The following is a 72,089-nucleotide window of genomic DNA, read 5'->3' on the forward strand; positions in this document are numbered from 1 at the left end:
TTACCTACAGAATGATGTTTACATACCGTCCAGAGTTGTGATGTCACACACAGACACATAGAGGATGTAGTAACACACAACATATATATCTGAACAGTTATATATACAAGTGTAAAGATTTAATATTTCAAAATTCATGGGTCAAATTTCACAGCATTTTAAAATTATAGTGATTGCCTGACCTATATTTCCTATTTTTAATTTGCATCTCACTAAAATCAGCTGATAGTAGTGGAGATGTTATTCATCTTAATTCTACACATATAAAACAGGAACAAATAACTAAAAAAATCAAGTTTATTTTCAAAACCAAATACGAAATACAGCCTTAAGTGGTGTTAAAGCAACAGAATGATTACCAGTTGAATATCCAAAATGTACAACGTAGGACAGTGTCATTACACTCCGAGGAGATGAATTATCACACAAGGCAGTGCCACTTCACTCTAACGAGATGGCCTGTCACACAAGGCAGTACCACTTCACTGTGACGAGATGGCCTGTCACACAAGGCAGTACCACTTCACTGTGACGAGATGGCCTGTCACACAAGGCAGTGCCACTACACTCTGACGAGATGGCCTGTCACACAAGGCAGTGCCACTTCACTCTAACAAGATGGCCTGTCACACAAGGCAGTACCACTTCACTGTGACGAGATGGCCTGTCATACAAGGCAGTACCACTACACTCTGACGAGATGGCCTGTCACACAAGGCAGTACCACTTCACTCTAACAAGATGGCCTGTCACACAAGACAGTGCCACTTCACTCTAACGAGATGGCCTGTCACACAAGGCAGTGCCACTACACTCTAACAAGATGGCCTGTCACACAGGACAGTGCCACTTCACTCTGACGAGATGGCCTATGACACAAGGCAGTGCCACTTCACTCTGACGAGATGGCCTGTCACACAAGGCAGTGCCACTACACTCTGACGAGATGGCCTGTCACACAAGGCAGTACCACTTCACTCTGATGAGATGGCCTGTCACACAAGGCAGTGCCACTTCACTGTGACGAGATGGCCTGTCACACAAGGCAGTGCCACTTCACTCTAACGAGATGGACTGTCACATAAGGCAGTGCCACTTCACTCTGACGATATGTCCTGTCACACAAGACAGAGCCACTTCACTCTGACGAGATGTCCTGTCACACAAGGCAGTGCCACTTCACTCTGACGAGATGGCCTGTCACACAAGGCATTACCACTTCACTGTGACGAGATGGCCTGTCACACAAGGCAGTGCCACTTCACTCTGACGAGATGGCCTGTCATACATGGCATTGCCACTTCACTCTGACGAGATGGCCTGTCACACAAGGCAGTGCCACTTCACTGTGACGAGATGGCCTGTCACACAAGGCAGTGCCACTTCACTCTGACGAGATGGCCTGTCACACAAGGCAGTGCCACTTCACTCTAACGAGATGTCCTGTCACACAAGGCAGTGCCACTTCACTCTAACAAGATGGCCTGTCACACAAGGCAGTGCCACTTCACTCTGACGAGATGGCCTGTCACACAAGGCAGTGCCACTTCACTCTAACAAGATGGCCTGTCACACAAGGCAGTGCCACTTCACTCTGACGAGATGGACCTGTCACACAAGGCAGTGCCACTTCACTGTGACGAGATGGCCTGTCACACAAGGCAGTGCCACTTCACTCTAACAAGATGGCCTGTCACACAAGGCAGTGCCACTTCACTCTAACGAGATGGCCTGTCACACAAGGCAGTGCCACTTCACTCTAACGAGATGGCCTGTCACACAGGACAGTGCCACTTCACTCTAACGAGATGGCATGTCACACAAGGCAGTGCCACTTCACTCTAACAAGATGGCCTGTCACACAAGGCAGTGCCACTTCACTCTAACAAGATGGCCTGTCACACAAGGCAGTGCCACTTCACTCTAACAAGATGGCCTGTCACACAAGGCAGTGCCACTTCACTCTAACAAGATGGCCTGTCACACAAGGCAGTGCCACTTCACTCTGACGAGATGGCCTGTCACACAAGGCAGTGCCACTTCACTCTAACAAGATGGCCTATCACACAAGGCAGTGCCACTTCACTCTGACGAGATGGCCTGTCACATAAGGCAGTGCCACTTCACTCTGACGAGATGTCCTGTCACACAAGGCAGTGCCACTTCACTCTAACAAGATGGCCTATCACACAAGGCAGTGCCACTTCACTCTGACGAGATGGCCTGTCACATAAGGCAGTGCCACTACACTCTGACGAGATGGCCTGTCACACAAGGCAGTGCCACTTCACTCTGACGAGATGTCCTGTCACACAAGGCAGTGCCACTACACTCTGACGAGATGGCCTGTCACATAAGGCAGTGCCACTACACTCTGACGAGATGGCCTATCACACAAGGCAGTGCCACTACACTCTGACGAGATGGCCTGTCACATAAGGCAGTGCCACTACACTCTGACGAGATGGCCTGTCACACAAGGCAGTGCCACTTCACTCTGATGAGATGTCCTGTCACACAAGGCAGTACCACTTCACTCTGACGAGATGGCCTGTCACATAAGGCAGTGCCACTACACTCTGACGAGATGGCCTGTCACACAAGGCAGTACCACTTCACTCTGACGAGATGGCCTGTCACACAAGGCAGTGCCACTTCACTCTAACAAGATGGCCTGTCACACAAGGCAGTGCCACTACACTCTGATGAGATGGCCTGTCACACAAGGCAGTGCCACTTCACTCTGACGAGATGGCCTGTCACACAAGGCAGTGCCACTTCACTCTGACGAGATGGCCTGTCACACAAGGCAGTGCCACTTCACTCTGACGAGATGGCCTGTCACACAAGGCAGTGCCACTACACTCTGACGAGATGGCCTGTCACATAAGGCAGTGCCACTACACTCTGACGAGATGGCCTGTCACACAAGGCAGTGCCACTTCACTCTGATGAGATGTCCTGTCACACAAGGCAGTGCCACTTCACTCTAACAAGATGACCTATGACACAAGGCAGTGCCACTTCACTCTAACAAGATGGCCTGTCACACAAGGCAGTGCCACTACACTCTGATGAGATGGCCTGTCACACAAGGCAGTGCCACTTCACTCTGACGAGATGGCCTGTCACACAAGGCAGTGCCACTTCACTCTGACGAGATGGCCTGTCACACAAGGCAGTGCCACTTCACTCTGACGAGATGGCCTATGACACAAGACAGTGCCACTTCACTCTAACAAGATGGCCTGTCACACAAGGCAGTGCCACTTCACTCTAACGAGATGGCCTGTCACACAAGGCAGTGCCACTTCACTCTAACGAGATGGCCTATCACACAAGGCAGTGCCACTTCACTCTGACGAGATGGCATGTCACATAAGGCAGTGCCACTTCACTCTGACGAGATAGCCTGTCACACAAGGCAGTGCCACTTCACTCTGACGAGATGGACTGTCACACAAGGCAGTGCCACTTCACTCTGATGAGACTGTCTGTCACACAAGGCAGAGCCACTTCACTCTAACGAGATGTCCTGTCACACAAGGCAGTGCCACTTCACTCTGACGAGATGGCCTGTCACACAAGGCAGTGCCACTTCACTCTGACGATATGTCCTGTCACACCAGGCAGTGCCACTTCACTCTGACGAGATGGCCTGTCATACAAGGCAGTGCCACTTCACTCTGACGATATGTCCTGTCACACAAGGCAGTGCCACTTCACTCTGACGAGATAGCCTGTCACACAAGGCAGTGCTACTACACTCTAACAAGATGGCCTGTCACACAAGGCAGTGCCACTTCACTCTGACGATATGTCCTGTCACACAAGGCAGTGCCACTTCACTCTGACGATATGTCCTGTCACACAAGACAGTGCCACTTCACTCTAACAAGATGGCCTATGACACAAGGCAGCGCCACTTCACTCTGACGAGATAGCCTGTCACACAAGGCAGTGCCACTACACTGTGACGAGATGACCTGTCACACAAGGCAGTGCCACTTCACTCTAACAAGATGGCCTGTCACACAAGGCAGTGCCACTTCACTCTAACGAGATGGCCTGTCACACAAGGCAGTGCCACTTCACTCTAACGAGATGGCCTATGACACAAGACAGTGCCACTTCACTCTAACAAGATGGCATGTCACACAAGGCAGTGCTACTTCACTCTAACAAGATGGCATGTCACACAAGACAGTGCCACTTCACTCTAACAAGATGGCATGTCACACAGGACAGTGCCACTTCACTCTAACAAGATGGCCTGTCACACAAGGCAGTGCTACTTCACTCTAACAAGATGGCCTGTCACACAAGACAGTGCCACTTCACTCTAACAAGATGGCATGTCACACAGGACAGTGCCACTTCACTCTAACAAGATGGCCTGTCACACAAGGCAGTGCTACTTCACTCTAACAAGATGGCCTGTCACACAAGACAGTGCCACTTCACTCTAACAAGATGGCATGTCACACAGGACAGTGTCACTTCTCTCTGACGAGATGGCCTATGACACAAAGCAGTCCTACTACACTGATGGAACGGCCAATAACACAGTTATTATAAGTCAATCAAACAAGGTTAAGCATCAATTAAACAGGTTAATTAAATCCATGATTCAATATCTGATTCTCTGAACAACATAATCTCATCATACAGTTTACAGATCTATAGAACTAACTAGTATAGAATACAATGTGAAATAAAGGCACTTCATACTTTTCGTTGTGAATAAACATTTCCCCAAGCAAAGTCATAATTATGAATACAAGCTAATTATATTAATATTTATCCCACTACAAGCGAAGCCATAATTTTAAATACAAGTTAATTATATTAATATTTATCGAACGAAGGACTATTCCAGAATTGTGTATATATATGTATTTGTATGTGACAGGGTGGAAGGCACTTGTATTAAAGTTTGATGAATGGTGAGGGTAAAGCACCATTTTTCTAGTATTATTTCTAGTATTCTTTATACTAAATACAGTATGTTTTAACATTTGATGGGTGGTGGCCGGGGTCTATGAAACAATGCCTTCAATGTACCGTTCAACATGGATAATTTTGTAACAGCCCTTACTATATACGTATGATGAGGACTTACATTACAAAGTGTATATATCCTCATAGCTACAAAATGTATATCAAGCCAGACATCATTAAAGAGTATTTATCTGTCAATCAACCCATACCTAGTAAATAACCCGATCAATAGTCATTGATGAATGTTAAAGCATGTATATCAATGTCCTGTAGTTACAGGTGTTGGTCCCTATAAACTTATTGTAGGATATATAGGATCTTAATGGCGTCATCATATAGAGTCCATTAATGTGACAATAAAGTAACAGATTATATTTATGCACTTAAATATTTAAAAAAAAAAATTAATATGTATAAGACCATTGCATCAAAAGGAACTGTTCTGAGTTTTACATTAATTTATACAATAGGTTACACTCGTCAGTCTTTATGCCCATACAATAATTAAGTTTTAATTTAATATAACACATTGTATTAGGTAACAACTCATCAGTCTTTATGCCCATACAATAAGTTCTAATTTAATATAACACATTGTATTAGGTAACAACTCATCAGTCTTTATGCCCATACAATAAGTTCTTATTTAATATAACACATTGTATTAGGTTACACTCATCAGTCTTTATGCCCATACAATAAGTTCTAATTTAATATAACACATTGTATTAGGTAACAACTCATCAGTCTTTATGCCCATACAATAAGTTCTAATTTAATATAACACATTGTATTAGGTTACACTCGTCAGTCTTTATGCCCATACAATAAGTTCTAATTTAATATAACACATTGTATTAGGTTACACTCGTCAGTCTTTATGCCCATACAATAAGTTCTAATTTAATATAACACATTGTATTAGGTAACAACTCATCAGTCTTTATGCCCATACAATAAGTTCTAATTTAATATAACACATTGTATTAGGTTACACTCATCAGTCTTTATGCCCATACAATAGTTCTAATTTAATATAACACATTGTATTAGGTAACAACTCATCAGTCTTTATGCCCATACAATAAGTTCTAATTTAATATAACACATTGTATTAGGTTACACTCGTCAGTCTTTATGCCCATACAATAAGTTCTAATTTAATATAACACATTGTATTAGGTAACAACTCATCAGTCTTTATGCCCATACAATAGTTCTAATTTAATATAACACACTTGTGTGGTTACTAGCTATAATACAATTGTGTAGATTATACTCGAGAATGGAATGTAATCTTGAAATGTTGCCTTTCCAGAAATGGTACCAAAAATAAGGAAACAGCTAATTAACTGTCTGGAATGCCAACCAAAATAACCAGAAATGTAAACAAAGTTCTGCAGGGCTGGGCTCAGCTGATTTGAATCAAGTTGATTTCAACCATAACTTACCACTTAAATACAATGTATACATAAAGATAGAATAAGTAAAAAAAAAGACACATAATGTATACATAAATATAGATAACTTAATGTAAGTAAAAAAAACCAAAACAAACAAAAAACAAACAAAAAACAAAGAATAATTCTTTGCCAAAGGAAATATAAAAAAAACAACAAAAATTACAAGATTTTTGCAAGGCTAGCTTTCTCTCTTTACATACATATTTATAGATATGTGTTGTATATAACAAAAGAAAGACAAATGGGATTTTAACATAGAAAATCTTAAGTCTTGGCTTAAAGAAGTAGAACATAGAGTGTAATTATTGTCGTCTGGAGACATCAAGTGTAATCTTCATTCACCTGTAGACATCAAGTGTAATCATGGTCACCTGTAGACCCCAAGTGTAATCATGGTCACCTGTAGACCTCAAGTGTAATCATGGTCACATGTAGACCTCAAGTGTAATCATGATCACTCTAGTTTATCTGTACACCTCAAGTGTAATCATGGTCACCTGTAGACCCCAAGTGTAATCATCATTCACCTGTAGACATCAAGTGTAATCATGATCCACCTGTATACCTCAAGTGTCATCATGGTCACCTGTAGACCTCAAGTGTAATCATCATTCACCTGTAGACCTCTAGTGTAATCATGATCACCTGTAGACCTCAAGTGTAATCATGGTCACCTGTAGACCTCAAGTGTAATCATGATCCACCTGTAGACCTCAAGTGTAATCATGGTCACCTGTAGACCACAAGTGTAATCATGATCCACCTGTAGACCTCAAGTGCAATCATGATCACTCTAGTTTATCTGTACACCTCAAGTGCAATCATGGTCACCTGTAGACCACAAGTGTAATCATGATCCACCTGTATACCTCAAGTGTCATCATGGTCACCTGTAGACCCAAAGTGTAATCATCATTCACCTGTAGACCTCTAGTGTAATCATGATCACCTGTAGACCTCAAGTGTAATCATGGTCACCTGTAGACCTCAAGTGTAATTATGATCCACCTGTAGACCTCAAGTGTAATCATCATTCACCTGTAGACCTCAAGTGTAATCATGGTCACCTGTAGACCTCAAGTGTAATCATGGTCACCTGTAGACCTCAAGTGTAATCATCATTCACCTGTAGACCTCAAGTGTAATTATGGTCACCTGTAGACCTCAAGTGTAATCATGGTCCACTGTAGACCTCAAGTGTAAGCATGGTCACCTGTAGACCTCAAGTGTAATCATCATTCACCTGTAGACCTCAAGTGTAATCATCGTCCACTGTAGCCAGTGGTCTGTAGGACAGTGTCGTTTGGCGATTTTTGTAATGGAGGACGATTAAAGCTATCACTGTTAGGGTTAACAAAGCAACCATACAGCCCAGGACCACCATACCAATATCGATGTCTGCAAACAAATAAATAAATAAAAATAAAGATACTCTCATTAATTAATTAGCAAATTCACATGATTTTATTACATTTTCTCAAGTGAAATATTAGAAATGATCAACTTGATGAAATTTAAATCATCACTGCATGCTTCTATCATCACTAGACTAGTTGAACACCACATACATCACTCATTTGACAGATTGTATACCAATATTTTGTCATACTTGGTAATAATGAATTATATGTTATATTCAACAGGAACCCAGTCAATACACAAATTACACTAGGTAAGTTTTGTATATGCAAAATACACTCTGGTATAATTGTAATGTAAGTGCCAAAGTTTCAATAAGTACATGTAGATACAACTACCGGTTCAAGGTATGTTTTAATTAAAAGTTGACAGCAATACCCACAGTACTAAAGCATTTATCTTGCAGTCTGGATCATAAGGTATACACATATATATATGGCCAATATAAATACCACAGGTTTGAAGACAGACATAATTCTGCATGCTAGAATGCTAAATTGACAGTTCTTACAACAGCGCAATGTTTAGACATTGAAGCTGATTCTATAGATCAGTGATATTGAGGACAGGCCTTTAAGTTTCCAACAGGGAAGAAACACAGGGTATGTCACTATGGTATGACTGGTGTTGTCATATTTATCACTAAAGTCCATGCAAAATCATATGTTAGTGAGCGTCCCTATACCATCTTATCATATGATAGTGAGTGTCCCTATGATACCATCTTATCATATGATAGTGAGTGTCTCTATACCATCTTATCATATGATAGTGAGTGTCTCTATACCATCTTATCATATGATAGTGAGTGTCCCTATGATACCATCTTATCATATGATAGTGAGTGTCCCTATACCATCTTATCATATGATAGTGAGTGTCCCTATACCATCTTATCATATGATAGTGAGTGTCCCTATGATACCATCTTATCATATGATAGTGAGTGTCCCTATACCATCTTATCATATGATAGTGAGTGTCCCTATACCATCTTATCATATAATAGTGTGTGTCCCTATACCATCTTATCATATGATAGTAAGTGTCCCTATACCATCTTATCATATGATAGTGAGTGTCCCTATGATACCATCTTATCATATGATAGTGAGTGTCCCTATACCATCTTATCATATGATAGTGAGTGTCTCTATACCATCTTATCATATGATAGTGAGTGTCCCTATGATACCATCTTATCATATGATAGTGAGTGTCCCTATGATACCATCTTATCATATGATAGTGAGTGTCTCTATACCATCTTATCATATGATGGTGAGTGTCCCTATACCATCTTATCATATAATAGTGAGTGTCCCTATACCATCTTATCATATGATAGTGAGTGTCCCTATACCATCTTATCATATGATAGTGAGTGTCTCTATACCATCTTATCATATGATAGTGAGTGTCTCTATACCATCTTATCATACGATAGTGAGTGTCCCTATGATACCATCTTATCATATGATAGTGAGTGTCCCTATACCATCTTATCATATGATAGTGAGTGTCCCTATACCATCTTATCATATGATAGTGAGTGTCCCTATGATACCATCTTATCATATGATAGTGAGTGTCCCTATGATACCATCTTATCATATGATAGTGAGTGTCCCTATACCATCTTATCATATGATAGTGAGTGTCCCTATACCATCTTATCATATGATAGTGAGTGTCCCTATACCATCTTATCATATGATAGTGAGTGTCCCTATACCATCTTATCATATGATAGTGAGTGTCCCTATGATACCATCTTATCATATGATAGTGAGTGTCCCTATGATACCATCTTATCATATGATAGTGAGTGTCCCTATACCATCTTGTCATATGATAGTGAGTGTCCCTATACCATCGTATCATATGATAGTGAGTGTCCCTATGATACCATCTTATCATATGATAGTGAGTGTCCCTATACCATCTTATCATATGATAGTGAGTGTCCCTATACCATCTTATCATATGATAGTGAGTGTCCCTATGATACCATCTTATCATATGATAGTGAGTGTCCCTATACCATCTTATCATATGATAGTGAGTGTCCCTATGATAACATCTTATCATATGATAGTGAGTGTCCCTATGATACCATCTTATCATATGATAGTGAGTGTTCCTATACCATCTTATCATATGCTAGTGAGTGTCTACCATCTTATCATATGATAGTGAGTGTCTCTATACCATCTTATCATATGATAGTGAGTGTCTCTATACCATCTTATCATATGATAGTGAGTGTCTCTATACCATCTTATCATATGATAGTGAGTGTCTCTATACCATCTTATCATATAATAGTGAGTGTCCCTATGATACCATCTTATCATATGATAGTGAGTGTCCCTATACCATCTTATCATATGATAGTGAGTGTCTCTATACCATCTTATCATATGATAGTGAGTGTCCCTATGATACCATCTTATCATATGATAGTGAGTGTCTCTATGATACCATCTTATCATATGATAGTGAGTGTCCCTATACCATCTTATCATATGATAGTGAGTGTCCCTATGATAACATCTTATCATATGATAGTGAGTGTCCCTATGATACCATCTTATCATATGATAGTGAGTGTCCCTATGATACCATCTTATCATATGACTGATGAGAAGATTACTCTTAATTTTTTTTCTTAATATCTATAAGCATAAATGTATCAAATCTAAAAAAATTCATAATCAAAACTCTAAATGGCTGTGATGAAATAAAACCTTTACATATGCAGGGAATGTTGTCATCATTATTTGGGTGACAGTTATATTCATAGACTACAATTCTATCTAGTTAGATTATACCATAACTTTGTAATCCAAAAGCAAACACAATGGACAAAATTTAAGGTTAAATACCTGATGCTGGTTGTTGTCCGGGCTTAGGGTTACACTCTGCGTGAATATCTTTTGAAACATTGTTTTTTAATATGTTGATAAAATCGTCTAATGAACAGATATCCCCACATCCTGCAAAAAAAAAAAAAAAAAAGACTTCATGATTATTATTTGTAGTAAATATTGTTGTTTTTAGCTCACCTGGTCCGAAGGACCAAGGTGAGCTTATGCCATACCGTGGCCATACCGTGGCGTCTGTCGTCCGTCGTCCGTCCGTCCATAACCGCTGATCAAATTTGGTCAGAAACATCCCTACGGGTAGGCGACTCAAAATTGTACAAATGATGGGGCTGGCCCCCCATGGGCCTAAGGGGCGGGGCCAAAAGGAGTCAATTTTGCTATATTGATATAAACGACTTCTTCTCTGAAACCGAGCAATGGATATCGCTCATATTTGCCTGGTAGCATTACTATGGGGTGAGGATTCAAAATTGTACAAATGATGGGGTTGGCCCCCCAGGGGCCTGAGGGGCGGGGCCAAAAGGGGTCAATTGGGCTATATTGATATAAACGACTTCTTCTCTGAAAGTGAGCAATGGATAGCGCTCATATTTGCCTGGTAGCATCACTATGGGGTGAGGATTTAAAATTGTACAAATGATGGGGCTGGCCCCCCAGGGGCCTGAGGAGTGGGGCCAAATGTGGTCAATTTGGCTATATTGATATAAACGACTTCTTCTCTGAAACCAAGCAATGGATATCGCTCATATTTGCCTGGTATCATCACTACAGGGTGGGGATTCAAAATTGTACAAATGATGGGGCTGTTCCCCCAGGGGCCTGAGGGGCGGGGCCAAATATGGTCAATTTAGCTATATTGATATAAACAACTTCTTCTCTGAAACCGAGCAATGGATATCGCTCATATTTGCCTGGTAGCATCAATATGGGGTGAGGATTCAAAATTGTACAAATGATGGGGCTGGCCCCCAAGGGGCCTGAGGGGCGGGGCCAAATGTGGTCAATTTGGCTATATTGATATAAACGACTTCTTCTCTATAACCAAGCAATGGATATCGCTCATATTTGCCTGGTATCATCACTACGGGATGGGGATTCAAAATTGTACAAATGATGGGTCTGTTCCCCCAGGGGCCTGAGGGGCGGGGCCAAATATGGTCAATTTAGCTATATTGATATAAACGACTTCTTCTCTGAAACCGAGCATTGGATATCGCTCATATTTGCCTGGTATCATCACTACGGGATGGGGATTCAAAATTGTACAAATGATGGGGCTGTTCTCCCAGGGGCCTGAGGGGCGGGGCCAAATATGGTAAATTTAGCTATATATATATAAACGACTTCTTTTCTGAAACCGAGCATTGGATATCGCTCATATTTGCCTGGTAGCATCCCTATGGGGTGGGGATTCAAAATTGTACAAATGGTGGGACTGACCCCCAAGGGGCCTGAGAGGCGGGGCCAAAATTGGTCAATTTGTTTAAACAACTTCTTCTCTGAAACTAAGCAATGGATATTACTCACATTTGTATGGTAGCATGGTTATTGGGTGGGGATTCAAAATTGTACAAATGTTGGGGTTGACCCAGGCCGCCAGGGAGCTGAGGGGTGGGGCCAAGAAGGGTCTATTTGGCTAAATTGATTTAAACAAATTATTCTCTGAAACTTAGCAATAGTTTGACTGGTAGCATCCTATAGGGGTAGGGATTCAAAATTGTATAAAGGAAGGAGCTGACCCCCCAGGGGGCAGAGGGCAGGGTCAAAAGGGGTCCATTAGTCTTAACAAGATCTTCTCTGAAACTAAGTAATATGGATATCACTCACATTTGTGTGGTAGCATCCCTATGGGGTCGCGCCAAAAGTCAATTTCATTTCATGGATTAATGCACTTTTTGGCATTTTTAGCATTAAAATAAAACCAATGTACATGTACCCATATAAAATGCTTATGATATATATTGACATAGCAATACCAGCGACAAATATACTGAAGCATCATTCTTGTTTCATATCTCATGAAACTAGGTGAGCGATACAGGCCCTCTGGGCCTCTTGTTTAAGTCACTTCATACTTTTCCAACCCTACAGATTGTGTGTTCCATCATTAGCTCATGGTCGCCTGGTCTTAACTTAAGATGGCTCAGTTTTAGTTTGAAGACTGTACATTTTGTAATTTAACAGGCCATTAATTGATGATGGGATAAAATATTATGTCTAATAATCATATGCTCATAACAAGCTGGGATCTTGGCACCCACCATTGAATGATCTTTATAGGTTCCATGTCAGATTGATCTATTTTTCTATTTTTCCCTTCCCCTTACTAATCTGTTTAAATTGAGAAACATCCCTCCAGTACTTTTCAAACAAGGGGAACTTATATATGAAATTTGAAATTTAGCGATAATGGCTGTCTGTCGACAATGTTTTCAGATTGGTCCAAAAATGCAATACGACAGACAAAGGGAACCTGCATATCAAATTTGAGAAAGATCCCTGCAGTACCTTCTGTAAAATAGCGATAACAAACTTCAATTTTCAAAATCAAAGATGACTGTCTGTTGACCATGTTGTTATCCGACTGGTCCCAAAATGAAATATGCATAACTAGGGACCAAGGGCAATCTATATATCAAATTTCAGAAAGATCCCTTCAGTTCTTTCTGAGAAATAGTGATAACAAACTTCAGTTGTCAACAAGAGATCCCAGAGGGATCTTGGCGCCCACCATTGAATGATCTTTATCGGTTCCATGTCAGATTGATCTTTTCTCTATTTTTTCTCTTCCTCTAAGCCTTACTAATCTGTGTAAATTCAGAAACAGCCCTCTAGTACTTTTCAAACAAGGGGAACCCATATATAAAATTTAAGATTTAGCAATAACTGTTGTCTGTCGGCCATGTTGTTTTTGGATTGGTCCCAAAATGCAATACCAGGGACCAAGGGGAACCTACATATAAAATCTGAGAAAGATCCCTTCAGTACCTTCTGTAAAATAGCGATAACAAACTTCAATTGTCAAAATATAAGATGGCTGCCTGTCGGCCATGTTGTTTTCCTATTGGTCCCAAGATGCCATATGCAAAACTACATACCAAGGGTAACCTACATATGAAATTTGAGAAAGATCCCTTCAGTACTTTCTCAGAAATAGTGATAACAAACTTCAATTGTCAAAACCCAAGATGGCTGCCTGTCAGCCATGTTGTTTTCCAACCCGTCCCAAAATGCAATATGCACAACGACATACCAAGGGTAACAAACATATGAAATTTGAGAAAGATCCCTTCAGTACTTTCTCAGAAATAGTGATAACAAACTTCAATTGTCAAAATCAAAGATGGCTGCCTGTCGTCCATGTTGTTTTCCGATCGGTCCCAAAATGCAATATGCATAACGAGGGACCAAGGGCAACCTACATATGAAATTTGAGAAAGATCTCTTCAGTACTTTCTAAGAAATAGCGATAACAAACTTCAATTGTCAAAATCAAAGATGGCTGCCTGTCGTCCATGTTGTTTTCCGATCGGTCCCAAAATGCAATATGCATAACTATGGACCAAGGGCAACCTACATATGAAATATGAGAAAGATCTCTTTAGTTCTTTCTGAGAAATAGTGATAACAAACTTCAATTGTCAAAATCCAAGATGGCTGCCTGTCGGCCATGTTGTTTTCTGATCGGTCCCAAAATGCCATATGCATAACTAGGGACCAAGGGCAACCTACATATGAAATTTGAGAAAGATCTCTTCAGTACTTTCTCAGAAATAGCGATAACAAACTTCAATTGTCAAAATCCAAGATGGCTGCCTGTCAGCCATGTTGTTTTCCGACTGGTCAGTAAATAAAATATTCATAACTATGGACCAAGGGCAACCTACATATGAAATTTGAGAAAGATCACTTCAGTACTTTCTCAGAAATTACGATAACAAACTTCAATTGTTCGGACTTCGGAACTTCGGACCACGGACGCAAGGCGATTTGAATAGTGGTCCACTAACATTTAGTTACTTCAACATGCATTTCCATGCACTAGTATATAGGGGCAGGGAAGAGAAATGAAACTAAGGCTGTAGATATCTTGTAAGTTAATTAAACATTACACCAGATACATTCTACTGGTACAACACCCTGTAGTTGTATTGACAGTGTATACTGGTTTACATATGTACCTGGTACTGTCAGGTGTATAAGTTTGTCAGAATCTGTCTCGTTCCTGTAGAGCACCTTGACATAGGGTTTCCCCTTCCCCTCAGGTCTCCACATTTCTACCATCACACACGAGGAATACACCGGGGTCCTGTTGTTGAATACGTTCATCACTCGTAACAAAGCTGTCAGGGTTGAGTCATGCTGAAAAAGAGAAAAATTTACATGTAAAACAAAAATATAACTAAAGCTGAGATATCAACTAAAGCTGAGATATCTGCATGCAACTAAAACACACATACATGTACATATATATAACATACATAGTAACAAAATTGACGAAGGAAGATTTAAGACATAAGCCTTGAACTCACGACCTAAGGCACCCAATAGCCTCGCTAGAAATACCTGCAGCTTATACTGCTGCGCCACATCAGCGTTCTTAAAAAAGAATGTTTCAATGGAGCATTGATGGTCGGGCCCGATACCCTGACATGATCATTGTGGAAGCTGTCTATTAGATGATATGAATACCTGGATCGCAATGTATTTACTTACATGTACATGGATGCGAATTGTACATGTGTACAAATATTCATCACAGTACAACTATGATAGGAAATTCAAATCTTTATCTCTGGATCATCAACACATAGTGCATATGATACATTGTGCTAATTATTTGATATATAACATAGTAACACAATTGACAAAGAAAGACAACTTTATAACTCGTGCACTGACCGGGCCTCAAACTCACAATCTATGGCACCCAATCCCCTAACCAGAAATACCCGCAGTTTATACCACTACGCCACATCAGTGTTCAATGGCGCCATTTTACTATGTTTATAGATAAAGATTCTCCAATTAGGGGTATATAACTATGTTCAGTTGTAAAGATACATGTACATCAGTCTGGGGGTTAACTATGATTTAATGTAAAGATACATCAGTTTGGGGGTTAACTATGTTTATATGTAAAGATACATCTGTCTGGGGGTTAACTTTGTTTAAATGTAAAGATACATCAGTCTGGGGGTTAACTATGTTTTAATGTAAAGATACATCAGTCTGGGAGTTAACTATGTTTTAATGTAAAGATACATCAGTCCGGGGGTTAACTATGTTTTAATGTAAATATACATCAGTCTGGGGGTTAACTATGTTTTAATATAAAGATACATCAGTCTGGGGGTTAACTATATGTTTTAATGTAAAGATACATCAGTTTGTGGGTTAACTATGTTTATATGTAAAGATACATCGGTTTGGGAGTTAACTATGTTTTAATGTAAAGATACACCAGTCTTGGGGTTAACTATGTTTTAATGTAAAGATACATCAGTATGGGGAGTCTTGGGGTTAACTATGTTTTAATGTAAAGATACATCAGTATGGGGGTTAACTATGTTTTAATGTAAAGAAACATCAGTTTGGGGGGTTAACTATGTTTTAATGTAAAGATACATCAGTCTGGGGGTTAACTATGTTTTAGTGTAAAGATACATCAGTCTGGGGGTTAACTATGTTTTAATGTAAAGATACAACAGTCTGGGGGTTAACTATGTTTTAATGTAAAGATACATCAGTCTGGGGGTTAACTATGTTTTAATGTAAAGATACATCTGTCTGGGAGTTAACTATGTTTTAATGTAAAGATACATCTGTCTGGGGGTGAACTATGTTTTAATGTAAAGATACATCAGTTTGGGAGTTAACTATGTTTTAATGTAAAGATACATCAGTCTGGGGGTTAACTATGTTTTAATGTAAAGAAACATCAGTTTGGGGGGTTAACTATGTTTTAATGTAAAGATACATCAGTCTGGGGGTTAACTATGTTTTAATGTAAAGATACAACTATGTTTTAATGTAAAGATACATCAGTCTGGGGGTTAACTATGTATTAATGTAAAGATACATCAGTCTGGGGGTTAACTATGTTTTAATGTAAAGATACATCAGTTTGGGGGGTTAATTATATGTTTTAATGTAAAGATACATCAGTTTGTGGGTTAACTATGTTTATATGTAAAGATACATCAGTCTGGGAGTTAACTATGTTTTAATGTAAAGATACATCAGTCTGGGGGTTAACTATGTTTTAATGTAAAGATACATCAGTTTGGGGGTTAACTATGTTTATATGTAAAGATACATCAGTCTGGGGGGTTAACTATGTTTTAATGTAAAGGTACATCAGTCTGGGGGTTAACTATGTTTTAATGTAACGATACATCAGTTTGGGGGTTAACTATGTTTTAATGTAAAGATACATCAGTCTGGAGGTAAACTATGTTTATATGTAAAGATACATCAGTCTGGGGGTTAACTATGTTTTAATGTAAAGATACATCAGTTTGGGAGTTAACTATGTTTTAATGTAAATATACATCAGTTTGGGAGTTATAACTATGTTTATATGTAAAGATACATCAGTCTGGGGTTAACTATGTTTTAATGTAAAGATACATCAGTTTGGGAGTTAACTATGTTTTAATGTAACGATACATCAGTTTGGGGGTTAACTATGTTTTAATGTAAAGATACATCAGTTTGGGGGTTAACTATGTTTTAATATAAAGTTACATCAGTCTGGTTGGAACACTCATTACTTACAGCTGAATACAAAAGCATCTTTGGACGAGTCTGAACTGGAGAAGTTTGATCCAGGGAATCTACAGCTGTCGCCATTTTTTCAATCATTTCCTTTAGTAATGGACCTGCATGTATACAACAACATGATTTATAGTTAATGACTACAGATTAATTAAAACGCCAATAGCCCTGAAAAATGTCAGGATTGGAGATTTTAAATAAGAATCTACAATCTTTAACATAACATTTAGCTAAAACCTGGACCCTGTTGTTCAAAGGGTGATTAGGCTAATCACAGTTTAACAACAATTTCAAAACCCTGATAAAATTATTTCTAGTAAAACTAACTTAACAGAATTTAAAGAAAATATAACACTCGTCAGTCTCTTCATACCGGCCCATTTTAAGGAATATATAGAGAGAAATGAAATTTTCACTAATCAAGTGATTAAGCTAATCACCTTTTGAACAACTGAGCCTAGGGCTTTGGCCTATAGGAAACTCCTATCCTGTAACACCTATTTCTGTTAATGTAAGCTGAACAGTTATTTTAAAAGAATCAAGATACAGGCATTTTTGCGTCTCTTTTTCTGTTATAACTAACATTTCACTCGCATTGAAACAATTAAATATCAAGAGGTGTAGATTACTCTTTGTTTCAGTTTGATTCATGGATAGTGGTCATGTTGATTAAACCATACATGCTTTGAAATCAAATAGGACTGCGTGGCCAATTCCCGGATTATGCATATGCATTGTATGCCAGAAATATAATTTTGATATTTTTCACATATTTCTAATAACGTCTGTAACATTGATATTGGAATGAAAAGCTGTAGACTGCTTGCTAAGCACCATCAGATACAGGTAGCTGAAGATCAATCATACCTGGAATTTTCTACTTAAATCATATAACAGGTAACCTGGATCAGGAGGTAATCTTAGCAAGCAGATTGGGATGAATAGAAATTTCTTAGGATTCAAAAACTCAGTGACATGCTTTGATGTTATACACTGTTTTAAATGCATTTTAACTTGGTAGACCTTCACCCCATACAATTAGATAATTAGACAATTAGATATTTGTGTGATCTATTTACAGTGGCTTGTTATATCTACAATGTGACTACATGTATATAAGTTCAACCAGAATAAATCTTGTTTGTGACACTGAACTTTCTGAGAAACATTTATATTATTTTTGTATGCTTAAAACAAGTACCATCTGATTTGATAAATAAAAACTTGCCTCCTCTAAGTTTGGCCATCTCCTCTGTGTAAAATAAATAAGTGTTTTCGTAGTCCAGAAGTTGAATCACAAGTGGATGAAGTGGTAGGACTGTCTCCCATTCAGACATATTCAGGTGATGTGTATACTGAAACAGTCAAGTATTACATTCTGATATTGCATCATTTTATGTAACATAAACATATATTACACTGTATATTGTAGTCTTCCTCTTTAAAGCTCAAATACATAGTACAACTTCTTAAAACCGATCGCCTCTTGATACTGATTGAAATGGCGACGTACATAATTGATCCTTCATTATTATAGTAATAAACAACTTCCCAATACTGATTCTTCTCAATTCTGAATAACTTGCTGATATTGTGTCCAAAATGGTCAAAATATACCCCCAAAATACTTCTGTAAACCAACCTCACCTGAGGGAATCAGACAGGTGCCCGCCTAACTGACCATGAATCTCCTATGACTAGAGGAGCATTAGGATTAAATTGTGTACTAATCAAAGCCATCAAAATTGATAAAACTATACATCATCGAAGAGGTACAGTCTGTTTACTATAAGAAAATAAGCAGAAAGCCGGAGCTTCGCATTTGCATGAGGTACCAAATGGGTTATTTTTGCAGTGGACAAAAAAATAGTATACGACAAGGATGATAATCGTACATTAGGCTTCATTTTAAAACACAATATCTATGTTCTGAATAAGGTCAGTAGGCACCAGTTAAAATTATTGTTCTTATTTCTAATTGTATAATTATCCTAGTTTGCAATGAAATAAATATCCCTTATCGTACCCCATAAATATGGGGATGTAGCCACAGGCTGTATGTAGGTCAGTGCATGCTGTTGACAGCATTGTGAAATAATTCAAATGATGTCATTATGGCATACGTTTGCATTCAGTAATAGAAATTATCTAATAATTAGTTTGATTTTATGTATTCTATGTATTCATTAATACGCTTCAAAGATACGAAACTTTGACGATCAATATTATCCCCAGACCCTGGCTGGTCAATATGGATCACTTCTCCAACGGAAGCTTAAGTATAGTGGCAAGTACTGATGGCTATGGCAGCCATCCTGGATTTCGGACTGACCCAAAAAATAATAACACTTGGTCAGGACCATCTCATGATAGGATACTTTCAGGTAAGTTAGGGCTCAATTCCACCTGTGGAACTTGAGAGGTTGTTTGAAATAGATGCTGTTTAGGAAAACCATGATTGCGTAATCATGTTACAAAATGGCCGCCATGGCTACCATGTCAAAGTTTTTACGAGGCTGAAAAATAACAACACTTTGTTGGCTCCCCCCCTCCCCAAACTTAACATCCTCACCAACCAATGCTCAATGGACCAGTGGAACTGGAGAAGAAGTTTAAAGTGTGTTTTTTCAAGATGGCTATCATGGAAGCCATCTTGGATTTTGGACGGACCCAAAAAATAACAACAATTTGCCAGGACCATCTCAGGATCATTTCTAGTAAGTTAGAGCTGAATCCCACCGGTGGAACTTGAGAAGAAGTTTGAAATAGGTATTGTTCAGGAAAACCATGATTGTGTAATCATGTTACAAAATGGCCACAGTAACTGCCATGTCAAAGTTTTTATGAGGCTGAAAAATAACAACATAAAAACATCAAATAGCTGGGACTTTAATTCATTGAGGTAAAGAGGGACAGGGAAGGCAATTATACAAACCTCACAGAAGTGTCTATGTAGTGATGACAAGGTCGTACAGAGGACAAAACATTTTATTGTAGGAGGGACAGGGGAGGTAATTATACTGACCTCACAGAAGTGTCTATGGAGTGATGACAAGGTCGTACAGAGGACAAAACATTTTATTATAGGAGGGACAGGGGAGGTAATTATACAGACCTCACAGAAGTGTCTATGTAGTGATGACAAGGTCATACAGAGGACAAAACATTTTATTGTAGGAGGGACAGGGGAGGTAATTATACAAACCTCACAGAAGTGTCTATGGAGTGATGACAAGGTCGTACAGAGGACAAAACATTTTATTGTAGGAGGGACAGGGGAGGTAATTATACTGACCTCACAGAAGTGTCTATGGAGTGATGACAAGGTCGTACAGAGGACAAAACATTTTATTATAGGAGGGACAGGGGAGGTAATTATACAGACCTCACAGAAGTGTCTATGTAGTGATGACAAGGTCATACAGAGGACAAAACATTTTATTGTAGGAGGGACAGGGGAGGTAATTATACAAACCCCACAGAAGTGTCTATGGAGTGATGACAAGGTCGTACAGAGGACAAAACATTTTATTGTAGGAGGGACAGGGGAGGTAATTATACAAACCTCACAGAAGTGTCTATGGAGTGATGACAAGGTCGTACAGAGGAAAAAACATTTTATTGTAGGAGGGACAGGGGAGGTAATTATACAAACCTCACAGAAGAGGGTATCTACAATAATCATCAGCCCGACTAAAGTTGGCGGAAGTCCAGACAGTTTGGAAGCATTGTTGATGAGATCCTGTTGGAAAGAATAGTATTGTATTTACTGGAAAAAAGATAGCAAAAATGATTTCTAGGTTTGTTTTGTTTTTGTTACCAACACAACTAAATCATTAATTAAACAATCACATATCCTGTATTGATTTGTTTGATTTAAAAAGAAGAACAGTTTGTGGAGTTCATAAAATACACTGTACAGTACACATAAAGGCTTTTGATTTCAAAAGTGGTCAAATATGACCTTTGACCCTTTAACTAAAGAAGTGTATCCGACAGTGACTGGGCATGTGGGTGACAAGGTGTGCTACAAGCTATATACGAGAGAGTGACATGGTGTGAGACAGTGAGAGTGTGTGTGATAGTGACAGGGTGTGTGATAGTGACAGGGTTTGACAGTGACAGGGTGTGTGACAGTGACAGGGTGTGTGATAGTGACAGGGTGTGTGACAGTGACAGGGTGTGTGACAGTGACAGGGTGTGTGACAGTGACAGGGTGTGTGACAGTGACAGGGTGTGATAGTGACAGGGTGTGTGATAGTGACAGGGTGTGTGACAGTGACAGGGTGTGTGATAGTGACAGGGTGTTTGACAGTGACAGGGTGTGTGACAGTGACAGGGTGTGTGACAGTGACAGGGTTTTATAGTGACAGGGTGTGTGACAGTGACAAGGTGTGTGACAATGACAGGGTGTGTGATAGTGACAGGGTATGTGACAGTGACAGGGTGTGTGACAGTGACAGGGTGTGTGACAGTGACAGGGTGTGTGACAGTGACAGGGTGTGTGATAGTGACAGGGTATGTGACAGTGACAGGGTGTGTGATAGTGACAGGGTGTGTGACAGTGACAGGGTTTGATAGTGACAGGGTGTGTGACAGTGACAGGGTGTGTGATAGTGACAGGGTGTGTGAAAGTGACAGGATGTGTGATAGTGACATGGTTTGACAGTGACAGGGTGTGTGATAGTGACAGGGTGTGTCATAGTGACAGGATGGGTGATAGTGACAGGATGGGTGATAGTGACAGGGTTTGACAGTGACAGGGTGTGTGTTAGTGACAGGGTTTGACAGTGACAGGGTGTGTGTTAGTGACAGAGTGTGTGATAGTGACAGGGTGTGTGATAGTGACAGGGTTTGACAGTGACAGGGTGTGTGACAGTGACAGGGTGTGTGATAGTGACAGGGTTTGACAATGACAGGGTGTGTGATAGTGACAGGGTGTGTGATAGTGACAGGATGGGTGATAGTGACAGTGTGTGTGACAGTGACAGGGTGTGTGACAGTGACAGGGTTTGACAGTGACAGGATGTGTGACAGTGACAGGGTGTGTGATAGTGACAGGGTGTGATAGTGACAGGGTGTGTGATAGTGACAGGGTGTGTGATAGTGACAGGGTGTGTGATAGTGACAGGGTGGGTGATAGTGACAGGGTGTGTGACAGTGACAGGGTGTGTGACAGTGACAGGGTGTGTGATAGTGACAGGGTGTGTGATAGTGACAGGGTGTGTGATAGTGACAGGGTGTGTGATAGTGACAGGGTGTGTGATAGTGACAGGGTATGTGATAGTGACAGGGTGTGTGATAGTGACAGGGTGTGTGATAGTGACAGGGTGTGTGATAGTGACAGGGTTTGACAGTGACAGGGTGTGTGATAGTGACAGGGTTTGACAGTGACATGGTGTGTGACAGTGACAGGGTGTGTGATAGTGACAGGATGGGTGATAGTGACAGGGTGTGTGATAGTGACAGGGTGTGTGATAGTGACAGTGTGTGTGGTAGTGACAGGGTGTGTGACAGTGACAGTGACAGGGTGTGTGACAGTGACAGGGTGTGTGATAGTGACAGGGTGTGTGATAGTGACAGGGTGTGTGACAGTGCCAGGGTGTGTGACAGTGCCAGGGTGTGTGATAGTGACAGGGTGTGTGACAGTGACAGGGTGTGTGATAGTGACAGGGTGTGTGATAGTGACAGGGTGTGTGATAGTGACAGGGTGTGTGATAGTGACAGGGTGTGATAGTGACAGGGTGTGTGATAGTGACAGGGTGTGTGATAGTGACAGGGTGTGTGACAGTGACAGGGTGTGTGATAGTGACAGGGTTTGACAGTGACAGGGTGTGTGATAGTGACAGGGTGTGTGATAGTGACAGGATGGGTGATAGTGACAGTGTGTGTGACAGTGACAGGGTGTGTGACAGTGACAGGGTTTGACAGTGACAGGATGTGTGACAGTGACAGGGTGTGTGATAGTGACAGGGTGTGTGATAGTGACAGGATGTGTGATAGTGACAGGATGGGTGATAGTGACAGTGTGTGTGACAGTGACAGGGTGTGTGACAGTGACAGGGTTTGACAGTGACAGGATGTGTGACAGTGACAGGGTGTGTGATAGTGACAGGGTGTGATAGTGACAGGGTGTGTGATAGTGACAGGGTGTGTGATAGTAACAGGGAGTGTGACAGTGACAGGGTGTGATAGTGACAGGGTGTGTGTGATAGTGACAGGGTGTGTGATAGTGACAGGGTGTGTGACAGTGACAGGTGTGTGACAGTGACAGGGTGTGTGATAGTGACAGTGTGTGTGATAGTGACAGGGTGTGACAGTGACAGGGTGTGATAGTGACAGGGTGTGTGATAGTGACAGGGTTTGACAGTGACAGGGTGTGTGACAGTGACAGGGTGTGTGATAGTGACAGGATGTGTGACAGTGACAGGGTGTGATAGTGACAGGGTGTGTGATAGTGACAGGGTTTGACAGTGACAGGGTGTGTGATAGTGGCAGGGTGTGTGATAGTGACAGGGTGTGTGACAGTGACAGGGTGTGTGACAGTGACAGGGTGTGTGACAGTGACAGGGTGTGTGACAGTGACAGGGTGTGTGATAGTGACAGGATGTGTGATAGTGACAGTGTGTGACAGTGACAGGGTGTGTGACAGTGACAGTGTGTGTGACAGTGACAGGGTGTGTGATAGTGACAGGGTGTGTGATAGTGACAGTGTGTGACAGTGACAGGGTGTGTGACAGTGACAGGGTGTGTGACAGTGACAGGGTGTGTGACAGTGACAGGGAGTGTGATAGTGACAGGGTGTGTGATAGTGACAGGGTGTGAGATAGCGACAGGGTGTGTGATAGCGACAGGGTGTGTGATAGTGACAGGGTGTGTGACAGTGACAGGGTGTGTGACAGCGACAGTGTGTGACAGTGACAGGGTGTGTGACAGTGACATGGTGTGTGACAGTGACAGGGTGTGTGACAGTGACAGGGTGTGTGACAGTGACAGGGTGTGTGCCAGTGACAGGGTGTGTGACAGTGACAGGGTGTGTGGTAATGACAGGGTGTGTGACAGTGACAGGGTGTGTGACAGTGACAGGGAGTGTGACAGTGACAGGGTGTGTGACAGTAACTGGGTGTGTGACAGTGACAGGGTGTGTGATAGTGACAGGGTGTGTGACAGTGACAGGGTGTGTGATAGTGACAGGGTGTTTGACAGTGACAGGGTGTGTGACAGTGACATGGTGTGTGATAGTGACAGGGTTTGATAGTGATAGTGACAGGGTGTGTGATAGTGACAGGATGGGTGATAGTGACAGGGTGTGTGACAGTGACATGGTGTGTGATAGTGACAGGGTGTTTGACAGTGACAGGGTGTGTGACAGTGACAGGGTGTGTGATAGTGACAGGGTGTGTGATAGTGACAGGGTGTGTGATAGTGACAGGGTGTGAGATAGCGACAGGGTGTGATAGTGACAGGGTGTGACAGTGACAGGGTGTGAGACAGTGACAGGGTGTGTGACAGTGACAGGGTGTGTGATAGTGACAGGGTGTGTGACAGTGACATGGTGTGTAATAGTGACAGGGTTTGACAGTGACAGGGTGTGTGTTAGTGACAGGGTTTGACAGTGACAGGGTGTGTGATAGTGACAGGGTGTGTGACAGTGACAGGGAGTGTGATAGTGACAGGGTGTGAGACAGTGACAGGGTGTGTGATAGTGACAGGGTGTGTGATAGTGACAGGGTTTGACAGTGACAGGGTGTGTGATAGTGACAGGGTGTGTGATAGTGACAGGATGGGTGATAGTGACATGATGGGTGATAGTGACAGGGTGTGTGATAGTGACAGGGTGTGTTAGTAACAGGGTGTGTGATAGTGACAGGGTGTGTGACAGTGACAGGGTGTGTGATAGTGACAGGGTTTGACAGTGACAGGGTGTGTGACAGTGACAGGGTGTGTGATAGTGACAGGATGTGTGACAGTGACAGGGTGTGATAGTGACAGGGTGTGTGATAGTGACAGGGTTTGACAGTGACAGGGTGTGTGATAGTGGCAGGGTGTGTGATAGTGACAGGGTGTGTGACAGTGACAGGGTGTGTGACAGTGACAGGGTGTGTGACAGTGACAGGATGTGTGATAGTGACAGGGTGTGTGATAGTGACAGGATGGGTGATAGTGACATGATGGGTGATAGTGACATGATGGGTGATAGTGACATGATGGGTGATAGTGACAGGGTTTGACAGTGACAGGGTGTGTGTTAGTGACAGGGTTGACAGTGACTGGGTGTGTGATAGTGACAGGATGGGTGATAGTGACAGGGTGTGTGATAGTGACAGGATGGGTGATAGTGACAGGGTGTGTGATAGTGACAGGGTGTGTGATAACGACAGGGTGTGTGATAGCGACAGGGTATGTGATAGTGACAGGATGGGTGATAGTGACAGGGTGTGTGATAGTGACAGGGTGTGTGACAGTGACAGGGTGTGACAGTGACAGGGTGTGTGATAGTGACAGGGTGTGTGATAGTGACAGGGTGTGTGATAGTGACAGGGTGTGTGATAGTGACAGGGTGTGTGTTAGTGACAGGGTGTGTGACAGTGACAGGGTGTGACAGTGACAGGGTGTGTGACAGTGACAGGGTGTGTGACAGTGACAGTGTGTGTGACAGTGACAGGGTGTGTGACAGTGACAATGTGTGTGATAGTGACAGGGTGTGATAGTGACAGGGTGTGTGATAGTGACAGGGTGTGATAGTGACAGTGTTTGTGATAGTGACAGGGTGTGATAGTGACAGGGTGTGTGACAGTGACAGGGTGTGTGATAGTGACATGGTGTGTGACAGTGACAGGGTGTGTGATAGTGACAGGGTGTGTGATAGTGACAGGATGTGTGATAGTGACAGGGTGTGTGACAGTGACAGGGTGTGAGACAGTGACAGGGTGTGTGATAGTGACAGGGTGTGTGATAGTGACAGGGTGTGTGATAGTGACAGGATGTGTGATAGTGACAGGGTGTGAGACAGTGACAGGGTGTGATAGTGACAGTGTTTGTGATAGTGACAGGGTGTGATAGTGACAGGGTGTGTGACAGTGACAGGGTGTGTGATAGTGACAGGGTGTGTGATAGTGACAGTGTGTGTGATAGTGACAGGGTGTGTGGCAGTGACATGGTGTGTGATAGTGACAGGGTGTGTGACAGTGACAGGGTGTGAGACAGTGACAGGGTGTGCGACAGTGACAGGGTGTGTGATAGTGACAGGGTGTGTGACAGGATGTGTGATAGTGACAGGGTGTGTGATAGTGACAGGGTGTGTGACAGTGACAGGGTGTGTGATAGTGACAGGGTGTGTGACAGTGACAGGGTGTGTGATAGTGACAGGATGTGTGATAGTGACAGGGTGTGTGACAGTGACAGGGTGTGTGATAGTGACAGGGTGTGCGACAGTGACAGTGTGTGTGATAGTGACAGGGTGTGATAGTGACAGGGGGTGTGATAGTGACAGGGTATGATAGTGACAGGGTGTGTGACAGTGACAGGGTGTGATAGTGACAGGGTGTGTGATAGTGACAGGGTGTGTGATAGTAAGAGGGTGTGTGATATTGACAGGGTGTGTGATAGTGACAGGGTGTGTGACAGTGACAGGGTGTGAGACAGTGATAGGGTGTGTGACAGTGACAGGGTGTGTGATAGTGGCAGGGTGTGTGATAGTGACAGGGTGTGTGACAGTGACAGGGTGTGTGATAGTGATAGGGTGTGTGACAGTGACAGGGTGTGTGATAGTGACAGGGTGTGTGACAGTGACAGGGTGTGAGACAGTGATAGGGTGTGTGATAGTGACAGGGTGTGTGACAGTGACAGGGTGTGTGATAGTGACAGTGTGTGTGATAGTGACAGGGTGTGTGATACTGACAGAGTGTGTGATAGTGACAGGGTGTGTGATAGTGACAGTGTGTGTGATAGTGACAGGGTGTGTGACATGCCAGAGATTAACAGACAGACTGTGACATATAATTCCATTTGTTAGTGCTGATAATTAGGAACTTAACTTACTTGAAGGTCTAAATTTTACCTGATATCGTGAGGTGAAGTTGGCTACAAATTCGCTTTTAAAAAAATCAGCTTCAAGTTCATTGAATCTTGGGCAAGGAGCTTGTGTATTCAACAACTGTAAAAATATAATGAACAAATTCCAATATTTCTGAGGTTGCCATAGTTACAGTTCTGGAAAAGCATGATGTTTCAAATTATAGGCTTTGAAAAGTTACACCATTCGACTAAGTTTAAATATCCAGATATCATAGAGGGACCTTGGCACTAACCATTGAAGAAACTATGACTTGTGAAGAAATATCCCTGTAGTACTAGAAATAGTGATAACAAGGATTGCTTTAGACAACAGACCATAAACATAGGGCAATATGAAGAGCCCACCATCAGATGACAGTAAGTGAATAAATTACATGATAATAATTGAGAGCTGGTAGGGTGCTGAAAAAATATTTAGACTATAAATTATAAGCTTTTTCTTCACCTTGGCACCCTGAAACATGAAATCTTTTGAGGTGTTTTCATACAGATTGTATCAATACATGAAGATTGATCATGGGGCCAGCATCACTCACCTGGATACCATTATTTTGGTGGTTATAGTAAAACATCCTAGGTTGTGTTACAGAAACTTTTCCCAGTTTGGGATCTGCAATTCAGTACCATACAATGCAGTCATCAAATTCCTTTCAGTAAACTAAGAGTCAAAGCCAATTATAAGTTTGACGGCACACACACATGCACTCAAACCCATGGGGAGCAAGACCAAATTATATATACATATTAATTGGTTTCCCTTCTCCCACGGATGATTCTGGTCAAGAACAAATCATTTCATCCCTACAGGAAAAAGGATTTTAAATAATTTTCTAAATGTTTCCCCTAATGAGCCCCTCCCCTAAGAAACCCCTAGGACCAGGCAACAGTTTAACAAAATTGGTTCCACTTCACCAAAAGATGTCTTGAATTTCCAACCAAATTTGGACCAAATCCTTTTATTAGACCCCTGGAGGTCAGAAAGAAGTTCTGCTTCACCCAAAGATGCTTCAGATCAAACTTGGACCAAATCCTTTTATTCACTACTGTATGCATTGACCGTTAAAATGGCTCTTAAAACTTGCCATGAAAAACCCATTAAATTTGGTTTAAAACTTCCCATTAAAGGTGTACACTTTAATTGACATTAAAATTAGGGAATTGAGAGGTATTAACAAATTATAATGGTAGTTAATTTCCTAGCTATTTCATAGTCATTAAATAGTAATAAAACAATTTGGAATTTTAAGAGCAATTAAAATATTATTTTAATAGCTTTGAAAATGCTGTTAAACTAAAATTAAGGATCATTGCATTTATTTAAAAGCTATTAAAAACACATTAAAGTGTACACCCTTAATGGCAATTAAATCTGGCAACTTATTTTTAAGGGGTTAAAAGATGATTTAAGGGCCTTTCACATATGACATAACAGCCATTAAATGAAATTTTTAATGGGTTCAAACTTTACAAATATTTTCACAATAATGAATGGATGATGGAACTAATATGTTCATTTATTTAATTAACATTTACTTTACAATGGAGACACCAATTGAATATGCCCATACACTTTTTTGTAACATGTACATTATGTGATACTGTGATGTATTTCAACAATAATTTGAATAAAAAAAGAATATCTTTCCACTTATTATCGAGTCAAGTTCTTTTTTCATAATTTGTTCAGATGTACTGTACAGTACTAAATCTACATACATGTACTACTTATATACATGTAGTATACTTTAAATTAAAGTAACTTTACATGCTTTTCAGGACATTTGCACCATGCAGAATTTGAAATTTGAAATCAAATATTTTGATGATCAGCTGGTATAAAACTGGAAAACCACAATTTGTAATATGAAAAACATTATCTGGAAGTCTTCATACAAAATATTGGTGTATAAACTTGACACGCATTAACATGTATGTCTATTATTGACACAAAGAACTTATCTGTCTGAAAATAATGAAATTTAAAAGGCCTTTATAGGACACACATAACAGCTGTTCAATTTCCACATGTCAATAGTGTCATTTAGTATCAATGATACACCTGTTAATATTGCTCAGCTGGAACTTAAAATAAAAAGATATCAAAATGATTTAAATCTAAACCTCTGATCAACACCTGGCAATGTATAACTTAAAAAAATCCAACACTTGAATATACATGTATTATATGACTGACGAGGCGAATCCATAAAATGCATGTTCCAGTGCATGTCATTGTGGTAATAAACCAGTGCATGGTGTGCACACACATACCATACATGCACTCCAAACACAAACTTTGTTCACATCTATGATTTCACATAAGAATCCAGCTTTTCTTGTAAGACTTGAAGTGCTCTGCCACCACCGGTTTCCTTCATTTTAATCGTTCCAAACTTTGAACCTGCCAGTGGTTCCAGTGACATGAACTCATTTGTCGCAGGTAAACTCCAAATGCAGTAAGCCAAATTTGGATTGACTTCATAGTCCGAAGAACTCAATTTGACACTTTGCACATTTGATCTAGAACAATCGATAATTTCCTCAGCAGAATTTCCTAACATGCCACAGCTTTTTACAGCATTTCTGATTAGAAAATCATCTGTTAAATCTGCTGTTTGTTTTATTCCCCAATATAATTTCTTATTTGACCACTCCATTAAGCAAAATGATCTCAAGTTCACAGACTGAGTACCAGTAGTAGGCCTAGGATTTTCTGTACATGTGCCAGAGCTCGATTGTGATTTCTTCGCCAATTTTCTTTCAGGCACTTTTGTAAAACCTCGCTTCTTGGTACTGGTAGTGTAAGTACTAGTACTACCAGCTGTATGATCACGATCAGTTGCTTGCTCTAGATCTGAGCCACTGTCGTATTCATTATCCTGCTGACTTGGATTTGAATTTGTCTCCTTATTAACTTTCTCCTTTTCCTTAGGCTTAGCCTTAGGTTTGCAAAGTGACAATCGATCCTTTCTCCACTTTATTACACTGTTGACTAAATTTGAAGAAAGCGAAGTGTATACTGTACCATTGAGACAAACAGATTCTGGTAACTCCAAATCGGAGTCGGCTGCTCCCGAATTCAAAGTAACTTGCTTCAACGCAATTTCAACAAACATATCTTGACTGATCAAGAGGACAACCCCCTGAGCAAGCTGTACTTTCCTTTCTTTATCAAGGAGATAAATGTGGCTCCCTGGTGACAGTGGTGAATGTGGTGTTGTACTAGGTTTTGTTAGAATAGTTCCTGACCTTTTTCTTTTTCCAGCTGCCTTATCCCTAAGATATTTTCTTCTGTTTTGCAGGGTTTGTCCAAGACGCTGCCATATTTCTCTTTTTTTTGTTTGTAGGTTTGGAGCCACTTGAAACACAGCATCAAAAAATTGTTTTTTTCTAGCAGATGAGATGCTGTGTAAAGGGGGAGCACCTTTCCAAACATTTGCTGCCTGTGCAGCATCCCGAAGAAGGTTGACAAAATACTTCTGTGCAGCAGAAGGGACCTTCCTTTGACCTTTCTTTGTCAACATTTCATCCACAGTGTATGTTTTTTTACCTTTGGCTTTATCAGGGGTGTGAAGGTCTTCAAATTCAGAAGTTGATGATAGAGACATGTCCAAAGAAAATGACGCACTGGTGGAAATAAGAATTTTGAAGAACTTGAAATAATGTAATAAATCTATGTTTATTGTTTGATGTTTCAAATGTTTTGTTCCAATCATTTAAAAAATAAGTGTGGGGTATGTGTTAGCTAAATTATATCAGAAGACACAAAATGTGATTCGTCGCGATGAAAATGTTGTCACAGGTTTTCACCCCCAACAGAATTTTCCAATGAGGGTCATGACCCCCATTGAGATGTTCAGGGGTTAACGGGTATGTGTATCATATTGTCCAACTTTAGTCTGTAAGGAATTGTTTTCTAGGGTTCCTCAAAACAATCTTCTATATCCCCCCCCCCCCCCCCCCCCCCCCCCGAACAAAAAAAAATACACACGTGTGTTTATACTGTCACATTCTTATTTAAAGCAGCCAAACAGGGTCGATAGCAGGTAGGCATGTGTTTTATTTTATTACAATAACATTTGGACTTAAACAGTGCTTGTCAGAAAAATGTATAAACTAGATTAAATCTAGGGTCGTAGGCATAAATTAGGGACGGTCGCGGGTGACAGTAAACACACATTTTAGTCTCTATGACCGACACAATTTTAATTTAGACATCAAATTTTGCCAAATTAAAACCAGAAACATATATAGATATGGAAAAGCTGGCCAAACAAAGCTGAAATACGGTATGCATATAACCGTAATTAAATTCGCTTCATAAATACATCGTATACAGCGTGCGAGTGTGAAAAAAAACTACGTTGGCTCATGATCATGTCGTTAACTATACAATTCCGACCGAATAATGGGGATAGTGAAAGAGCGTTTACAGTACCTTTGATTGACTGTCTGCCTTCTTCGGTAAGGCTTTGAAGCAGATTTTCGTATGCATATCTGCTAATTTTCCAAGACCGCGGCCTGTCAGTGTCACCTGCGTCCATCTTGATCTTCGAACTCTTTTGAAATTTTGGCGGCAGTCTCGTGCAAATAATTTATTACATCCGTTCTGTCTCTGCGCATGCTCAATGTAACACCGGAAAAGAAACACATGGTTCGGAAGAAAACATGCGGTTGTAAAATTTGTAAATACAATAATGACCCAGTTGATTTACGAATTGTAAGAAAGCATATACAGAAGTACGGACTACACGTAGAAAAGTTTGAGGATAGTACGTATAGTGATTGTCAAAACAGTAACAGTCGACAATGCCCTGTGGAAGTTTGCGATCGGCCTCCGAGTGAACCTGATGTTGACAACGAACCCCTGTCGCCAGTGTCGGAAGTTGGACATGGGTAAGCCTGCTAATTTGGTCCTTACCGACATATCACATTGCTTAGATCTAGGGTATTACGGTATATGGCGATATAAAGAAAATTTTACTCGAACTGGGACAGCCATCCCGTGGCTCTCGTCATAATATGTAAATATGGGGCGAGATGACTTGTTCCAGTTCGGGAAAAAATAACCTGTCTTTGTACTAGATGTCTTGTTATTTATTCACCTACTTACATAAGGATATAAACTGTACATGTATAATGGTTTGGTAGATTTACATACGATTAAGTCTGACTTGTATTATTTATACATACAGTATATGTCGTTGCATTTTTTGAAACTCTACTAACAAGCTAAAAAAATAAATATACTGGGGGTAAATATAAAGCCATGAATTGTTATTTACAAGAGTAGACATGTATTGTATGAAATTAATCTGACAGAAAGATGTATAATTTATTTGGGATGTAACACGCTTGTTCTTTACACCGCTTAAACCACAGTGTACATATGTGGACGATTATATTAACAATAGTACAATTCAAGCATGAATCAAGTGAGTTGGATGCTATCACATATATGAATACATTAGAATTCTGTTCTTCGATTCTGGCAGAGTTCAATCTCTGAAGACGGCATTTGTTGTGAAAAATAATCAATCTGTATTGACGGTATTATTTAATTTGCATCAGGTACATATATGGGAAGTAACAAATTTAAAGAGCAGAACAAGGTGCTCGACAGCTGTACGAAGACTTATAAATTTTAGTTTAATAAGACATACCTAATTTACCTAAGAAAGGGGCCTGCCCAAATAAGGGTCCCCCATCAATTACCTGCACCCTTATAATATTAGGTCAAATACGGTATACATGAATGTATCATTGATTTTGTGTGTATAATGCTATTTCAAGATTCTAATTAACTAATACCTTTTAAATAGTGTGACTCAAACTTGTTTTTTTTTTTTACAGATCAGAAGATGATGAAGTGCCAGAACAGGTTAACACTTCAAATCAAAGTGGGTCAGAAAGTGAAACAGAAAATGAAAGTGAAATGGAAAGTGAAAGTGAAATGGAAGAAGAGGCAAACAGTTTAGAGTCTGAGTGGTGTTCTAAATATGACACAACTCTATATGAAGCAGATATCGCTGTAAAGAAAATATTTCACACAAACCTGACACTGCTTGAATGGCTGACATTGCAATTTGATATGTTTTCATCTCATACAATGAGCAAGAGTATGTTTACGCATAATTTAAAAGTTCAAAAACTTATTCATGGTGATACAGAGAATCTTTTGCCATCTTCTTACTATCAAGCAAGACGTCTTGTAGATCCTTTCATCATAAAGAAAAAAGTCTTCAGCGTATGTGTGAATGATTGTGTTCTCTTCAGAGATAGTTCAAAGTATTCCTACAAACATTTAGACAAATGCCCAGTTTGTGGTGAGGATCGTTATGTCAAGAGCACAACTAAAAGACTGATTCCTAAGCGCAAATTTATTTACATACCAATAGGTCCAAGGATAGGAAGAATGTTTGGAGATGTAAATTTATCACAGCTGGTTCTCTCACATCCTGGTAACAATTATCAGAGTGAACAAGGCACAGATAAAGATATGTGGGATGTTCATCATTCTTCCACGTGGAATGAGGTCTATTCTGCAGAAGGATATTTTAAAGGAAATAAATCTGGTTTGTCATATGCAATCGAACTAGATGGTGTTAATCCCTTCCATAATATTGGAGTTAGGTACTCCATGACTCCAATTATGTTAACTTTACTTAATCTGCCAAGGCATGTACGAAATTCATTTGGCAACATAAATTTGGTCGGGATTATTCCTTGTAATGGAAAAAGTGAATCTGTAAACATGGATCCTTTTCTAGAAGTCCTTGTAGATGAGCTACTGTATTTAACGGGTTGTAAAGCATACTGTGCCTACTACAAAGCACCTGTAAATATAAAGATAAAACTGTTGCTTTACATTTTAGACTATCCGGGTCTAAGCAAAGTATTCCATCAACACGGAAGTGGTAGCTTGCTGGGGTGCCATTGGTGTTTAATTCGCGGGAAAAGGTGCTCCCATCTTGACAAAGTTATCTACCTTTCAAACAGATCATATCTGCAAAAGGCAGACCCTATTCGTAAGGATACAGTTCACTTTTTAGACCAGAAAGAAGATAAATCTGGGAAGCCGGAGCCACGCTCAATCGAAACAGAGTCATCTTACCGTATGGCTTACGAAAAGGCCAAGAATAAAGCTCAAGCTGCATGTGTGGCTACAGCAACTGGCTGTAAAAAAGGTTACCCGCTATCTTGTCTTCCAGGCCATAACAGGATTAGCGAGAGTCACCCTGATGCATGCCACACAATTAAAGATGTGGTACAAAATATTATGAACTTGGTCGCTGGGAATAAAGTGGATATTTGTAAAATAGTGACGGCTGAAAAGCAAATGAATCGATTACATAACTTGCATAGAACATCTTCTGTGCCTGTGGATACATGTACCCCAACTCCATCTTCAGAAACTGCCACTAGTGTCTTGTCGAAAGGCATAAAGGGAAAAAGAAAACAAGGATATCAAAATTCAGGTACTTCTGCAAAGAAACCAAAACTCGGAAATGGTGATCAGACTTCGAATACGGTCAATATCCCAACTAAAGATCTTCCTTTTTTGTTAACTCGGGATGAGCTGAAAACTGCAGATAATCGAGCAAATAGTATACGTGTACCATTAGGATTTGGACTGAAGCCTTCCCCATTCATAAGTAAATCTGGGTGTTTAAAATCTCATGACTGGAAGCAACTTGCTACTCACGGAATCATCAAGTTTTGCTTGAAAGATACCCTAGAGAAACGATGTAGACAAATTACTCACGGAATCATCAAGTTTTGCTTGAAAGATACCCTAGAGAAACGATGTAGACAAACACTATTTTTGTTGTTAGACTGCATAACTGATATATGCCAAGAAAGGGTTACAGTTGATGAGATTGATATTGCTGAAGTAAAACTGAATAAAGCTTTGGTTCTTCTTGAAAAGAACTTTCCACTACATCTACAAAACATAACTACTCATATTTTACATCATATACCAGACAGTATTAGAAGGTATGGTCCGGTTTACGGAACTTGGATGTTCGTCTTTGAGCGATTCAATTCTTGGATTTGTAAACGTGTGACAAATATGCGTTACCCTGAGGCAACTGCAATAGAAACCTTTCTCATCCACGATTGGTGCCAGTATATGTTTATGTCTGGGCGCGTTTCCCGAAGTCTTGATTCACTGTGGCCTCAGGATCCTTTTCTTGATGAAACAATTGAGGTTCGGGATGATTCTGAAAGACTTGATGACAAAAAGAAACAGTGCAATTTAGGAAGGAGATCCATAAAATCTATCCATATGCTTTGTGGAAAAACTCAGTGTGGATCCTGCTCATTTAAAAAGTATTTCCATCACAGGGAAATACATCCAATCACCAAACGCGTGCAAGTATATACTTGTGAGAGTCGGGAATTAAAGTCTTCACATACTGTTTCTTCCTACGTGTGTCATGAAATAGACAGGGGGCTACAACAACAGAAAGTTGTCTCTGGTAAATTTATTGATTTTGGAAGAATCCAATATTTTATAGAACACCAAACTAGAAACTGTGGCAGTAATATTTCCAATTCGAATGCAGAAACACTTGCTTATGTAAATTGGATAGACAATATAGAGTTTGACAAAGACACTGGTATCTGGTTTACAAAACAAAATGATATATGTGCAAAGTCTGAGAATTTGAAGAAGGGAAGATGTTCGTTCATTCTAACAAAATCTTTATCATGTCCTTTAGTAACGGCTGTTGAAAACCAGTGTATATGGTTCTTGGATAGTGGTAAAACACCATTCTTGACCTATAGTTAGCTACATTGTAGAAAGCTATATATTTAACATATTGCATCAAATGAAGACTTTTAAGTTTGATTTGCATTTTTGTCATGTAAAATGTTCTTCCAGGCCTAGTGGTCTTCTTAACCTTATTAATAAATTGGCTTTAGCTATTGACCATTTCTTTTTCTGCTCGAATTCAACTACATGTACTTATTATATTAGAAACCCATATATATCATACCAATTCAGAGTACTGTACCTGGTTTGCATGCATATATTTATCATGTGTATTCATGATCAAAAGGAAAATTTGGGTAAGGCATGTAATGTACATATATGATGTACATTTTGTGTTACTTATATATATGAATTTCCATTCATGATCATGATTAAACAATAGTGAAACTACCATATATATAGATATTTAATTATCATGAGAAATTTCTATAGCTCCAGCAGCTTTAATGACAATTAAATTCTTTTCATGTCAGTTAACACACCCAATATATTTAATGGCAATGAAAAAAACTCAAAATAGAGTTAACATATATTTTCTTCTGTGGTGTGAGTTTTTAATTGCTGTTAAAAATAGTTTTAATGGTAGTAAATAAATATAGAAATGTTTAATACCAATTAAGACTTGTTTAATGGTCATCAAACAAATTTAAACTTCAGTTGAAGTAGCACAAAATATGTAAGTGGTATTAAAATGAAACTAAATCAAATTAATTGCCATTAAAATAAATTTAAATGTCATTAAAGCACCCATTAAAAATTGTTCTTACAATTTTTTATGGGATTTTCATTGCCATTAAAAATATAGAAATGTATTAATGCCTTTTTAATGTCATATAAGCTGTCAAAATATAATTTAATGGGTGTTACATTTATGTTTTAATGAGTTTTTAAGTGTTTTTCTTATTTCTAATTAAAAAAAATGAAACAAGGTTTAATGGTGTTTTTTAATAGATTTCCTGATTTTAATGGGATTTTCATGCTTTTTTCATGGGTTTTTAATGGTTGATGCATACAGTAGTGATTCCTGTAGAAGAAAAAGGGCACATGCAAGCATACTTCTGTATGTACGTACGCTTGTATGAGATTTTGTCATCAGGAGATAAACAAGAATTCCACAGAAGTGGATGTGTCGCCTGTGCAGCAAGCTGAAGAAAAAGATATATTTTTTTCAATTCAAGAAATAATTTTTAAAAGTAAGCAAGACCAGCATCACTAAAAATATGCTTGGTATTCAGCAATACAGAGCAGATACTTTCGGTAAATGAGCACCTCAAAATGTTTGAGATTGATTGGCCCAAGAAGAACTGGAGTTATTGCATGGAAACAGATTTTCTATTTATAGTAACAGTGACCTTGACCTTTAGAAAAGTAAAAAAAAAAACAATACTATGCAAGCACATGCGGTAAAGAAAAACTGAATGAAATTTGAGTTTGATGGGCCCAAAGGAACTTGCATTATCACAAGGAACCAAATTTTCTATTCTTAGTAACAGCAACCCTGACCTTTGGACCAGTAAGCAATCCCATGTGAGCACTTTTTGTAAGGAAGATCTACATGAAGTTTGAGTTTGATCACCCCAGGGGAACTTGAGTTATCACGCAGAAACCTCTGTGAAGATGATGCAGACGCTGCCACCAACATATAACGATACCTATACATCGCCTGTTTTTTGCAGGCGACAAAATAAACCCTTACGGCAGTTCTCAAATGGAATCAATTCTTTTTTTTATCTAGATGCTTACAAAATCTTCATCTAATGGTATCGTGTGGACAGGAATTGGTTGCCAGTTGATTTCTGTGTTCCACTGCTCGTCACTACCATTTAAAGGAGGAAACATTCCACTGAGTACACAGTAGGCACTCATCAAGGTCCGGTCTTTGTCCGTACTCCTTATATAGACCTGAAACATCACACAAATACATCATCAAGGTCCGGTCTTTGTCCGTACTCCTTACATAGACCTGAAACATCACACAAATACACGATCAAGACCCAATCTTTGTCTGTACTCCTTACATAGACCTGAAACATCACACAAATACATCATCAAGGTCCGGTCTTTGTCCGTACTCCTTATATAGACCTGAAACATCACACAAATACATCATCAAGGTCCGGTCTTTGTCTGTACTCCTTACATAGACCTGAAACATCACAACAATACACCATCAAGGTCCGGTCTTTGTATGAAAATTTGTACAGGGGTTTCTGACCTTTGACCCTGAGATTAAGGTCAAAGTGATTGTATGACATAGTGCATTGTTCATCAGTTTCAGGCAATGCATGCATTCTGAAAGTTTTGTCAAGATATCTTCTACTGTTAGGAAGTTAGATAAAACTTGCACTTCCTTGACCTTCATTTGACCCTGCATGAGATCAATGTCACAATGATCCAATAAAATGCAACACCACATCCTCATTTGTGACTTCATAGCAGGCCAGACAATCAATAGAGTTAGAAAATTCTGATGTTATTTTTGTGGTGGGAAGGTGTTAAGATGTTCAAAATAGAAGTTTATAGCACAATACCTTTTTCTTATCATTAAATTACAACATAAGCAGTAAGAGAAACTGTCAGAGACGTTACCACTGAGACGTTACCGCTGAGAGACGTTACCGCTGAGACGTTACCACTGAGAGACGTTACCGATGAGACGTTACCGCTGAGACGTTACCGAGGAGACGTTACCGCTGAGAGACGTTACCGCTGAGACGTTACCACTGAGAGACGTTACCGATGAGAGACGCTACCGCTGAGATGTTACGGCTGAGACGTTACCGCTGAGATGTTATGGCTGAGACGTTACGGCTGAGACGTTACCGAGGAGATGTTACCGCTGAGAGACGTTACCACTGAGACGTTACCGCTGAGAGACCTTACCGCTGAGACCTTACCGCTGAGACGTTACCGCTGAGACGTTCCTGCTGAGACGTTACGGCTGAGACATTACCGCTGAGACGTTACCGCTGAGAAACGTTACCGCTGAGAGACGTTACCGCTGAGAGACGTTACCGCTGAGACGTTACCGTTGAGACGTTACCGCTGAGACGTTACCGCTTAGAGACGTTACCGCTGAGACATTACCGATGAGACGTTACCACTGAGACGTTACCGCTGAGACGTTACCGATGTGAGACGTTACCGATGAGAGACGTTACCACAGAGAGACGTTACCGATGAGAGATGTTACCGCTGAGAGACGTTACCGCTGATAGACGTTACCGCTGAGACGTTACCGCTGAAAGACGTTACCGCTGAGACGTTACCGCTGAGACGTTACCGAGGAGACGTTACCGCTGAGACGTTACGGCTGAGACGTTACCGAGGAGACGTTACCGCTGAGAGACGTTACCGCTGAGACGTTACTGCTGAGAGACGTTACCACTGAGACGTTACCGCTGAGAGACGTTACCGCTGAGAGACGTTACCGAGGAGACGTTACCGAGGAGACGTTACCGCTGAGAGACGTTATCGATGAGACGTTTCCGCTGAGACGTTACGGCTGAGACGTTACTGAGGAGACGTTACCGAGGAGCATTACCACTGAGACGTTACCGAGGAGACGTTACCACTGTGACGTTACCGCTGAGAGACGCTACCGCTGAGATGTTACTGCTGAGACGTTACCGCTGAGATGTTACGGCTGAGACGTTACCGAGGAGATGTTACCGCTGAGAGACGTTACCGCTGAGACGTTACCGAGGAGACGTTACCGCTGAGAGACGTTACCGCTGAGAGACGCTACTACTGAGACGTTTCTACTGAGACGTTACCACCGAGACGTTACCGCTGAGACGTTACCGTGGAGACGTTACCCTGGAGACGTTACCGAGGAGACGTTACCGATGAGACTTTACTGATGAGATGACTACCATATACAAAGTAATTAGTTCAACTGAATTGATAAGCATAACTTTAAACACTGCAAAAACGTCTTCCAGACATAGTTAATCAAGGGTGAGCTGTTTTATTTACCTTGTTTTCTTTATGACAGAAGAGGAAACTTCATGAAATAAAGTATTTGTGAAATCATTTAAGTGATTAACAGTTTCTGTATTCCAGTAACCACTGGAGTATCAAGGAGGATTCCAGGGTAGAGAGAGCAAAATATCTACGATGTTATACAGATATAAAGTTGTTGAATCCAGAAAATACCAGTACAAAACACTGAATAAAGATGTTCCTCATATTCTTCAAATTGATAAATGCACACAAGCTAGCCAGTGAAAGGTTGTTATGTACATGTAGAACAAATGTTTTATCTTAAATATTATTTGTGAATAAACAATTGTATAACTATGTTAACATGTTTCGTAGATATCATATTCACATATAATTCTATTTTTAACAAAACCTCCTGTGATTCCTGTAAATGACATTACCTCCGAGTGTTCATATCTTGAACTCAGGAAAGTGTCATTCCTCTGTATGTATCTCTCTCTAAAGAATTTCCCAAGTCTATATTCCTGGTTCATTCCAATCTGCAGATAAAAAGCATAAATATATGATGCTATGTTACATTTATATAAATACATCTTACTGATCCTATGCAAGTAGGAAATATTAAGCTTTTAGTTATCAGTTGTAATTTTTTAACAATCAGTGCCTGTTATTAACTAATTGGGGTCATCTTTATATTTCCGTTTGTATTCCTTCCAATGCTGAGCATTATTAAGCAGGCTGCAGAAAAACGTACTTTAAAATGGCATAGTATCATGTGTGATGTCAGGGCACTTCATCATACAACTGAACACTCAGAACAAAGCTGAGGCAGTGATCTAGGAGACATTTATTTAGAAAGTGGGACAATGTCTGAAAGATATTAGAAAGTGGGAAAATGTCTGAAAGGTATTAGAAAGTGGGACAATGTCTGAGAGATATTAGAAAGTGGGAAAATGTCTGAAAGGTATTAGAAAGTGGGACAATGTCTGAAAGATATCAGAAAGTGGGACAGTGTCTGAAAGATATTAGAAAGTGGGACAATGTCTGAAAGATATCAGAAAGTGGGACAATGTCTGAAAGACATTAGAAAGAGAGGCAGTGTCCTGGGAGACATTAGCAAGAGGGGCAGTGACCTGGGAGACATTAGAAAGAGAGGCAGTGTCTTGGGAGACATTAGAAAGAGAGGCAGTGACCTGGGAGACATTAGAAAGAGAGGCAGTGACCTGGGAGACATTAGAAAGAGGGGCAGTAACCTGGGAGACATTAAAAAGAGAGGCAGTGACCTGGGAGACATTAAAAAGAGAGGCAGTGACCTGGGAGACATTAGAAAGAGAGGCAGTGACCTGGGAGACATTAGAAAGAGAGGCAGTGTCCTGGGAGACATTAAAAAGAGAGGCAGTGTCCAGGGAGACATTAAAAAGAGAGGCAGTGACCTGGGAGACATTAGAAAGAGAGGCAGTGACCTGGGAGACATTAGAAAGAGAGGCAGTGACCTGGGAGACATTAGAAAGAGAGGCAGTGACCTGGGAGACATTAGAAAGAGAGGCAGTGACCTGGGAGACATTAGAAAGAGAGGCAGTGACCTGGGAGACATTAGAAAGAGAGGCAGTGTCCAGGGAGACATTAGAAAGAGAGGCAGTGACCTGGGAGACATTAGAAAGAGAGGCAGTGACCTGGGAGACATTAAAAAGAGAGGCAGTGACCTGGGAGACATTAGAAAGAGAGGCAGTGACCTGGGAGACATTAGAAAGAGAGGCAGTGACCTGGGAGACATTAGAAAGAGAGGCAGTGTCCTGGGAGACATTAGAAAGAGAGGCAGTGACCTGGGAGACATTAGAAAGAGAGGCAGTGACCTGGGAGACATTAGAAAGAGAGGCAGTGTCCTGGGAGACATTAAAAAGAGAGGCAGTGTCCAGGGAGACATTAGAAAGAGAGGCAGTGACCTGGGAGACATTAGAAAGAGAGGCAGTGTCCTGGGAGACATTAGAAAGAGAGGCAGTGACCTGGGAGACATTAGAAAGAGAGGCAGTGACCTGGGAGACATTAGAAAGAGAGGCAGTGACCTGGGAGACATTAGAAATAGAGGCAGTGACCTGGGAGACATTAGAAAGAGGGGCAGTGACCTGGGAGACATTAGAAAGAGAGGCAGTGACCTGGGAGACATTAAAAAGAGAGGCAGTGACCTGGGAGACATTAGAAAGAGAGGCAGTGTCTTGGGAGACATTAAAAAGAGAGGCAGTGACCTGGGAGACATTAGAAAGAGAGGCAGTGACCTGGGAGACATTAGAAAGAGAGGCAGTGTCCTGGGAGACATTAGAAAGAGAGGCAGTGTCCTGGGAGACATTAGAAAGAGAGGCAGTGACCTGGGAGACATTAGAAAGAGAGGCAGTGACCTGGGAGACATTAGAAATAGAGGCAGTGACCTGGGAGACATTAGAAATAGAGGGGCAGTAACCTGGGAGACATTAGAAAGAGAGGCAGTGACCTGGGAGACATTAGAAAGAGAGGCAGTGACCTGGGAGACATTAGAAAGAGAGGCAGTGACCTGGGAGACATTAGAAAGAGAGGCAGTGACCTGGGAGACATTAAAAAGAGAGGCAGTGACCTGGGAGACATTAGAAATAGAGGCAGTGACCTGGGAGACATTAGAAATAGAGGCAGTGTCCTGGGAGACATTAGAAAGAGAGGCAGTGTCCTGGGAGACATTAGAAAGAGAGGCAGTGTCTTGGGAGACATTAAAAAGAGAGGCTGTGTCTTGGGAGACATTAACAAGAGATCCCAGAGGGATCTTGGCGCCCACCATTAAATGTTCTTTATAGGTTCCATGTCAGATTGATCTTTTCTCTACTTTTCTCTTCTTCTAAGTCTTACTAATCTGTGTAAACTCAGTAGAAACCTCTAGTACTTTTCAAACAAGGGAAACCTATATATAAAATTTAAGATTTAGGCACCAAAAGGAACCTATATATATGGAATTTGAGAAAGATTCCTTCAGTGCTTTCTGAGAAATAGTGATAACAAACTTCAATTGTCAAAATCCAAGATGGCTGCTTGTCGGCCATGTTGTTTTCCGATTGGTCTCAAAATGCAATATGCATAACTAGGCACCTGGGGGAACCTACATATGAAATTTCAGGAAGATCCCTTCATTAGTTTCTTAGTAATAGTGATAACCAGTTTCAATTTTCGAAATCCAAGATGGCTGCCTGTCGGCAATGTTGTTTTCTGATCAGTCCCAAAATGCGATATGCATTACCAGGCACCAAGGGGAACCTACATATGAAATTTGAGAAAGATCCCTTCAGTGCTTTCTCAGAAATGGCAATAACAAACTTTAATGGTCAAAATCCAAGATGGCTGCCTGTCGGCCATGTTGTTTTCCGATTGGTCTCAAAATGCTATATGCATAACTAAGCACCAAGGGGAACCTACATAACAAATATGAAAAAGATCCCTTTAGTACTTTCACAGAAATAGCGATAACAAACTTCAATTGTCAAAATCCAAGATGGCTGCCTGTCGGCCATGTTGTTTTCAGATCGGTCTCAAATTGCAATATGCATAACTAGGCACTAAGGGGAACCTACATATGAAATTTGAGAAAGATCCCTTCTGTGCTTTTTGAGAAATAGCGATAACAATCTTCAATTGTCAAAATCCAAGATGGCTGCCTGTCGGCCATGTTGTTTTCCGATTGGTCTCAAAATGCAATATGCATAACTAGGCACCAAGGGGAACCTACATATGAAATTTGAGAAAGATCCCTTCAGTACTTTCTTAGAAATAGCGATAACAAACTTCAATGGTCAAAATCCAAGATGGCTGCCCGTCGGCCATGTTGTTTTCCGATCGGTCCCAAAATGCAATATGCATAACTAGGCACCAAGGGAAACCTACATATAAAATTTGAGAAAGATCCCTTCAGTACTTTCTCAGAAATAGCGATAACAAACTTCAATGGTCAAAATCCAAGATGGCTGACCGTCGGCCATGTTGTTTTCCGATCGGTCCCAAAATGCAATATGCATAACTAGGCACCAAGGGAAACCCACATATCAAATTTGAGAAAGATCCCTTCAGTACTTTCTTAGAAATAGCGATAACAAACTTCAATTGTCAAAATCCAAGATGGCTGCCTGTCGGCCATGTTGTTTTCCGATCGGTCCCAAAATGCAATATGCATAACTAGGCACCAAGGGAAACCTACATATGAAATTTGAGAAAGATCCCTTCAGCTCTTTCTCAGAAATAGCGATAACAAACTTCAATGGTCAAAATCCAAGATGGCTGCCTGTCGGCCATGTTGTTTTCCGATCGGTCCCAAAATGCAATATGCATAACTAGGCACCAAGGGGAACCTATATATGAAATTTGAGAAAGATCCCTTCAGTACTTTCTGAGGATAAGCGATAACAAGAATTGTTTACGGACGGACGGACGGAGGGAGGGACGGACGGACGGACGACGGACCACGGACGCAGGGCGATTTGAATAGCCCACCATCTGATGATGGTGGGCTAAAAAGAGAGGCAGTGTCTTGGGAGACATTAGAAAGAGAGGCAGTGTCTTGGGAGACATTAGAAAGAGAGGCAGTGACCTGGGAGACATTAAAAAGAGAGGCAGTGACCTGGGAGACATTAGAAAGAGAGGCAGTGACCTGGGAGAGATTAGAAAGAGAGGCAGTGACCTGGGAGACATTAGAAAGAGAGGCAGTGACCTGGGAGACATTAGAAAGAGAGGCAGTGACCTGGGAGACATTAGAAAGAGAGGCAGTGACCTGGGAGACATTAGAAAGAGAGGCAGTGTCCTGGGAGACATTAGAAAGAGAGGCAGTGTCCTGGGAGACATTAGAAAGAGAGGCAGTGACCTGGGAGACATTAGAAAGAGAGGCAGTGACCTGGGAGACATTAGAAAGAGAGGCAGTGACCTGGGAGACATTAGAAAGAGAGGCAGTGACCTGGGAGACATTAGAAAGAGAGGCAGTGACCTGGGAGACATTAGAAATAGAGGCAGTGACCTGGGAGACATTAAAAAGAGGGGCAGTGACCTGGGAGACATTAGAAAGAGAGGCAGTGACCTGGGAGACATTAGAAAGAGAGGCAGTGACCTGGGAGACATTAGAAAGAGAGGCAGTGACCTGGGAGACATTAAAAAGAGAGGCAGTGACCTGGGAGACATTAAAAAGAGAGGCAGTGACCTGGGAGACATTAGAAATAGAGGCAGTGACCTGGGAGACATTAGAAATAGAGGCAGTGTCCTGGGAGACATTAGAAAGAGAGGCAGTGTCCTGGGAGACATTAGAAAGAGAGGCAGTGTCTTGGGAGACATTAAAAAGAGAGGCAGCGTCTTGGGAGACATTAAAAAGAGAGGCAGTGACCTGGGAGACATTAGAAAGAGAGGCAGTGACCTGGGAGACATTAAAAAGAGAGGCAGTGACCTGGGAGACATTAGAAAGAGAGGCAGTAACCTGGGAGACATTAGAAATAGAGGCAGTGTCCTGGGAGACATTAGAAATAGAGGCAGTGTCCTGGGAGACATTAGAAAGAGAGGCAGTGACTTGGGAGACATTAAAAAGAGAGGCAGTGACCTGGGAGACATTAGAAAGAGAGGCAGTGACCTGGGAGACATTAACAAGAGATCCCAGAGGGATCTTGGCGCCCACCATTGAATGTTCTTCATATGTTCCATGTCAGATTGATCTTTTCTCTACTTTTCTCTTCTTCTAAGTCTTACTAATAATCTGTGTAAATTCAGAAGAAACCTCTAGTACTTTTCAAACAAGGGAAACCTATATATAAAATTTAAGATTTAGGCATCAAGGGGAACCTATATATGGAATTTGAGAAAGATTCCTTCAGTACTTTCTGAGAAATAGCGATAACAAAACTTCAATTGTCAAAATCCAAGATGGCTGTCTGTCGGCCATGTTGTTTTCCGATTAGTCTCAAAATGCAATATGCATAACTAGGCACCAAGGGGAACCTACATAAATATGAGAAAGATCCCTTCAGTACTTTCTCAGAAATAGCGATAACAAACTTCAATTATCAAAATCCAAGATGGCTGCCTGTCGGCCATGTTGTTTTCTGATCAGTCCCAAAATGCAATATGCATAACTAAGCACCAAGGGGAACCTACATATGAAATTTGAGAAAGATCCATTCAGTACTTTCTCAGAAATAGCGATAACAAACTTCAATGGTCAAAATCAAAGATGGCTGCCTGTCGGCCATGTTGTTTTCCGATCGGTCCCAAAATGCAATGTGCATAACTAAGCACCAAGGGAAACCAACATATGAAATTTGAGAAAGATCCCTTCAGTACTTTCTCAGAAATAGCGATAACAAACTTCAATGGTCAAAATCAAAGATGGCTGCCTGTCGGCCATGTTGTTTTTCGATCGGTCCCAAAATGCAATGTGCATAACTAAGCACCAAGGGAAACCAACATATGAAATTTGAGAAAGATCCCTTCAGTACTTTCTGAGAAATAGCGATAACAAACTTCAATGGTCAAAATCCAAGATGGCTGCCTGTCGGCCATGTTGTTTTCCGATCGGTCCCAAAATGCAATATGCATAACTAGGCACCAAGGGAAACCTACATATGAAATTTGAGAAAGATCCATTCAGTACTTTCTCAGAAATAGCGATAACAAACTTCAATGGTCAAAATCCAAGATGGCTGCCTATCGGCCATGTTGTTTTCTGATCGGTCCCAAAATGCAATATGCATAACTAGGCACAAAGGGAAACCCACATATGAAATTTGAGAAAGATCCATTCAGTACTTTCTCAGAAATAGCGATAACAAACTTCAATGGTCAAAATCCAAGATGGCTGCCTGTCGGCCATATTGTTTTCCGATCGGTCCCAAAATGAAATATGCATAACTAAGCACCAAGGGGAACCTACATATGAAATTTGAGAAAGATCCCTTCAGGACTTTCTCAGAAATAGCGATAACAAACTTCAATGGTCAAAATCCAAGATGGCTGCCTGTCGGCCATGTTGTTTTCCGATCAGTCCCAAAATGCAATATGCATAACTAAGCACCAAGGGGAACCTACATATGAAATTTGAGAAAGATCCCTTCAGTACTATCTGAGGATTAGCGATAACAAGAATTGTTTACGGACGGACGGACGGACGGACGGAGGGAGGGACGGACGGACGGACGGACAACGGACCACGGACGCAGGGCGATTTGAATAGCCCACCATCTGATGATGGTGGGCTAAAAAGAGAGGCAGTGACCTGGGAGACATTAGAAATAGAGGCAGTGACCTGGGAGACATTAGAAATAGAGGCAGTGTCCTGGGAGACATTAGAAAGAGAGGCAGTGTCCTGGGAGACATTAGAAAGAGAGGCAGTGTCTTGGGAGACATTAAAAAGAGAGGCTGTGTCTTGGGAGACATTAAAAAGAGAGGCAGTGTCTTGGGAGACATTAGAAAGAGGGGCAGTGACCTGGGAGACATTAGAAAGAGAGGCAGTGACCTGGGAGACATTAGAAATAGAGGCAGTGACCTGGGAGACATTAGAAAGAGAGGCAGTGTCTTGGGAGACATTAAAAAGAGAGGCAGTGACCTGGGAGACATTAGAAAGAGAGGCAGTGACCTGGGAGACATTAGAAAGAGAGGCAGTGTCCTGGGAGACATTAGAAATAGAGGCAGTGACCTGGGAGACATTAGAAAGAGAGGCAGTGACCTGGGAGACATTAGAAAGAGAGGCAGTGACCTGGGAGACATTAGAAATAGAGGCAGTGACCTGGGAGACATTAAAAAGAGGGGCAGTAACCTGGGAGACATTAGAAAGAGAGGCAGTGACCTGGGAGACATTAGAAAGAGAGGCAGTGACCTGGGAGACATTAGAAAGAGAGGCAGTGACCTGGGAGACATTAAAAAGAGAGGCAGTGACCTGGGAGACATTAGAAATAGAGGCAGTGACCTGGGAGACATTAGAAATAGAGGCAGTGTCCTGGGAGACATTAGAAAGAGAGGCAGTGTCCTGGGAGACATTAGAAAGAGAGGCAGTGTCTTGGGAGACATTAAAAAGAGAGGCTGTGTCTTGGGAGACATTAAAAAGAGAGGCAGTGTCTTGGGAGACATTAGAAAGAGGGGCAGTGACCTGGGAGACATTAGAAAGAGAGGCAGTGTCCTGGGAGACATTAGAAAGAGAGGCAGTGTCTTGGGAGACATTAAAAAGAGAGGCAGTGTCTTGGGAGACATTAAAAGAGAGGCAGTGTCTTGGGAGACATTAAAAAGAGAGGCAGTGTCTTGGGAGACATTATAAAGAGAGGCTGTGTCTTGGGAGACATTAAAAAGAGAGGCAGTGTCTTGGGAGACATTAAAAAGAGAGGCAGTGTCTTGGGAGACATTAGAAAGAGAGGCAGTGTCTTGGGAGACATTAAAAAGAGAGGCAGTGTCTTGGGAGACATTAAAAAGAGAGGCAGTGTCCAGGGACACATCAGGGAGTGAGACGTACAGTGCCCTGGAGATGTTCGAAAAGGAAAGAAGAGAGAAAATCTTGAAATCATTAGTTGCTTGTGACAAAACATGCAATGGGGACAAATTCCATCAATTTTTATACCATTATTCTCTAATCTGCAAAGCTCATACATTTGAAACTATATAATTAATGAAATTTGAGAATGATCAATCCACATGCAGATCCGATGGATTCAAGTACAGTTCATCATTTTAGACACTACATTATGAATATTTGATGATGTGTATTTTAATCAGATTATCAATTAAGTGCCTCCCTAGAATCAGAGATAACAAGAATTGTTTAAGGACATGAGAAAAAGATGATTTTAATCTGATGATTGTGTGCTGAAAACTGTATATATACTGGGGATAGTTTTATTCTGATATTCATTTTGATATCTTACAACAATTAGCTATATATAGATACAAAATACAACAGTATTGTATGTATGTCTAATTACCTTTGTAAGTTGACCAAGTCCTTGAGGCCAATAGTCACGATGTCTGTCGTTTGGGTAAAAGTTGACGGGACTTCTATCTCCATGGCGGAAAACCTTCACAGTAAGATTTGTGTCATTCTTTATTAGGATCATTCAACAGCAATAATATCTTAAAGTAAACTCTAACGGTTGATTTTTCAAAAGTTGGCATTTTTGTAGTCAAATAAAAATAAAGAAAAAAGCATTATTTTTCGAAATAAGAGGTCCAATGGGCCTGGATCGCTCACCTGCTTCTAATGCAACTTTGAAGTTATTTTATATGTCATTTATGCAGTTACTAAGCTGATTTACTACTATATTCAAAATCAGAGTAAGCTAGGTTTTTCATTTTAATTAATTTTGCAGCCCTTCATTTAAGCATACTATGTATACTAGCCCTTATCATGGCTCAAATCGTTATTGAAATATTTTAACATATCTAGTCCCTGCGACCTTGAATGTAGGTCAAGGTCATTCATTTGTACTTGCAAACTTGATAGACCTTCATCCAAGCATGCTACAGGCTCATGCAATATCAGCTCTTTGTGCTTTTTGGGTTATTGAGAATATGTCATTCAAATATTTTAGCATATTTAACACCTGTGACCTTGAACTAGCTAGGTCAATCAATTGTACAACCTTAATTGGTGGACCTTCATCCCAGTATGCTAATGGCCCAACATCAGCTTGCTGGGCAGGCTTCTTCACCCTAGCAGGCTACATGTCCAATATCAGGTCTCCGGGCAGGCTTCTTCACCCTAGCAGGCTACATGTCTAATGTCAGGTCTCCGGGCAGGCTTCTTCACCCTAGCAGGCTACATGTCCAATATCAGGTCTCCGGGCAGGCGTCTTCACCCTAGCTAGCAGGCTACATGTCCAATGTCAGGTCTCCGGGCAGGCTTCTTCACCCTAGCAGGCTACATGTCCAATATCAGGTCTCCGGGCAGGCTTCTTCATTCTTGAGAAGTCGTGTACAGTTTGTAATTGAAAAGTTGATGACAGACGGACAATGGATGTACAAAGGATTGTGAATGACAGACGATGGACGCCACACCACACACAACAGCATAAGAATAAAAATGATTGCTATGTGCTCACAATATCTGCACTAAGTATGCATTATATATGCACGATAGAATAAATGTATGTGGGATAGCTTTCATGGTTGATATAAATTACAAAGGGTAGGAATTGATTATGAATAATATTAAAAGATTAAGAACGGTTTTGATATAAAGATGATATACATCATTTCTAGAATATCCTACAAATAATTATATCTGTCAGCTTATCCATCTTGGATTTTTTTTAGAAAATAAAATAAAATGTCTAGACTCTTTTCAACAAGATAGCAGCAGCTGATGTTCAAACTGGGCTTTGGCCCATAACCATTACTATCACTCGCTAAAATTTATACAGTAGCTCAGCGCAAATGGTAACCTACCAACACTGATGGTTAAAATGATAAGCTACCAACACGTACTGATGGTTAAAATGGTAAGCTACCAACACTGATGGTTAAAATGGTAAGCTACCAACACTGATGGTTAAAATGGTAAGCTACCAACACTGATGGTTAAAATGGTAAGCTACCAACACTGACGGTTAAAATGGATATGATTCATGTTTGAATATTTGTAAATCACTTGCTAATACCCATAAATTAATTATAGATATCCATAAATTGTGGTATTTTTAGCCTACACTTTGGCTTGTCATAGTTGGAATAAGCAGTCTTAATTAGCAATTTACCAATGATGCAGAGTTACTATATGAAAAATAGGGATTGATAGCAAGACCTGTTGTAAACACTGACTGACACTAAAAGACTGTTAGTCTGAAATAAACATTTATTTGTAGCCAGCAAACCTTTAACATTGATATCCTTGTGCACTTAAAAAGTATACCTTCCTCATTTCTCTTCTATTGTGTCGCCATCATAACATTAACAGTATACCTTCCTTATTTCTCTTCTATTGTGTCACCATCATAACATTAACAGTATACCTTCCTCATTTCTCTTCTATTGTGTCACCATCATAACATTAACAGTATACCTTCCTTATTTCTCTTCTATTGTGTCACCATCCTAACATTAACATCACAGCAGCTATAATGGTAAAAGTAGAGAGGTTAAGTTCTTAAGCTCAGAACAAAGGGCCATGTTTAGTCTTATATTAAAAATAGCCAGAAATACCTTGCCCCTGTGCTCAGACTAGTGGGAATTAAATCTAATGTGTTAAGATGAGCGCGAGAGGTCGATAGTTCAAGCTCCAGCAAGCGCATGTGCTACAGACATGGGGTATTTTTTTCATTTAACTCGATTACATGACAAATGGTTTTGTGTAAACATCGGCAATTGTATCTGGTAACTAAAACCAAGAGTAACTTAGTAAATATTATGAATACCGGATTTTAACTCTTGATGTTAATTACCAGATACTTATGGTGTAAATTTAGTAAATTAAGCTTATACTAAAAAGTCCACTGTTCTCATTAGCCGCAATAGCCTGAGCTTCCTCCGGGTCAATATATAGGTATTTCTGGCTAGTATTTTTTTTTAAATATAAAACTAGACATGCCCCTGTGGCAAGAGGAAACTCGGGCTACCCTGTGGCCAGAGGAAACTCGGGCTACCTGGTACACAAATACCATGGCCTTAGTTTGTATATCTCAATTTATCCTGCAACTGCCACCGCATTGTCGGAATACACCCACCATATATATTTTTGCTGTGACGGAAAACAGCTGTATTTTCGACTGACGTTCTTCAAAGTGAAACTACGTTTAAAAGGCGAACGTATTTCTGTCATTTTTGACACCGTTTTACTTCAAAATGATTATTTTTGATGATTATTTTGATGACTGTTGCAGGATAAATAGAATACATGGTCAGTGTCTGAAAATATAAGCTGTATTTTTGGCTCGGGACAGAAAGACAAAAGGGGCTCGCCAAGGCTCGCCACTTTTGCCTTTCTTAACCCTCGCCAAAATACAGATTATATTTTAAGACACTGACCATGTATTTTCTATTTACAGTCAGAACTTCAAACGCCTGTGCCTGGTCCAATGTTAATATGAAATTTAGGTTACTGTAGTGCTTACCGCTTGAACCAAAACTAAATGGTCGCCTTTTACATTTTGTATCTGAAGTACAAGCAGCTTCAACAAAATCAGGAAAGGAGAACTCGATAGAATGGAAACTTTAGTTTTCTCCATCAGTTCGAGGAAGTGTGCCGAGTCAGTCGTGCCGAGTTGGCAGTTGTTGTGATTGTCATCCGGCTAAAAGGACTTAAATACTATCTAGTCAAAAGACGCCATTTATCGACTTTATAAGCCTGATTTCAATGTTGCGCCAAAAGGGAGATCGAGCCGAAGAAATCCGAAACAAAAAATAAACAAGAATACGATACGATGCATCATTCCGCTGAAAACGAGTTGAAGTTAATTCTGCGTTTGGTAAGCCAATGAGCTTGTCGCGAATCCCTTTAGTTAAGTCTCTGACTGGGTATCACTGTTGGTAAATAAAATATCTCCAATCATGGGCGTCACCAAGTCACCTTAATCTCGAATTAATTTAAATTCTGAATTGAAATATTACATTTTCAATAAATTACCGTCTGCATATAAGCAGCTTATTATTAATGATACATGTAAGAAGTATTTTATGGAAAGCCAAGTCGGACGTTATCAGACTTCTAAAGTTGTCTCCCTTCCTACCTGTCTTTGTTGGGTGCTTCAGTACACTTGTACCGAGAAAGTTTGAAATCAATGATGAACCTCTCTCCACAATTGCTTTGATGTGGTATATTTGTTAAGGGATGGTTACAGACAAATTAAGAATATATATTTCAATACATAATTATTTGAGTTATTTAGAATGACATAGCTATAGTTTATAAGTGGTAATCAGACTCAGAGAGTTTATCTGAAATATTTTTTTGTGAAACAGTTACACCATATTGTATTATAGTATTTATGTCGTGTCAGACCTGTTTTTGTTCATATGATCAAAATAGTGTTGTATTGATATTTTTTATGATAAAAACCGGCTATCTATATTTCTGTAAAACCATATACGTGTAACTGTCTTTGAGGTTTTAAAATATAATAACTTCTTATATTGTTTTTGTTGTGTAGATGTTGTAGTTGTAGAGTTGAATAAAGATGAAGTCGTAGAGTTGAGGTTCCTCTGTTTATTGGTGCAGGTATGTGTAGGTAGTGTCCGTTCGCAGACGGGTAGGAATCGACCTTGTCCGTGCAAAGCACGGCCGAAGGACCGGCGTGTCCGTGCAGACGGGTAGGAATGACCATGTCCGTGCAAAGCACGGCCGAAGGACTGCCGTGTCCGTGCAGACGGGTAGGAATGACCATAGTATGAATGGAAGGCTACTCTTTTATAATGATCATGATGTGCATTGGCCGGACAGATAGATTTCCCCTAACTTAATATGGTTATGGGGTTCGTGACCTGAAGTCTACATGTAAACACCATATTAATTATAACTACACAAAGATAATTGGATACTACCAGTATTACATGGACATAGTATAGATAACATCCAAGTTGTTTAGAGAACCGAGGTCCATCTAATTATTGGCAAATTAGCTAACATGTGTACATGTAGATATGATTATTTACCAGTTCTAGGTATAATTATATAAACTTCTACTGAACATATTACAGTACATTTCGTTTCTATGCAATTTAAAAGATTTCAAATTAGATATAATTTGACATCAAGCGTAAGCGAAATAGTCGAAATTAACACTTATTTTTAACATGTAGATTTAACAGGTTAAATCAAAAGTATGAAGTACATGAACGTTTTTATATACATATATGCATCTGTACATACATTCATACATTCGCACTGGTCAGTCCTGTCCTGTCCCGTCCCGTCCCGGGCGAAAGCCCGGGACAGAACATAGATGTTGTTACTCTGACTCCCAGGTAGTCGACTAAGCATATGGCTATACTCTTCCAATTTATACATGTACAAGCTTGACCTTTTGACATACAAGTAATTAACTATTTACATACAGTACACAAATTAGATAAGTACTATACACCAAACTTGCTGACATGGCGGGAGTTCATCTGGTGGTCATCTGGGTTCAATACACATTAATTATAACTACACAAAGATAATTGGATACAACCAGTATTACATGGAAATAGTATAGATAACATCCAAGTTGTTTAGAGAACCGAGGTCCATCTAATTACTGGCAATTTAGCTAACATGTGTACATGTAGATATGATTATTTACCAGTTCTAGGTATAATTATATAAACTTCTACTGAACATATTACAGTACAGTTTTTTAAACATTTTTTTAACAAAAAAAGAGCTGACACGACATAGATAAACAATAATACAATGATATATTATTGTAACTGTTTGACTGTGCACATATGGGTTGCCATTTAGACCAAACGTATGTCGGTAAGTCAACTTTGCAAAAATTTCTCAAATTTTCCAATTATTGATCAACACTAGTCATTTATTGATATCAAATTTTGATTAGCCGAACATAGTAATTATAATAATAATCTTTGAGCATTCTGATTATATTTGATATTGAATGGGTTTTTTTGTGATACAGCAGTGTCAAAGTACTGAGTATAAGTGTAATGATCATACTTAAAGTTTAGTGTTGATATGACTGCCGCTTTTTACAGATAAACACTGATAAAAGTCAATTTTCTTAAGGCTTTGGAAGAAATGTAAATATTTCGAGTATAGAGAATGATATCCAATTGATTACTTCGTAACAAAGGTAGCTTCGACTGTACTACATTGTAGTTGTTACACAGTCCAGTCCTCTATAGTGATGACGTTGGACGTTGGACTACATGTGAATATCACTTGATTTTATGCTCTTGATATCTCCTCCTCTCTAGAATAAATGGTGAAGATTTATAGCAAAAAAAACTGCAGTATGAATTGATTTTGATTTAGTTTTCAAAAGTCGTTATGTAATTAGTGTGCTATTTTTAGGCGTTCTCCCAGAATTGGCTTCTCCGATTTGGCCATAAGAAAGAGAAAAATGTATCATAAGAGAGGTTTTAAAAGGTAACATAACATCAAAGATCATATGTTTTCGGGGAATTTACTCAATATGTCTTAGCAATCAAAAACATTATTTGCTTTACTTATTTCATGTTTTATTTCAGAAATGAAGAATTCCGAAGTTTTACATCCTCTGAATAAAAGTATGAAAATACTTCGTTTAAGGAGTCCAATTACAAAACTTATTCAAGTCCAAACATGATCTAATCCTACACATGTAGAGTTTATTTACTTGTCAGAGGTTTCGCTTTAAATGCGATGTATGCATATTCATGAAGGCGAAATTGTGAGGTGTGAGATATGGGGGGAAACCTATAAATTGAGATCAGACCTGAGCTTCCACAAGGAAACACTGTGATCGATTGGCGGTATTTACAACATATCAATCATTCCTCGTATCTCACTTTAACAGTTCTGAAATTTAATTATCTTGTTTATACAAACTGTTGCTTAACAGTCCCTTCATGTTATTGTTTTAATGAGAATTTTCTTTATTATTTTTATTACTAAAAAGTATTGGAAATAGACAGATATGTTATTCGTATCACTGCAGTTTTTCTTTGAATGAAGTGTAAATACTATACCTACAAATTAGGTATTGGGTTCGAATCTTTATTAATATCTGGTCAAATAGGTGAAAATATACATTATACATACTATCATGATTATTTTTGGTGCTTGTCAAGTATTGTCCATTATTGAATTGTATTGTTTTTGTTTTTACATTTAGTCTATTGTATTGTACAATTATAATGGAGGAATATATCGTAAGTTATCTATCTATTTTTCTAAATATATATGTATGAATCGATATGTATATTACCATGTTCAATATTAAGTTAGATCACATTATATAAAATGTAAACTGTTTGACGTACAAAATCTCTGTTGAAGAGGAAATAAAGAATGTCTGTCTGTCTGTCTGTCTGTCTGTCTTTGATAGATACTAAAAACAAAGGTGTACTCATCATCATCAAACTTTATTTCCTCCTAAAGGAGATAAGTGGAATACAACAAAATCGACAGAAAAAAATAAATAAATAAGGAATATCAAAATAAGTGAAGAGTTCATTTAGCGCGCTTTCCATGAGTAGCTACTATGTAGCTTACTCAATATCGCGTACTTACATCAGAATCAGGGCGAGAATAAGCGCGTGATGTAACAACGAATCGAGCCGCCTTCATAAGGAAGCGATTCCTCATCATCAAATGGAATGTTCTTACTAGCGCCTAGTAGGACTTGAACAAATGATGCGTTGTTCTCGCATGTCACGATGTTGAAAATACGTGGGCCAAAATCGTTCAGAATATCTTGTAGGAAACGTTCACGTGATTTCCTGAAGTGGGGGCAGATGGAGCTGCTATGCACGATGACATCGCCGAAGGGCTGGTTGCACAAGACACACACTGCACTAACATGGCTTGAGGTTAATGTTGCACATAACGATTGAATTATCTGGGTGTCTGGTAGAGATTCCGCGACTTGCCACATAACGTAAGGTCCATATGAGCAGTGGCACGCACGGAACAATTCAAAATCGCGATCAGATGTCATGCGATCCTGTAAGGCTTTGTTTTCGGTACTAGATATAGCCGCCTTTACTAGACGTTTCCATTGCCGTTTCGGAGGAAAGACGTAGGTTTGAGTATATGTAACAAGGTACGGAAATAGTTTATATCTCTGGAGCACATTGGTTATATCTAGGAAGTACCCGTTGGCGCGAGGACATCCAGGATTGAAGGCATGCGCGCTCAGAAACGAATATAGTCGCGCTAAGAAAATCCTTTTAACCAGAAATGAGCAGTCAAGGGAGATAACTTTCTTATATAAGCAGGCCTTGATAAGAGGATTAATGGCGGTAGATGGGCAAATGCCAATTATCGAGTGGAGTGTTCTTCTTCCTTTGTCACACGCAGTTTGTACTCTTTCCATGTTGGACATTGTAGATGAGATTATTGTCCCAAGGTGAACCTGGGATACAGCGGTCTCGATGCTGTCAGAACCAAGCCTCCAGGCAAAGTTCGGGCGGCTCGGAATAAAGTTACCAACTACAACAATTTTACCTTTCGAGTTATTAAATTCGAATTTCCACTTTTCACTATAAGTCTGACATATATCCAGGAGTCTTTGAAGAGCTAGAGGTGACGTACTTATCAACGTAATGTCGTCGGCAAGAGTCGGATTACCAGTATTGAGAATCGCAACATTCGCACCGTTTTCACTATTTTCTAGAAGATCAAGAAGATTGTCTATGAATGACTGGTATAAACACGTAGATAAATAATATAAATAGATAAATAACATTTGTAAAAATGATCTTACTTTTCATAGTACTTTATCAGTGTATTCCATATATATACATATGTAAACTAAATGCATGGAGAGTTGTCTGGTTTTTTTTCGATAATGATATCGGTTTAGTACAGGGGAAATATTATCGCCGATACTTTTCTCTATATATATTAATGATTTTGAATCATTTTTCATAGGCAATTGTAAAAGTAATTACAATTTCGAAGAACTATATATTACTATATGCTGACAATATGGTTTTATTCTCTGAGTGTAAGGTCTTCAGGAAATGCTGAACAACGTGGATGCATATTTCAGGCAGTAGAATTTAACAGTTAATGTTGAAAAAACTAAAATAGTTATCTTTCGTAAAGTAGGTAGACTTAGAAACAATGAGAAATGGTATTATATGGATAGATTTGTTGAATGTGTCGACACTTTTTCATATTTAGGAGTACATGTAATGTTAAGTTACAATACTAAATTTACTAATATTCAAAAACAACTTTCTGTCCAAGCAGGGAAAGCCATGTTTGCATTATTTTCAAAATGTTCAAATTTAAATCTAAATATTAAAATTATGCTACATCTTTTTGATACATATGTGGATAGTATACCTTTCTATGCTGGTGAAGTAGAAATGGTCCATCTTAAATTTTGTAAAAAAAAAAACCGATTTAAAGTAACGAAATCAACAAATAACAGCATGATTTATTTTGAATTAGGTCGCTTTCCCTTAGATTTATTTAGAAAATATAAGAGAATAAAGTACTGGTTTAAAGTGGTTTATAGTGAGAACTGTATTATTTCTAGTTGTTACGATTGCTTTGGTAAATTGGAGTGGAAATAGAAATGTATTCAAATGGGCAAATAGTATCAGAGATGATTTGAATAATCTAGGATTTGGCGATGTATGGTTGAACCCATTCAATAAATGTTAAACAGAGAGTACGTTAGATACATCATCTAAATGTTATAAACAATAAACTCTGATTAAACAGAGAGTACGTTAGATACATCATCTAAATGTTATAAACAATACACTCTGATTAAACAGAGAGCTACTTTAGATACATCATCTGAATGTTATAAACAATACACTCTGATTAAACAGAGAGTACGTTAGATACATCATCTAAATGTTATAAACAATAAACTCTGATTAAACAGAGAGTACGTTAGATACATCCATCTAAATGTTATAAACAATACACTCTGATTAAACAGAGAGCTACTTTAGATACATCATCTGAATGTTATAAACAATAAACTCTGATTAAACAGAGAGTACGTTAGATACATCATCTAAATGTTATAAACAATAAACTCTGATTAAACAGAGAGTACGTTAGATACACCATCTAAATGTTATAAACAATACACTCTGATTAAACAGAGAGCTACTTTAGATACATCATCTGAATGTTATAAACAATAAACTCTGATTAAACAGAGAGTACGTTAGATACATCATCTAAATGTTATAAACAATAAACTCTGATTAAACAGAGAGTACGTTAGATACATCATCTAAATGTTATAAACAATACACTCTGATTAAACAGAGAGCTACTTTAGATACATCATCTGAATGTTATAAACAATAAACTCTGATTAAACAGAGAGTACGTTAGATACATCATCTAAATGTTATAAACAATAAACTCTGATTAAACAGAGAGTACGTTAGATACATCATCTAAATATTATAAACAAAAAACTCTGATTAAACAGAGAGTACGTTAGATACATCATCTAAATGTTATAAACAATAAACTCTGATTAAACAGAGAGTACGTTAGATACATCATCTAAATGTTATAAACAATAAACTCTGATTAAACAGAGAGTACGTTAGATACATCATCTGAATGTTATAGACAATACACTCTGATTAAACAGAGAGTACGTTAGATACATCATCTAAATGTTATAAACAATAAACTCTGATTAAACAGAGAGCTACTTTAGATACATCATCTGAATGTTATAAACAATAAACTCTGATTAAACAGAGAGTACGTTAGATACATCATCTAAATGTTATAAACAATAAACTCTGATTAAACAGAGAGCTACTTTAGATACATCATCTAAATGTTATAAACAATAAACTCTGATTAAACAGAGAGTACGTTAGATACATCATCTAAATGTTATAAACAATAAACTCTGATTAAACAGAGAGCTACTTTAGATACATCATCTAAATGTTATAAACAATAAACTCTGATTAAACAGAGAGTACGTTAGATACATCATCTAAATGCTTTTTATATATCATCTAAATGTTATAAACAATAAACTCTGATTAAACAGAGAGTACGTTAGATACATCATCTAAATGTTATAAACAATAAACTCTGATTAAACAGAGAGTACGTTAGATACATCATCTAAATGTTATAAACAATAAACTCTGATTAAACAGAGAGTACGTTAGATACATCATCTAAATGCTTTTTATATAAATTTCTTGTAGTTGATAAACGTTCTTTACAATTCTGTCTATCAAAATATATACCTGTCAAATATAGAATATGTCTTTCTAAATTACGTACTTCGGCTCATTCACTGGAAATTGAGACCGGAAGATTCAGAAACATTCCAAGAGAAGTAAGAATTGTAAACAATGAAACTCAAATGGAAGATGAGTTTCATTTCTTAGTAATATGTAACAAATTTCAGATTCTTAGAGTTAAATATGTAAAACATATTACTGGGAAAATGCTTCAGTTTTTAAGGCTATCCAGCTTCTAAATTCGCAAAGTATTAATGAACTATGTGCATTAGGTAAATACATTTTCGAATCAAATACATCGTCAGGTAAGACCTGCTTGAATGTGTTGTAGGGTAATTTTAATACCAGAAGATGACGAGTTCTTTCTTTTTAACCTCGTCCAAACGCACTTTGTATAAACATATTATTGATTAAGCATGTCTGCAATCTTACTTAAGTAAGCCTCTTCCTGTTTAGTTTATAAAGGCAATTGTCAAAATACTTTTGTCTTCACATAACCTGTTAATAGAAACTGGACGACATAGAAAAAAATCCCACAATTTAAGATTCGGTCCTTTCTGCAAAATGTCTTAGAATATGAATACCATTTCGTTTTAATATGTCCCTCCTTTGACGACCTCAGAATAAAATATATAAAGCCTCATTATCGGGTTAATCCCTCTGTCTATAAGTTAATAAATTTTCTATCAACGGGTAATGTTAAAGAATTAAGTAACCGGGCAAGTTTCAATACCAAGCATCTTTACTACGTTCTACGCTGATGGCTTCTTGTAACTAGTAGTTTGATCCATATTTTTCAGTTACCTTATTGAATCATATATTTATATATATATATATCTCCAAACCTGCTACCCTCGGGGTATGAACGAACGTTAAAGACGTCTTCTGGATATACTCTTCATCTGACCATTATATCTGACTATTCATGTAGTTAATTATTCAATTTGTTAAATTTTTCATAATTGCTGTACTTTTTGGGGCATCTATTCATTGTTGCTCTTTGAGACTCACATTTAGTCGCCTCCCGCCATCATGCAACAGCATCTTGGTCCGAATCGTCTGTTTCCCGTAGCGTCCTGTAGGGACACTTCGGCATTCGTATTTCTTATATTTTCAGTCTTGATAAATATTTGTAGCAGTTTTTTCACACCACTCTCTATAATTCTTATGATCTAACACATATTTTTCTAAAGTTTTTCAGACTTTGTACACGATATTTAATCAATCACTGTAGAGACGATAATGCAACATTTTTTATATAAATGCAATGTCGTCCACTAGTAGTGTTTAGGGACGAATCGTCTTTGAACTCTTCGGAATACTTTCACGTGCGGGGGAATTCAAAATATCTCTGCCGTTGGTCGCATAGCGTTCTAGTGTTTGAACATGATGCAGTCACGCTAGTATCCGCCTTCGGCCCACGTTTGCCGAAGGGTTCATTGTGGTTTCTCCAGTTACTAAAACATTATTCTTATTGTATTTTATTGTATTTCCAGTACTTCTTATATATATTATGTGATTGTATTTGTGATTTTTTGTGTTTTGATAAAGGTGCGGATTGCCTCGAAAATTTAACAAACCTTATTGTTTACACTGTTTGAATTACTTCTTTGTCCCATATATATATATATATATATATATATATATATAGGGTCTAGTAAGTAATAACGACGGTATAAACCATTATAATGTACACAGGGTCAGAGTAATAATTATACTTTATAATGTACACAGGGACAGAGTAATACTTTATAATGTACACGGGGTCAGAGTAATACATTATAATGTACACAGGGTCAGAGTAATACTTTATAATGTACACAGGGTCAGAGTAATAATTATACTTTATAATGTACACATGGTCAGAGTAATACATTATACTTTATTATGTACACAGGGTCAGAGTAATACTATATAATGTACACAGGGTCAGAGTAATACTTTATACTTTATAACGTACACGGGGTCAGAGTAATACATTATACTTTATAATGTACACATGGTCAGAGTAATACATTATACTTTATAATGTACACAGGGTCAGAGTAAAACATAATACTTTATAAAGTACACGGGATCAGAGTAATACATTATAATGTACACAGGGTCAGAGTAATACATTATATTTTATAATGTACACAGGGTCAGAGTAATAATTATACTTTATAATGTACACAGGGTCAGAGTAATAATTATACTTTATAATGTACACAGGGACAGAGTAATACTTTATAATGAACACGGGGTCAGAGTAATACATTATAATGTACACAGGGTCAGAGTAATACTTTATAATGTACAAGGTAACCTTTCATCCGGGCATGCCCGCATTGTCAACAATCTTCCAGAAACACTGGCACATCGTGTTGTCGTCCAGCAAACTCCAGGGTATTTTCCCGGAACCCCCCATACTAGCTTACCGCAGACCAAAAAACATCAAAGATTTGGTAGTCAGTGGTAATCTACCTTCACCATCTAATGCTTCAGCCAATGGCTGTTTCGAGACGTGTAGCAGTAAGAGATGTAAACTCTGTCCGTACACTCACAACACCAATTCATTCAATTGTGAGACTAATGGACAGAAATACCGCATCCTTCAGTCAGTCTCCTGCACATTGGCCAATGTAATATACCTTATTACATGTACGTGTGCCAAGTGTAGCATGCAGTATGTAGGGGAGACCAAAACACCACTGAATCTGAGGATAAATAACCACCGTTGTTCTATCAAACAGAAACGCCAGGACTTGCCAGTAGCGAGACATTTCAACATGCCGAGCCACACATGGCACGACATGCAGGTTGTCCCCATTGACCACTGCAGGGGTTGGAATGACCAGCAACGCCTGAATAGGGAACGACATTGGATCAACCAACTACAAACCGGCTACCCACTCGGCATGAATGAGAGATAATCCTACACATGTTACGTAGTTGAGGGACTCTCACAATAGAAACTCCTCACTATATGTCAAAACTGCAGATTTATTCGCCTCTATCATTCACTTGGAGTTAAAATGACGGAATAAATATCTATTCTCGCCACACACAACAAATATCGTGCACAGGTTCATAGCATATAGGAGCACATGTGTTATCAAAGGACCTTACAACGGACGGGGAAACCCCCATCTGGGGGATTCCCGCCTTTTTTTCCACCTGTAGTCCTACGCCATCCTATTTTTAGTAGGGATGTATGATGTTTGTTCTTCAAACATTATTCCTATAATCTCTATTCTCGCTTATAGGAAGTACCCACTCCATATGTTATTTAATCAGACCAACCCCTACAGGCCCCACAAACACACTTTCCTTAGGGACTTGGTTTACATGAAACAGCAGCTGATTGGCTGAATAAGTTGGGCGAGTACATGTTGTCGGTTTGTGACGAGTCGTCCTGACATTCGGTTTTCGTCACGATAATAGGATCTTTCGACCACCTTTTCGTTTGGTTTCTAATGTCTAAATTTTACCTTTCTACACAATTACATCTATATGTTTTTAAAACTTGTTCCATTTCATTTAAACGAACTAATTTTAATATGGGATTGGCCACCCGATATTGTCACTGCAACCCGCTGTTTGGGCCGAGTTTTGCGGGACGAAATGTACATATCGAGGGAAAAAAACAATAACAAAATCATTCATGACATAACACGCGCTGCCATCACATCGAATCGACCCGCGATGCTTTTCTGTTAAACCTTTAAGTTATATTATTTATTTATTTATTTGTTCATTCATTCATTCATTCATTCATTCATTTACTTTTAGCATCTGTACACCACCAAAGATGTTTCCTTATTAATCATAATAGGCCCTCGGCGAATTTAGTATCGACCGAGGGGGATCATTTTTACAACATTATGATACTTTTTGTTGTTTATACCTACTATATTTGTGTAACTGTTCCATGTATTATGTCTATATGTGATCGTATGTAATTTACCTGTGTCTTGATAAAGGGGCAGATTGCCTCGAAAATTTGACAATTTACTTGTCTGTACTGTCGTTATTACTACTTGACATATATATGCTTGCTATAATATTATGCGTGTGAATGCATTGTTCTACCCGAGCTGACTTGAATTAATTCTTTGTAGTTGTATGACGTTGGTGAGATGTATACTCTCAAGATTAATAAAGAATTGACGTATTCTAGGTGTCAATCCCCCTGGTATCAGTAAGACTTTGTTATTTTACAAGAGCAAAGGTACGTAATTTCGCACAGAACGTCAATTCGCACACCTGACGTTTTTTTTTTTTTTTTTTGTGTGTTTCCTCCAACTGGTCGAGGACTGTGCTTTTTTGTTTATATGTTGACTAATGCCAACCTTTAGTGGAACATTTGCCATTTTAAGTACATCTTTTCAGATAAAGTTCGTTCAGATTTTGAATGTTGTGCAGCTCAAAATACATGTACAACATCGTATGTCGAATGTCACTCTACTCTGAATGTCGTATGTATGCAAGATGATTTTTTTTTAATGTCGAATGTCCTATGTCGTAAAATGTTGCGCTAACTTCACAAATTTTTTACGCGTGTGAGCCTATGCCGTGGCGCGGCGTCCGAGAGTATATGATTTGGTCATGGTCGTTTTGCATCTTTGCAGTATTGACTCTTTCAAACGCGCATTTGCTCTAATTCTGATACTGTAAACAAATATGGCGTAGGGAAGCAGCCAGGTGGTTGGGATTGGAATTAAAATTTTATATATTTCGGCAAGTAAGTCTTGTACAATGGCCACGTGGGATCACAGGGGCATGCCTAGTTTCATATTAAAAAAAACTAGTCAGAAATACCTATATATATTGACACAGAGGCATGACTAGTTTTATATTTAAAAAATAGTCAGAAATACCTATATATATAAAACTAGACATGCCCCTGTGATGTGATCATATCATCTAATTTGGCCTATTTGTATTTACATGTAGAACAATTGTTCATTGATCATTAACATAAAAATATCAGATCGTCATATCAATACTTATTTAATTACCTTTTAGCTCCTTCCACCCTAAACGTTCTTTAAATTCTATCTTGTTCCACTTTGCTTCTAATTGTCACTACAAGCCGAGCTTTTCTGTCGACCGTAATTGTCATCTCGTACACATTTATTGTTAACATTTCGTTACAAGGTATAATTTATCAGTCTGTTCCCGTGCAGATTGCAAGGTATAATGTATTACACTGACCCCGTGTACATTATATAGTATAATGTATTACTCTGACCCCGTGTACATTATAAAGTATAATTATTACTCTGACCCTGTGTACATTATAAAGTATAATGTATTACTCTGACCCCGTGTATATTATAAAGTATAATGTATTACTCTGACCCTGTGTACATTATAATGTATTACTCTGACCCCGTGTACATTATAATGTATTACTCTGACCCTGTGTACATTATAATGTATTACTCTGACCCCGTGTACATTATAAAGTATAATGCATTACTCTGACCCCGTGTACATTATAAAGTATTACTCTGACCCTGTGTACATTATAAAGTATAATTATTACTCTGACCCTGTGTACATTATACAGTATAATATATTACTCTGACCCTGTGTACATTATAAAGTATAATATATTACTCTGACCCTGTGTACATTATAAAGTATTACTCTGACCCTGTGTACATTATAAAGTATAAAGTATTACTCTGACCCTGTGTACATTATAAAGTATTACTCTGACCCTGTGTACATTATAATGTATTACTCTGACCCCGTGTTCATTATAAAGTATTACTCTGTCCCTGTGTACATTATAAAGTATAATTATTACTCTGACCCCGTGTTCATTATGTAGTATAATTATTACTCTGACCCCGTGTACATTATAATGTATTACTGTGACCCTGTGTATATCATAAAGTATGATGTATTACTCTGACCCCGTGTATATTATAAAGTATAATATATTACTCTGACCCCGTGTACATTTTAAAGTATTATGTTTTACTCTGACCCTGTGTACATTATAAAGTATAATGTATTACTCTGACCCCGTGTACATTATACATTATAAAGTATTACTCTGACCCTGTGTACATTTTAATGTATTACTCTGACCCTGTGTACATTATAAAGTATAATTATTACTCTGACCCTGTGTACATTATAAAGTATTACTCTGACCCTGTGTACATTTTAATGTATTACTCTGACCCTGTGTACATTATAAAGTATAATGTATTACTCTGACCCTGTGTACATTATAAAGTATAATGTATTACTCTGACCCCGTGTATATTATAATGTATAATGTATCACTCTGACCCCGTGTACATAATAAAGTATAATGTATTTACTCTGATCCCGTGTACATTATAAAGTATAATGTATTACTCTGACCCTGTATACATTACAAGATATGGTTGATCAGTCTTTTTTGTGTGGAGTACTTATTTTGATGACTGAGAATGAAGTAAGAAACTTGATATTTCAAATGATGCGCCAACCTTCAAATTCATTGGTCACCTTTACTCCTTTCGTCAACACTTTTATTCATTATCTTAAACATTCAGAACATTTAAGTAACTTTTCTCAACTTTTTATCTAATATTTCTCGTGGCATTGATGGAACGTTTTCGTTAAATCAAAAGACAAATAATATCCTTGATCTGTTAGATAGTAACGAATATCAGTTGGATTGTATGCTTGATATACCCAGTGATAGATAAGTTTCACAAAAGATTGGAAAAAGTACTGTCTTTGACTTATATGTACAATAAATGAATAGAGGGTAATGTTATCATTAATCAGGTCATTCTGCACACCTTAGTCAACATATAAGTTCACTTAAGTCTTAAGAGTTAAATATGAGTATATTTATTTGTAAAAAAATAACCATAATTGGTAAGATATAACCATGGTAAGCTATGCCTTAACGTAATATTTGTTGATGACGTCACGACAACAGACGAAAGTCTATCTCCACCATAGCACTGGTCTCAGTGGTCCTGGTATCATCGAGTCGTACATCATAGACACGTATCACAAACCGGTCAGCTGAGGAAGGACAAAGTCCTACCTTGACTATTGTCAGAGAATGAAGTTTTACAATGGAATATTACAACTGATACATGGTAACCAGCAGATGTAGCAATGAGTGTATCACAGTTGATTAGGACTCACTACTAGGTTACCTAAAAAGTTCGTAAACTCTGCGAGACAATGCATTGATCATTCTGTATGTAACCAGATAGTCCTTACTTTATATGGGTGTCACGTATATGTTCTGCCCTGTATTAAAGGGGGATACAGATGGGCGGAATGGAGCATTCATAACCACAGATGAGGAATACGGTACACCGGTGAAAACCGAGGAACGATACGTCGGCATCATGCTATATGTGGTCGTTATTGATGGGTTAACCATATACGGAGTGCTGTAGGAGGTCGACATCACCGGCGAGGCCACAGAATTGTAAGTGATAGAAGGTGATGATAGGACAGGCGATGCAAGAGACGGAGTATAGCTGATTTGGGAAGACCGTGGGAATCGGACTAGGTTTCTAGGCATTTGGAACTGACCGATTCCGTAGTTGATATTGTCAGGCACAACGGTTCCACCTCCTGTAACCGTAGCGACAAACCCTCCTCTTTGTGGTAAAGGTGAGTTTGCAAATGGTAAAGCAGCTCTTCTGATGGGACCCTGTTGCATAAGATTTGGTTGAGCAGGCACAAGTGGTGAAGCGTTAATGTCAAGAGTACCAATTGTACTTGACGTCGAGGGAAATTGATTCTGGCTGTTAAAGGGAGTTCCAAATGGCCTTCCTGGTGATACAACTGTGTTAACTCCTGACACGATAGCCTGTGAAGCAGCTCCATTGGGTAACTGTATCGGATTCAGCCCTTGCAAATTCAGAGCCGCTTCAGCCTGAGAATTTTCTCCAGCTTGCGCAAGAATGGTTTGCGAAGTTACCCCATCGGTTGTTGAAATTGCTTCTGAGATTGAATTCATTTCGACTCGAAAGATCTTCGCCTTGTCGCTGCGCAGCTAAATCAGCTTCAGTTTTAGCCTTTGACTTAGCTGCAGCCTTTGCCTTTTTCTTGGCTTCAATTTTCGCCTTCAATTTTCTAAGCTTTTCTGCCAGCGCCTTTTTCTTGCTGCTTTTCCGATTTTTTCTCACTGCCACTGCCTCTCAGCATTTGTTTCAATGCTTTAGGCAAATGAGAACCGACATCTTCCAATGTTCGCGTAATTTTATTTACATCTCCCAGGTTTTGTGTTAAAAATGATTCTGCTGTATTTTTTATGACGTCAAAAACATCGGCAAGGGGATTGTTAGGTTTTGTAACATCTTGGCAATTAACGAACACTGTCAGACAGCCGATTAAGATGAGTACAGACGCCATATTGCTGAGTGTTGAAATTGTACTCCTGAAATAAAAGTTACCAGGTTTAAAGCATTTAAATGTTCAGATTTACTGGTACTACAGCGATATAAATAAAGCAATTTAAAAAACAATGATCCCATGATGCATGATGTGTATCCTGCAAGTACGTTGCTTTACGATTAAAAGTATATATTCAAAATGAAATCGATAGCGTTTAGATCAATTTGACTTGGAATATTAACTTATTGATTTCAGAAATTATGCTGAAATGTCACAAGAAGTCAAACACATACTCCTTATTAAAGAAGATATCTAGTATGAAGATAAATACATGTTCCTTGATAATGGAGAGATATCTAGTATGAAGATAAATACATATTCCTTGATAATGGAGAGATATCTAGTATGAAGACAAACATATATTCCTTGATAATGGAGAGATATCTAGTATGAAGACACACACATATTCCCTGAAGATGGAGAGATATTAGTATGAAGACAAACACATTTTTCGTGATATTGAGGAGATATTTAGTATGAAGACAAACACATAAACTTTGATATTAAAGAGATATCTAGTATGAAGACAAACACATATTCCTTGATAATGGAGAGATATCTAGCATGAAAACAAACACATATTCCTTGATAATGGAGAGATATCTAGTATGAAGACAAAAACATATTCTTTGATAATGGAGATATATCTAGTATGAAGACAAACACGTACTCTTTGATAATGGAGAGATATCTAGCATGAAGACAAAAATATATTCTTTGATAATGGAGATATATCTAGTATGAAGACAAACACATGTTCCTTGATATTGAAGAGATATCTAGTATGCTAGTTTTGGTTATATTATTTTATGTTACCAACATAAGATTGCACTGCGATGATATTATTTTTATCGTTATCTGTTTTAATTCCCTAACATCTATGTCTGTCTGCCTCGGTATACTAGAGGTAAAAAAATGCATATCCACACATGTGAAGTTATTACATAGATAACTAACTTCTCCTGTGGAATAACGACTACATCAGATTGAGTATTACAGAGATAACTAAATTCTCCTGTAGAATAACGACTACATCAGATTGAGTATTACAGATTATTAACCTCTCCTGTAGAATAACGACTACATCAGATTGAGTATTACAGAGAAAACTAACCTCTCCTGTAGAATAACGACTACATCAGTTCGAGTGTTACATGATTAACTAACCTCTCCTGTAGAATAACGACTACATCAGCTTGAGTATTACATAGATAACTAACCTCTCCTGTAGAATAACGACTACATCAGATTAAGTATTTCATAGATACCTAACCTCTCCTGTAGAATAACGACTACATCAGATTGAGTATTACAGAGATAACTAACCTCTCCTGTAGAATAACGACAACATCAGATTGAATATTACATAGATAACTAACCTCTCCTGTAGAATAACGACTACACCAGATTGAGTATTACATAGATAACTAACGTCTCCTGTAGAATAACGACTACATCAGATTGAGTATTACATAGATAAATAACCTCTTCTGTAGAATAACGACTACATCAGATTCAGTATTACATAGATAACTAACCTCTTCTGTAGAATAACGATTACATCAGATTGAGTATTACATGGATAACTAACCTCTCCTGTAGAATAACGACTACATCAGATTGAGTATTACATAGATAACTAACCTCTTCTGTAGAATAACGACTACATCAGAATGAGTATTACATAGATAACTAAACTCTCCTGTAGAATAACGACTACATCAGATTGAGTATTACATGGATAACTAACCTCTCCTGTAGAATAACGACTACATCAGATTGAGTATTACATAGATAACTAACCTCGCCTGTAGAATAACGACTACATCAGATTGAGTATTACACTTATAACTAACCTCTCCTGTAGAATAAAGACTACATCAGATTGAGTAATACATGGATAACTAACCTCTCCTGTAGAATAACGACTACATCAGATTGAGTATTACACAGATAGCTAATCTCTCCTGTAGAATAACGACTACATCAGATTGAGTATTACACAGATAACTAACCTCTCCTGTAGAATAACGACTACATCAGATTGAGTAACACACAGTTAACTAACCTCTCCTGTAGAATAACGGCTACATCAGATTGAGTATTACACATATAACCAACCTCTCCTGTAGAATAAAGACTACATCAGATTGAGTAATACATGAATAACTAACCTCTCCTGTAGAATAACGACTACAGCAGATTGAGAATTACATAGATAAATAACCTCTCCTGTAGAATAACGACTACATCAGATTGGGTATTACGGAGATAACTAACCTTTCCTGTAGAATAATGACTACATCAGATTGAGTATTACACAGATAACTAACCTCTCCTGTAGCATAACGACTACATCAGATTGAGAATTACATAGATTAATAACCTCTCCTGTAGAATAACGACTACATCAGATTGAGTACCACATAGTTAAATAACCTCTCCTATAAAATAACGACTACACCAGATGGAGTATTACAGAGATAACTAACCTCTCCTGTAGAATAACGACTATATCAGATTGAGTACCACACTGATAATTAACCTCTCCTGTGGAATAACGACTACATCAGATTGAGTACCACATAGATAACTAACCTCTCCTGCAGAATATCGACTACATCAGATTGAGGATTACATAGATAAATAACCTCTCCTGTAGAATAACGACTACAGCAGATTGAGAATTACATAGATAACTAACCTTTCCTGTAGAATAACGACTACATCAGATTGAGTATTACACAGATAACTAACCTCTCCTGTAGAATAACGACTACATCAGATTGAGTATTACATAGATAACTAACCTCCCCTATAGAATAACGACTACATCAGATTGAGTACCACATAGATAACTAACCTCTCCTGCAGAATATCGACTACATCAGATTGAGGATTACATAGATAAATAACCTCTCCTGTAGAATAACGACTACAGCAGATTGAGAATTACATAGATAACTAACCTTTCCTGTAGAATAATGACTACATCAGATTGAGTATTACACAGATAACTAACCTCTCCTGTAGAATAACGACTACATCGGATTGAGTATTACATAGATAAATAACCTCTTCTGTAGAATAACGACTACATCAGAATGAGTATTACATAGATAACTAACCTCTCCTGTAGAATAACGACTACATCAGATTGAGTACCACAAAGATAACTAACCTTTCCTGTAGAATAACGACTACATCAGATTGAGTAATACATAGATAACTAACCTCTCCTGTAGAATAATGACTACATCAGATTGAGTATTACACAGATAACTAACCTCTCCTGTAGAATAACGACTACATCAGATTGAGTATTACACAGATAACTAACCTCTCCTGTAGAATAACGACTACATCAGATTGAGTATTACACAGATAACTAACCTCTCCTGTAGAATAACGACTACATCAGAATGAGTATTACATAGATAACTAACCTCTCCTGTAGAA

The 72,089-nt window shown here is 38.9% G+C and overlaps 1 protein-coding gene across 2 annotated transcripts; it reads right to left on the bottom strand.

Moving 5' to 3' along the window:
* Window positions 1-283: 283 nt before the first annotated feature.
* On the bottom strand, window positions 284-52,610 carry LOC117343146 (prostatic acid phosphatase-like). Of its 2 annotated transcripts, none has more exons than XM_033905465.1 (12): window positions 52,427-52,610; window positions 49,304-49,396; window positions 40,796-40,894; window positions 38,154-38,312; window positions 27,612-27,707; window positions 21,207-21,293; window positions 18,780-18,906; window positions 17,552-17,655; window positions 14,953-15,133; window positions 10,772-10,882; window positions 3,987-7,862; window positions 284-3,904 (listed from the first exon to the last, which is right to left on the bottom strand). In XM_033905465.1, the coding sequence occupies exons 1-11, from the start codon at window positions 52,538-52,540 to the stop codon at window positions 7,717-7,719; spliced, it is 1,317 nt and encodes a 438-aa protein (XP_033761356.1). In that variant the 5' UTR covers window positions 52,541-52,610; the 3' UTR covers window positions 284-3,904; window positions 3,987-7,716. The 2 variants fall into 2 exon arrangements, with proteins under 2 accessions (XP_033761356.1, XP_033761357.1); XM_033905466.1 differs by lacking the exon at window positions 284-3,904 and having other exon boundaries at window positions 5,403-7,274; window positions 7,540-7,862.
* Window positions 52,611-72,089: the final 19,479 nt, after the last annotated feature.

Source organism: Pecten maximus, chromosome 15, assembly GCF_902652985.1.
Source record: "Pecten maximus chromosome 15, xPecMax1.1, whole genome shotgun sequence".
NCBI lineage: Eukaryota > Metazoa > Mollusca > Bivalvia > Pectinida > Pectinidae > Pecten > Pecten maximus.

What these genes read in the sequence shown, in the direction of transcription:
- LOC117343146 (XM_033905465.1), bottom strand. Translation starts at nt 52,540, where the DNA reads ATGGAGAAAACTAAAGTTTCCATTCTATCGAGTTCTCCTTTCCTGATT. An exon ending in GACTTGGTCAACTTACAAAG is followed by an intron (nt 40,895 to 49,303) that starts GTAATTAGACAT and finishes TTTTATCTGCAG; the next exon opens with ATTGGAATGAACCAGGAATA. An exon ending in TATACACCTGACAGTACCAG is followed by an intron (nt 10,883 to 14,952) that starts GTACATATGTAA and finishes TTTTTTTTGCAG; the next exon opens with GATGTGGGGATATCTGTTCA.